This window comes from Haliaeetus leucocephalus, unplaced genomic scaffold (assembly GCF_000737465.1).
Source record: "Haliaeetus leucocephalus isolate CR32 unplaced genomic scaffold, Haliaeetus_leucocephalus-4.0 Scaffold1, whole genome shotgun sequence".
NCBI lineage: Eukaryota > Metazoa > Chordata > Aves > Accipitriformes > Accipitridae > Haliaeetus > Haliaeetus leucocephalus.
Genome location: NW_010972437.1, coordinates 22,632,138 through 22,704,226, shown reverse-complemented (window position 1 = coordinate 22,704,226; position 72,089 = coordinate 22,632,138).

The following is a 72,089-nucleotide window of genomic DNA, read 5'->3' as shown; positions in this document are numbered from 1 at the left end:
GATTGTAGTTGTATGTTTTTATTTGCCCTGTATTAACACTCCAGTTTTTGAAGTCTTTTCTTCCTCAGTTGCTACTTGCCTCCAATCCTTCTCTCCTCAAATCTTGTAGTCTTGACTTAAATTTTGGCCAGATTGTTTTATTAATTTTTAAGTAAGATGCCCTTTGAATCTATCAGGTAAGACAAGACATAGAAAAACTACAGTATAGTAAGAGTCCATCATTTTGTGATAAGCCCATGTGTAGTGCCAAGCACAGTGGGACCCTGGTTCTTCACCAGGGCTGTGAAGTCTCAAGTACCCCACAGAGATGCAAGACTGGGATGACATTCCAGACTATTGACTCTGCTCCCTGCTCTTGAAAGATGGTGTGTTGTGCAGTCCTTAATATATCTAGCAAGACCCATTTTTAAAGCATGTAGGTGTCTTGTCCTCACTATCTGCACTGGAAAACTGTTAAAGAAAATCAGTCCTTTGATAGTCAGAAATATTTTCTAAGGTGTATGCTAAGTCTATTCAGAGATAGCTTATACCATTTATTTTCTTGTATGAACACTTTCTGTTAACCTCAGTAGCTCTTTTATACCTGATACATTTATAGTCAATAATCATCTCCCCTCTCAGCTTTTGTTCTACTAGGCTAAACAGTCTAAGCTCATGAGGTTCGTGAAGTGTCTGATAGCATCAGTAGGTTTTCTCTGGACCTGCTCAAGTTCGAATTCCTCTTCTTTGGGTACAGGATAGAACTGTACTGTACAGCTCCCTTAGTGCTTTCCCACCTCTGCTAGAAAAATGTGTTTTAATACAATGATGTGGTTTTGTTTGTCCTTTTAACAACTAAGCCCTGTTAATGGCTCAGGTGCTCATGAATGCAGTTATAAACCCAGGTCTTTGTCTTCCTCTTTCTAGCCAGTGATATCCACAGTATTCTTGCTGGTTTTAAAATACATGATCTTGTCCTTTGCATTATTAAACTTCTTGTTCCACACCTCTTATGTCATGTATGATATCACTGTTCTCTTCTGTATCACCAGTTTTTTTGAACTGTGAATCAGAATCGCCTTTCATTAGAACATGCCAATGAATTGAAAGCGTGTGAAATGTAGATCTCGGGCTGCAAGTTCCTTGTGTAGCTCCTGCTGAGTGTCTGCCTCATCTGCAGGGACTTAGGCTGTAATGAAACTATAGAAGTTGCAGTCTGAAAGTTTTCATCTTTCAGCTCATGGTAGCAGACCACACATTTATCTCTGAATGTCTTTAGTTAAATCCCTAACATACCTGTCATGTTGGTTTCCACAGTGTTGCAAGATCTTGTGCTGTGCTGAACTATTTCAGTGTGTGCACACTTCAAGGTACTCAGTGTTTGCTAAGAGAAAGCTGCTTTGCTCAGGACAGCTTTTCAACAAATGTTTCAAATGATACATTTCTAGATGTGCCCATGCAGGATTCCTTGCAGGACTGTAGCCTAAATCACTTTCAATTTGATTATGATACAGATGGAGTCTATGTCAGGCTGTGTATGGGTATTTATGCTTCCCTGTATGTGTAGGATTCGGAGGTTGCCTGCTGTGACCCACTGTCATTCCATTAATGAAGTTGGAGCAAGCATGATTTACTTCAAAGCGGTAGGACTCCATATGGACAAAATTTATGCCTATGTGGAGCTCTTCACTGGAGCAGGATTTTATGCGGTATTACTGAATCTACTTATCTAGACATAGATTGGACATTCCACTTATTGGCAAAACCTGAAGCTGGTCAAATTCCACATTAAAATTGTCTGTTGCAGGATCCCACCGACCTATTCAGTGATTCAAGTGAGGTTACACCAGGGGATGAGTCTGGCCAGTTAATTTACCCTTGATGACAGCAGTTGTGCCACTGATCTACACAATCAGATTGTGTTTTGGCATCGGAGGGACTCCAGGGAATCTCACGTGATCTGTGTTGTGAAGTTAATTTAATAATGCACCATTGTTTTCCCTGAGCTTGATCATTCATTCCTTGCTGAAGCTAAGGCCCTCAGGATCATCACATTTAGAAACCAGCTACAGCTTTCCATTTACAGGATGTCAAAATCCCTGTGTGGTCTTTCTCTCAAAAAAAACCAACCAAAAAACCAAAGCACAGCGCTGTGTGCAAAAGGAGGCCTGATGGAGGTTTCTGCCAATGAGGGGCACATTGTCATCCCTCAAGCTTTACAATTTACTAGGAGCACTGTAATCCATAATCACTGCCCCATGAAAAGCTGGCATTGAGTTTCTTTAGAGCTGATCATGGGTGAATCTGCAGGTGCTCATTCATGAGGGAACTGATGCAATCCATTCTGATGAACACGAATCCCAACAGGTTCAGGGGGAAACATCCAGTCCCTCCAGGCTGCGGTCTTTCCGTATCATGCCTGCAGATTTTAGCTGTGCCAGCTAGAGGCATTGGGCCAACTTCAGCCTTGGTGTAAGTCCATTAACATCAGTGGAGTTGCCTGCACCTACACAAGGCTAACTTTGGCCCACTGTGGTTAAACTTCTGTCAATATTTTCGCTAAGCCCTTTTCTTTATTCATGGGTTTAGAAGCTGGCTGTAAAAATGTGCTCCATGCTGACATTTGGCATATAGCATCTCCTCATCCTGGGAGCACGGATTTTCTTCCTCTGTAAACCAAAACAAAACAAATAGAAAACCCAAACCCCATTGAGGAATTTTAGTCTGATTTCCTGGATTAGAAATAAGTAGGAGTTTGTTTCAGATTCTTTCTTATTCACCTGTGTCTCTGGGGTGGATTTGTGTTAAAGATTATCATATGCATCTGTACGTACATACAGAGAATCTGTTCTTATGTGTGATGTCAGCTCATATTGCCTGCTTTGGTAGTCGGGGTGAGATGGCCCTTTTAGGAAATACAATGTATTGCTTAGGCCACTGTGTCCATACATCATTGGCTTGTGCTGAACAGGTAGCTTCTTTGTGGTTCTGTATCCCTTATCTAAATCACAGCAACTACTTTCAGCAAATACAGCTCTGCTTTTGTCTTTACACAAGGATGTGAGTCTTGATAAATTTGTTTGTTACTTAAAGTAAGTGCTCACATAGGCTTTTATGCAGACAAATTTCAGTTTTAGAGTTGCTTGAGAGTAATTCATTGCGGTTTTGCATGGCTATTGTCTGTTGGTGGCCAATGGTGTACTGCAGACAAGTCACATGTGAGTCTGTCGACAGTCTGAGTGAATGGCAGAAGTGTTCAGTAAACAAGGGGGGGGGGGGGCTTGAATGAGTCAATTGTGCAGACACTCATGCCAAAGCATATTTACATGAGCATTCATGAAACTGCTAGGAATTCCTGTGTGATATTTCTTTGCCTAAGTTTTTTTTGCAAATTCAGTTGCTTTATGGACAACAATAAAATCAGCCTCACAGCTGTTTGTAGACAAAAATGCATTTGCAGTGTTTGTCAAGAGGAACTTGCTGGAGGGAGTTCAGGTAAAAAGGGAATCTGCCTGGTGCTACTGCTAACACCCGGGGGTGAGATCAGCTGAGAAATGGGTGCAGTAAGGGCAGGCTCTGGTTTCTGCCCTCAGGTCTGTCCTGGATCCCATATGGCTACAGCAGACCACACAAGGATAATTAGGAAATCTAGGTGTGGGAGGGGTGTATCTATTAGCATATTTATCTATTTCACAAGGATATGGCAAATTTTGAAAGATAGTCATGCTCATGCCTTTTAAACAGCTGTACTGATTTAGGTTGTTACTGTCTCTCAGCTGTTCATTATCTGCTGCTCAGCTGACTGATCATGTAAGTATTCTTAATTTGTTTCAGTACAAAGTGAAACAGTTCATTTAATGAAGCTTTTAATTAAGCTGATAGCAAAAAGGAATGGCCAGATCTTAAAGCACCATTGTTTTCAGAAATGAGGATAGGATGTTGGCTGCAATATTTGCAAACACCTATGGAGGTGCAGAGGTAGAAGTGATGGTTCAGTTAATCTCTTTAAGATATGTCTCACCCTAAATCCATAGGATATACTGTTTCTAAAGCACTTTATGGACTGCTTTCTCTCCTCTGTATCGAAATACGAAGGCCTGGAAAATAGAGCCAAAGAAAACTGGAAAAAAATTATGTTCTTGTAAAGTGCAGGCTTACTAGAAATTAAATCCAGGCATCACAGGAAAGCTGTAGATTCAGACTTAATACTCGTGTTCCTTATTGCAGCAGTGTTTACATGGCCAGTGATGGGAGAATCCCAGTGTTCACAGATCCTCTTTTTTAGACTAGAACACCTTCACAGGTTTATGTAGTGCATTGCCTTTTTTAGCTCATAAAGCATCAGTCCTGGGGAAGCATGTGTTCATGGACCTGTGAGCAGTAAGACCTTGTCTGGTTCTTCGTAATGAAAATATCACAGCCACCTGCTTTTCCAGTTGCAGAGCTGTCCTGGTTGGTGTCTCACTGGCAGACCAGCTGCAGGCAGCACTAGATAGATACACATTTAGTATTAATTTAATGTACACCATACAATCTAGTACATTTTCACACAGTCCTTTGATAACCCTTATGCTTTAGTTTTCAGTGCTTCTGGGGTTGGGGAAAAATCAGGCCCTGAGGGCATGCCGGCTCTGCTTTTGAAGACTCTGAGCTTCAGAGGGAGCTAATGGAAGCTGTGGGTGCTCAGGACCTCTTAAAGCTTAGCCACAGGTTGTGCTATATTTGCTCATACAAAATTAGTATCTCATCTGCAAATAGTTCCACTTGCTTCAAAGCGGTCATGAATTGAAGAAGGCACAGTAGGAGTGAGCCTTAGGGCCAGAAGACTGGAGTCATTAGAATAGAGGAGCATGAATCTCCCAGGGATGCCTCAGCTCTTTTTGAAGGGGTCAGTCCGAGGGTGTCTCAGATCCTGATAGGACATTTCTGCATGCTGCTGACCTGCACCAGCTGAAGATCTACTGGCCAAGCTGATGAACTTACTCTGCTACGTGAAGACCTATTGTTACATTACATTATTGTTTACAAAATAGAATGTAAAATGCAATGTTGCCATTATGTTTTTGATACGTCTTTTGGTTTGGACCAAACCCTCAAAGCTAGTTTTGCTTTTATCTTTTGTCAATTTCCCTTTCCAACCCTTTGTTTTCTTCTTTATTGTCTGCCTTCTACACTCCTGGAAGGATCTTGAAGTATTTGCACAGAGATAAAAACAAATGGAACTGTTTCTTGGAGTCTTCCTTGTAAAGAAAAGCTTGACATTATTATAAATGTTGGAAGAATAACAGGTTTATACTTCAACTTTGAAAGCACTTATTGATGCTCACCGTGTCATAGAACATGTATTTGTTAAAACAATGCAGCATTTTTCATGGCCTCTGGTTTTTACTGCTCTACCCTCTGTACGTCCTTTACTCAGCTTCTGATCATTTTGGTACCTGAGCACAATTGGAGCTTGATGCATTAAAGTATTATGGATTTGTTTCTCTGTTGGCTATTAAATATGCGCCCTAGTTCAACCTGAAATTATGGCCCAAATGCAGGAATTACAAGTGATATTCTGTACCCAGGGTAATTCAGGAGGTCATCATTGCCTAATCTGGCTGTAAAATACAGTAATTTGTCTAAACCTTTGCAAGTACTTTAAAGTACTGCAAGGTGCAAAATACTCTAAACAAAGTGAAGAGCCATCATTAGAGAGGACACGAAAATAGCCTGGCTTGCTTAGTCCAGCAAAGCTGAGGTAGAAAGGAGATATGAGTGTCCATAAATATATCACGGGTGTTAATACCAGGGAAGGAAAAGGACTATTTAAGCTAAAGGACTAGGCTGGCACAGGATTAGATATGTATACATTGGTTGTGAGTAAGTTCAGACTGGAAACTCTAATCTTCTGGCCACTAGAGAAGTGAGGGGTAGGCTTCTGTCACAGCATTTGAAAGGGAGAATGTGTTTAATGTGGATCATGGTTGTTTATGAAAGGGATCAATGATGTGGTTGTGTGTGAGAGCAAGAGACTGGATGACCTGGTAGAGTTCAGTAAGAGAGCATAAACAGCCAAACTTTTGTTACATGCATTTAAGTGTCCAATTCAAATCGATGTCAGCAAACCCCAGCAATGTTACAGCTCAAATCGTCCTTAGTTTACCCCATTGCACATATTTCCATGACTTTGTAGGGGGTGAGATCTGGATATTATGTGTAAGATCTTATCTTGCATAAAGTAAAACTTGACATTCGCATGATGGCCAGCAGACTGCACAGTAGGAAAAGGAAGTATGTTCGCCTGCTTGTCACTACTCTATTTAGACATGACTGGGTAGAATAAATCTCTTGAGTTATCTTTCATATGCAGTATTCTGTATCTTATGAATCCCTTGAGTGAAGTTTAATGAGAAAGCAAGGTCACAGAACAATAAGGGAAAATTGCTGTGTTCCAGCTATGAAGACAAAAAGATTGATCCAGTCAATAGCCATTCAAGTCAGAGGAAACCTTTACATTGATTTCAAGGAAACTGGATCAGAGCCTTAGTGAGTAAATTACTGTCTGATCTCAGCACCGTGTCTGTCTAGTGTCGTGATATAACACAACTATATCTGTGAAGACATTTTACTCTGTGTCTGTGCTGTAAGGCCTAAGAAATAAAAGAAAAGGTGATCCCAGTTGGAGCATTCTCCACACTGCAATGGTCATTAATTTTTATCTGGAGCTGTGAAATATAATTCAGAATTCTATAGAAAATGCATGTTGGCGTTTGTGATCTCTTCTTTAGGAACAGTCATTTTCCTTCTCAAAAAAGAGCAGATAGTCACTTTTCTTCAATCAGTAAGGAGAGCTCTGTACATCAGGGGTTTCAATCAAATGCTGAATTTTCTTCCTTGGTGATTTAAACTAAAGACTAGTCCAAGCTGAAATGTTGGATCCTAAACCCAAGACTCTGGGACAGGTTTCTAAGTTTACAGCTCGGTTACCCTATCAGAGGAGTGGCTGTCTCAGCTGGCATGTTATTCTTGTTAGTCTAGCAAAAAAAGGTGAATCCAGAGCAAGATCCACAGAGTGGTATTGTTATACTTGCCCCAAATTATCAGTACCCTCTTGAAGTAGCTGTAGCACAGGCACAAATCGTGTTGCTGAAGCCCTATTATGAACTCCCTTTTTTGAACTCCATTTTCTAGACGATGATATGGGTTTCAGAGGCTGAGGGACTCAGCAGGCATCACTGGCAGAGCCAGTACTGAACCTAGGTTGTCTGTGTCGCAGTATTTAATTGTAGATACCATCACTTAGGTCACTGAGCTGCATTTTAAATTTTCAGTTTGCTCTAACCTCAGGGGCCTCCCATGTCTTCTGAGTTACATGTGTGGAGAAAATGGTATTTTTCAGAAAAGCCTTCTTTCTCCTCATTAACCCTGAACATTTTTAGAATATGTTGTATGTTGGGGGCTGCCAGTAGAAATTTCTTTTTCACCTCTTGCATTGTCAGACAACAGACCAAAGCCAAGCAACGGAAAAAGACATGGAAAACTGCATGGCAAATGAAACCATATTGCAATTCTGAACATTTTAGGTATGCTGGCTTACTTTCCAATTATGCAGACAAGACTGTCCCTGTTTCTTCTGCTATATAAATTGAACTACCAGGTCTTCAGGGATAGGACCCTCTCATTAAAACACTGTTTAGTGTGTTAGCATTTTGTTTCAGAGCTGTCCACAGAGAATAATTGAATCTGACTATTGTGTTTGTCTGTGCAAATAGACACCTCGTGCATTCTCTTCAGTAGCACTGCAAAGCCTCCACTTAGTATGCACACGGTGCAATGGTAGCTTAGCCTGCCCTCCCCTGCATGGGATATGTATGTATCCTGGATGCATTTGCATGCACTTACATCAAGACGTGCTGGCAGTTTTTTATTTTGCACCATCACTGTGGGCTTTCCAGGCCACAGAGAGATGGCTCTGTGGATGAGGAAAAGCTGATACTTTTTCTGCCTCATAGCAGGTGCTTGAATGTAAGTGTTTAAGCATTGCTAAGTTGGAGATGTAAAAATTTTAGGTGCTGTGTGAGAAAATACTTGGCGCAGTAAGGAGCATGGGCTGTACTGGTCACATCTATACTGGCTGGGCATCTACGGAGAACCCCCTTAATCCCTGAGAGCCATCTGCCATCCACTTGCTGTGGAGTGCTGTGACCTCTGTCCCATTCGGTGCGCCCCTGTTGAAGGCGCAGCTCGTCAGTGGATCACGCAGCTCACCAAGGGGCAGTGCCTGGAGCACAGGGTCAGTGCAGTGTTGCACTCCAGCATGGTGTGTGGTTCCCAAAGGGCTCCAGAGCTTTTTTCTGTTGTGTGATCTGGTGTGTCAGGAATATCCCGTGTTAATTGCTGGAGCAGAGGAAACGAGAAGTCTGCAGGTACCAAAGTTACAAGCACGTTCTCTCGTATTGCTCAGAAATGTAGAGGACGTTCCCACGGTACTGCTGCTTCCCATCTTCCACCCTCCTGAGACATTTCAGAAAATACAAAGCTGTCTTCACCATTTTCACGATGTTCTCTCCAGCTTGTAAATGTCAAATCTGTGTTCCCATGTTCTCTCTGGGCTCTAGCTGTGTTGGGGTTACTGCCCTCTTAGGTCAGCTGCTCATTAGGTGGTGTGAATGCTCCCTGCTGTTTTAGTGCAGATGAGCTGGGTTAGGGTATATACTATTTCAACCCAAGTTAAATGACCTTTCTGCTTCAGCTCTCCATTTGTTGTTGATGTATGGCTTCTCTGGTCCCATTGCACTGGGAGCTCATGTTGAGTTCCTTGTTTGGTCTGACCCCCTAATTCCTTTCCTGGAAAGTAGTGGTTTTGCAAACAGTTCTTTAGCCTTCAGGGATGGATTGCATTCTTGTCTCTAGATGAATGATCCTCCCCATTTGACTAAATTAACTGTATATTTTTTTGAGTGGAACCAACATATAAAGAAGTCTGGAGCACATTTTACACTCGCCTAGACTGTGGAGACCAACTGAATATATCCCTTCTTAAAGGCAGCTCCTAGTTTCTTTGTGTTCCTTAGCTAGGTTCCTTTTTTGGTTTTGGTCCCAATCTGTTCTTCAAGAACTGAGAATATGCTCAAATTCAAACAGTTCATGTCTGTGGACCTAAGTGTTACTATTCCAGGTAGGGGCCCAGCTCCGTGTTCCAGGGTCCTCTTTGGCATCTTAGCTCTGCAGATGTTCCCTCTTGTCGCTCTTTGTCAGATGTCACTTGTCACCCCGATCAGCTCTGTGCCATTGGGGTCAGGCAGCTCACACGCTGTGAGGAGAACAGAGCTCAAATGCTGCAGTGGTCAAAAGTGCATCTTTGAGATGGACTGAATCAAAACCGTCAGGGAAAAAGAGACCTGATGAGTGTGCAGATTTGAGAAGTGTCTGTCTCCTCTCTCCATATTGACTCGTTTAGCTCTAAACTTTGTAGCTCCGATGTGTCTCTGGCATTTTCAGCAGTGTCACAACAATGTTGGTAAGGTAGGAGCTTCTTTAGGAGTTGGAGGTGAATAGTTTTCCTTTCCCTAAACTGGCATTGGGCATACACAGCAGAGATAATTCACAGGAGCCTCGCTGTTAATGTGACCAGAATTAGAACAGATAGGACATACCTGCAAATCAGTTCCTGACTTCTCCATGCATGTCTTTATCCTCCGCGATTTCAGCAGTGTGGTGGAAGCAGATAGTATCCTGAAGCTTTTTTTCTTCTTTCTCTCTGGCGTAAAACATGCAGGATATTATAGACATCAAATCTTAAATGCATACTAGCATATTTTACGCACAACCTAGCTCTCTCTCTCTCCCCAGGTAGGAGATATTTAAAATAAACCCAGCGCATTCAGAAGCACTAATGCAGCAGTTAGTTGAAGGGAGGTGACCACAGCAGCTTCCTCAAAGACAAGTGTAGCCTAGTGTATTTGGCACTGGCCTGAGACTGGGGAGCTGAAGTACTATTTCTGGCTCTGCTATCAGTTTTTCCTATGCAGTTTCCCTGTTAGTAAATACAGACACGTATGTATCTATCTCCTTCATAAGAGCTTTAAAACCAGTTGAGGGAAGTCATGGGAGAGCTGTGGGAATGAAGAACATGCTTGGAGCTGGAAAAAATCTGTAATTTTTAATTTTTGTGCTAATATCTAAGCAGGCTCCTGTTCTGCCTTGCCTGAGAGGCCTCTGTTAGGAGTGGGGCTTCAGCATGTGGGATGCTTTTCAAACATGCAATGTAAGTCAAACCCAGCCCTGAACAGATGGCAAAGTGCTCCATACAGCTAGACCTCATGCCCTATTGCAGTGAATGGGACACTGCTGCTATAAACAGCTTGCGGGAAGGATGCCTAATTAAAGAGAAGAGGCAGTAAGTGAGCATTGCAGTAGCAGGGAAATGGGGAGGTAACTGGAATAAGTGGGAGTGGTTGAGAAGTCTAGATTGCACACAACTGGATTTCAGATTCTGGTTTCACTTAGAAAAATTCAGCTCTTTATGCCTGTGTTTCTGCTTCCATTTAAAACTAAAACTATTTTTTAACCTCTGTTTATCTTCAGAAACCTGTTTCTGCCTGTTTTCATTCCGTTTTTTAAAATTACTAGTTTAACCCAGTAACACTTACCATGGATTTTCTTGAGGGGAAGAAATGGATTCTGCAATTTCAAGCCAATAATGATCTGTCCGTGTATAACATGAAAGAAAGAAATCGAAGGAATTTTTTTACAAGGAACAGACGTCTCCGTAAACTAATCTTTTCTAAGCCAACTGTGGAGTGGTGTAGTTTTCTGGTGTTTCCCATGAAAGCATACATAACTCAGTGCTGTTCAGCAGTTTCAGGCCATTTGATGGGATGTAATTAGCATTCTGTAATGAGCTGGCGAGCCCACTGATGATCTTGCCAGGGAAATGTTTAGGAATCTGCAAAATGCACTTTGTACATCACACGCAATTGTTCGATCCATTAAGACATTTCTCCTCAGCTCACAAGGTGCGTTTGATGCATATATACAGATGTGGTGTGTATATGGGGTATGGTGTGGCTGCTTAGAAGAATGTGATGATATCAAAATTGGTGGTTCACTAACAATTCGTTTTTTGTGAGCTGCAAGTACTATTCTCATTGATGGCTTAGAAAAGAGAAGCTGACAGTGTAGGATGAGTAGAAGAGAACCTGGTGTGTAGAAGAGCTGCGCATGTGTGTGTATAGGGCATAAAGCCTGAGATAATTGATATAAAAACCCACTGTGAGTACACAGGGAATGCCTGATTCCTGCCCATTGTTAGAGGGAGATGCTCCGTGGGGGAGCAGGTGTCTTCTTCAGAGCTAGTCACTGGAGTTTGGAAAGGATCTCAGGGAAATCCAGTTTATACTCAGAGAGCAGTATATAGCACATTTTTTCTGAAATACTTTCTGACTGTGCACGTTCAGCACTAGCAATAATTTAGGCCCCAATCCAATACCCACAGAAGCTAATGGGTGTCTTTCTGTTAACTTCTTTTTAATAGACCAGGCCCATAAAGAGAAGACAAGCGTATTTTTAAGAGCCTGCTAATTTGTGGAGCATGTGTTACTTTGAGTGAAATCCCCTAGCACACTGTGAATGGAACATTTCCAAAAAAAAAAAGAAAAAAGAGTAAATATCCATTTGTGGAAGCTAAGAAACTGTAACGGCTGAGAAAGGAAAGGTCAGCTGCATTGCAGGCTAAAGACTGAAGATCTTCATGGTTATGAGTGTGCTTTTTCCATGTGTGGGAGTTTTGAAGATGCCTCAATATTAATTATATAGGGGAGAAATTAATAATAACAAGAAATCCACCCAAACAAAGCCCAAACCTCCTCACTTTGCCTCAAAATGAACTGCATAAGTGTAAGGCGTGAGGGAGGCAACTTCCTTACAGACAAAAAGAAAAAAGTTTTACCTGCTGTTTCATAATCAACACAGCTCTTGCTGCAAAAATATATTTTAAATGTCAAAAAATAATTTGATAAGTGGCATTATTACATTGCATGTTAGTATAACTCTATTTCATATTGTTTGTAGAACTCTATTTTATTTTTATTTTTAAAGCCAGAATGGCCTATGAGCATCAAACCTCATTTTCTGTTAAACTACAGAACACGGAATTCCACCTGCTAATTCCAGCATTAAATCCAATAGTATGTGACTGTGCTAGAACATACCTATAGTAGGAAGAAATTCAAACTTAGAGCATGCAAGAAATGGACTATCTGTGACATCCCAGGTTGAAGGGCTACGTAAAGAGTGAAAAGACTGCTTTTCCAGTTTGTTTGTATAATTTCACCTTCTAGTGCTTTGATCTGCCAGATTAAAGAACTGCCTAAGATCAGACACCAGATATTGTGTAGGTACTTACAGACTGTGATCAAATCTCCTCTTAACCTGCTCTTTGATAAGCTAACAAGATTGAATTTTCTAAATCTCCCACAGAAAAGCGTGTTTTCCAGACTGTGAATCATTCTTGGCCATTTGTTTGATACTGTTGCACCGGTGTGAAACTGGAGGTGTCCAGTGGAGAATCAAGCTCTGTTGCTTTATTTATTTTGTAGAGGCTCTTGTTCTTTGAAAAATATTAGGCTTTAAATACCTTCCAAAATGTGACAAGCTCTGTATTTCTGCCAAAGAAAAACAGAGAGTAGTATAGAAGCATCTCCCCTTCTTGTGTAAACTTACAATTGTACGTATTTGCATACTGGTAAAAGTTTCTTTAGCACTGCAGAGAGGCAGTGATGGTGAAGTAATGCTCACTAAGTCCCACCCAAATGGTGCTTGAAAAGCTTCTGAAAGTACCAGGACATGTTATGGTTGGGACCAATGTGATAGCAATGCCAATATCATGTTTTTATCAGCTAGGTAACTGAATCATCTATCCACATGATCCTGTTGCTACTGAAATCAGTAGGGAGTTCTCCACAGATTCCTGTGCAAGCAAGAGAGTACCTAAACACTGTCATCTCCTTGGAGGCTGTACCTGCTCGATCCTGTCATCTCCTTTCTGTGGTCAGTGCATTTCTTTGGAAATCTGAGCATTACAGTAATACTGTATTATAAGTAAGGAGTGACTTTCAGCTGAGATCTGGCTGCAGATTTTGCTGGCCCAGACAGGAGGGCGCTCGCATGTTTATTCAGTGTGCCAGTAAAGAAGGAAAGTTGGCTATTGGCTGCAGTGACACAGGGTCAAAACTGACAGCCATCAAAGCCATCAGAGTTTAGGAGAAGTTCTCTGTGTCATTCATTAGACCTATCACACTAAAGCCCAATTTCTCCTGGTGTCTGCCTTAGACAGCAAGCACCCATAGATGCTTAGGGCAGAACCTATGCAGCATGCAGTGCATCAGGATACAGAGAATTCACCCCTAGAAGGCTCTCCCTGCATCCAGGGCTGATATCTTTTCTAATGTTCCTAACTTAACCCTTTTAAAGTTATATCATTTGAGCTCATCTTCACCAGAAGATAAATCCAAATATCCTAGCTCATGCCAGCATTAGATTGAGGAATACAGGTCTGTCCAACCTACTGTGGTGGGTTGACCCTGGCTGGACGCCAGGTGCTCACCAAAGCTGCTCTATCACTCCCCTCCTCAGCTGGACAGGGGAGAGAAAATACAACGAAAGGCTCGTGGGTTGAGATAAGGACAGGGAGATCACTCAGCAATTACCGGTCACGGGAAACAACAGACTTGACTTGGGGAAATTAATTTAATTTATTACCAAACAAATCAGAGTAGGATAATGAGAAATGAAACCAAACCTTAAAAACGCCTTTCGCCCACCCCTCCCTTCTTCCCAGGCTTAACTTTACTCCCAATTTTCTCTACCTCCTCCCCTCAGTGGCACAGGGGGGTGGGGAATGGGGGCTGCGGTCAGTTCATTAAACATTGTTTCTGCCACTCCTTCCTCCTCAGGGGCAGGACTCCTCACTCTTCCCCTGCTCCAGTGTGGGGTCCCTCCCATGGGAAACAGTCCTTCATGAACTGCTCCAGCATAGGTTCCCTCCATAGGCTGCAGTTCTTCACGAACTGCACCAGCATGGGTCCACCGCGGGGTCACAAGTCCTGCCAGCAAACCTGCTCCAGCATGGGCTCCTCTCTCCATGAGGCCACAGGTCCTGCCAGGAGCCTGCTCCAGCGTGGGCTTCCCATGGGGTCACAGCCTCTCTCAGGCATCCACCTGCTCTGACGTGGGGTCCTCCACAGGCTGCAGGTGGAGATCTGCTCCACCGTGGACCTCCATGGGCTGCAGGGGGACAGCCTGCCTCACCATGGTCTTCCCCACAGGCTGCAGGGGAATCTCTGCTCTGGTGCCTGGAGCACCTCCTCCCCCTCCATCACTGACCTTGGTGTCCGCAGAGTTGCTTCTCTCACATATTCTCACTCTTGTCTCCAGCTGCAATTGCTGTCATGCAGTAACTTTCTCCCCATCTTAAATACATTATCCCAGAGGCACTACCACCATCGCTGATGGGCTCAGCCTTGGCCAGTGGTGGGTCTGTCTTGGAGCCAGCTGGCATTGGCTCCATCAGGCATAGGGGAAGCTTCTAGGAGCTTCTCATAGAAGCCACCCCTGTAGCCCCCCTGCTACCAAAACCTTGCTGTGCAAACCCAATACACCCACCTGTTTGAGAAGTAGATTAAAATTTTAACTGCTTTTTGTCTAACTTAGTGCCATTTGGTGCATGGTTTGGAAGCTTATGCATTCTGAATGGGGAGAAGGATTTATGGTTTAGCCAAAGAAACATAGTATGTGTGCTCTCAAATATGTTAGGTAGAAAGTAGCTTCTGAAAGGAAACTGAGATCCCTCATCTGACTCAAATAAAATCAAAGTACAGTGTACAAAATTGTTCTTATGATTTCCTGGTTGTAAAAAGGAATTATTCAGCTGATGTCAGGAAAGTTATACCTGGTTGATAACTAAGTAAATGACAGCAAAAGCTAGCAGTGAGTCTCCTTCTCCTATGGACCTGTTCCCCAGAGGCTGTTCTTGAAGAGCTTCCTGGAACTACAAGAAGTCAGTGAGAGCTGAAGGCATTCAGGATGTTAAAACTTATGTTACACGAGCATGAGGAGTTTGGTCAAGGCCTTAAGATAAGGTATTATTATCTGTGCTAAAAGAAGTTTAAATTCTCCCCCTGTAGGCAGGAATCTGTGTTGCATAACACGTGCATGAACATTGTCAAAATCCAGCTATTACAATTAGTGCAAGTGTGGTTGAAGTTGTATTGATGCTGAATGAAGAAGAATATCTGCAAGAGGCAGCTTGCTTGCAGGATTCACTGGAGTTGGCACATAAAGCACTGTTCAGCCTAAACGCATGAACTTCAGCCTCCTTTGTTCCGCTTAGGTCTGCTTATATTTCAGATAAACCACCAGCAGTTTGATGTTTATAGTGGAATGCAATCTGAAAATCAATGTTCCCTTGTCTGCTTTTGCCATTGTGCTCCATTGCTCTTTGTGGTCTTATGTTATTAAAATTACATCAGGTGTGTAGCTGTATTGTATGATTTGGTAGTTGGAACGCAGATAACACTTGGATTATTGGGTCAGACGTATTTATTATCCATTCAGAGAGGGTGGATATCTGATGTGAATTTCTGGAAGTGTCTGAGTCGATTTTGTAAGCTGAGAACAGCTTCCCCATCATTGGCTGCTGTGTGCAGACAGTCCTCTGGCTGCCGCTTACCTTTACTTTATTGTATGCTCCACTGGAGCATAATGAGCACGTATATTGGAAATAGCTCGTTGTGTGTGTGGTGAGAAGAAAAAACCTGTAGATGGAATCCAGCATCCGCTGATTCCCTGGCAAAGGAAGAAGGGAATGGGTGTTTCTCAATCCTTTGTACATGCTGTGTGGGGCTAGCACTTGGCTTCAGGGTCAGACTCTTCTCTACTGCTGGTGCTGATTGAGGGTCAAGGGCCAGGTAGAGGCAGGTGTGGACAGAGGGGAATAGCTCCAGTGAGCAAGACGGTCATGAGCACTGACCAATTGGGTGTGTTATAATGACCGCCTACTACATCTACCTGTCTTACTGTTACCTTTTTGTCATCTCTGAGTTGTACTCAGTGTCTCTGGATGCTGCCTCTCTTCTTGCTGGGCATGTGTATTGTTGCGAGTGGGATAGCACGTATATCTCTGCCTGTGTTTCAGGTAGGAGTTTTCAGCTGTGGGCAGCAACAGGTGATATGCTACGGTACACAGCTTACGTGATGCAGAGCAGCATTTCTCAGAAATGCCCAGGTGAGCCCTGGAGGTGCTTGTTTAGCAATCCAGAGCCAGGTGATGACACTAGTGTGATGCCTTTTTGGGTTAATTAGTCTTCCTTGGAAGCAGGTTGCATTAGCTTGGCAGAGTGGTTACGTTGCTCCCAAGTGCCAAACGAAAAGTGGTTACGTTGCTCTCAAGGCTCAGCCTAGCTTGTTGAGAGCTGTCTTGGGTGTCTGCCCAGCAGTGCACTCCAGACACCTACTCTTGGGGATGGAGACAGGTTCAAACAGACTTGTCCTTGCATGGAGAAGAGAAGGGAATCATCCAAACCAGCTCCACAGCACATGGCTGGACTTGTGCAAAAAAGGAGTCAAAGCCTGGATGAGAATCTGGCCTCACTTGGAAGCTGAGTAATGGAGAAGTACATCTGCGTGCGGTGGCCCAGAACATAGCAGGCAGCACATAAAAATTCCCCAGCCCTCTCCCTCCCTGCAGTCCTCAGTTCACGGGCGGAACCCTGCAGGTTTGGTTCAGAGAGACCGTGAGTGAATCCTCTGCAAACTCACATTCAATTACGTTCCCCTCCCCAAGAGCCAGCTCCCTGCCCAGTCTTTTCTTGTAGAAAGATGCACAGTTGTCCTATACCTCAGCTTTTTCACTCAGGTGCTTGTACGCTGAAGAGGGGAGGTACAGTGCCTTCCAAGTGAGGAGAGGTGCTCAGCCAGCAGCTGCTGAACTTCCCTATCAGGAGCTGAAACTCATAGACATAAAACGTTGAACCCAGGTTCATCTGAAGTCTTGAGAATGTTTTACAAAGCTATATGCATATTACTCAATAAAATGGATTGCACCTGGCCAGCCCTTGCAGCTGTACATCAAAGGGATGCACACACGGAGGAGGGGAGGGAGGGAGGGAGCTGGGGAGAGGTTTCTCATTAGATTGTTATCTAGGAGATGATGCTTGGCCCAGCAAGCCTGTTGCTTCCAAGGTTATAGTTGAGAGGGGGTTTTTTTGCTGCCATCAGCTGCCGTCAGATCTTCTCCCTAGGATCAGGTATGGTCTTTGTCATACACTTATCTGGCTCTTCTCTGGCAAGGTCCAATTTGCAGAGCAGCTCTTTTCATCCCAGTCAGTTCATCAGGAGGGACCTAGCTGCCTAAGGGTCTTGTTTGTAGAGAGCTGTCAAAATCAGCTGGGCTCAAGCTATGCTTCAGTATCTAGTCTGTCTGGGTCTTTGTGGTCCTTCACATGCTTTCTTCAAGATTTTGTTTCCTTTCTAGTCAGTCCCACCCTTGGGCCTGCGTACAAATTGTTACTGATTCTTTCCTTCTCTGGTAAGTTCAGCTGAGTTGTCCTCAAAACCAGTTTGGTAAAAACACCACGCTCTTTGTGCCCTGTGATGTTAGCGCTCATCTCTGGGCAGCTGCAGAGCTGGCTGCCTGTGGGAGCTGTCTCAGTGTCAGGGAAGAAGCTCGGGCTGCCATATCCCTGTCTGCAAGCACCAGTATACTAAACAAAAGGAGGTTTACACATGCCCGCGGAGAGTCCGGAGGTTGCAGAGGGGATAACTGGCAATATCAACCCAAGGTCTATTAGTGTGCCATACACCTCAGCAGATATTTCTGTAAGCAGCAGTGCCTAAATTAATTTTGATCTACCTTGGTTCTGGATTAAGCTTTTGCAGAGTCCCAGTTTTCTTTTCTCTGAGTCCAAATTTCCAAAGCAAAGGGAACACCTGGAGTGGAAGATATGGCAGATGTCAGAGATTTAGGCTATAAAATTATAGGATATCTTATTTCTCTCAGTATGGGGTTCATCAGCAGCTACGCATCTAGGCATTTAATTTTAAACTATTAACACATAACATGGATTTGCAGCTCTATTTTCAGTGCAAGTATTTTATAAAATATTGAAATTTAACACAGCTCTATATTCCTTGTTACAGTATAGTTAAACCTGTAACAGCAGTTTCTTTCTTATCAAATCCTGTAGAATCCTATTAGCTGTTGAGCTATAAAATCCAATTGGCCTTTTTCCCGTAAGATCAGCTGAGAAGATGTGATATAAATTCAAAATATTAGCACAGACTTTAGCCTAGGGCAAACACTGTTCTCTGCAAGGATATAGGGCCTTCACTGTACTTACACTAATATTTGTGACATACCCTTTACCCTCAGCTTGAGATTTCGCTTTCCCAATCAACAAACCTGTCTGCTTGAGACTTAGTTGATGAAGCAGTTGATGCATCCTGCTGTGAAAGTAAGCACAGCATTCAAGGGTCATTTGAAGTCCAGCGTTCCCAAGTCCTTTCTTTAAGACCACTTGAAGAGGGGGGGAAAACTGGAAGAAAACTCTGAAGAGGAACTTTGCACCAAATGAGCAATTTGGATGAGAATGCTATGCAGCCGCGTGAAGCCGTGGGAAGAGATGACCACACGAGGTTAATTGCATCTGCCAAGTGTTTCCAGATTTAAAGAAAGAAGAAAAATGTTAAATCCTACACATTTTCTTTTTCTTGTCTGCCAAGTCCATTAGTAAGCTTCTTAAACTAGCAAGTAGCTCTGTGGATTCTTTCAGGCCATAAGCATGTTACAGGCGTGAGTAGTGTGGCCCACAAGGCACTTGCGTTTTCGGCAGGAGACAGGAGGACCCATGCTGTAACCACCACACTGATCATAGGGTCAGTGATGGCTCTGGCACAGCTGGAACTCGTAAACATGGCTGGGGCTGGGTCCAAACCAAGCAGACCGCTCGGAGAGCTCTGTGGCTGCAGCCCCCACGGTCCCAGGGTCCAGAAGGATTTACTCACACGCAGTGAACGCACAGGACTGGTGTAGAGACTGAGCATGTAAACTCAGCCTAAGGAGAGATGGGGAGTTGGCTCAAATCAGGCAGGGCTTTTCAGCTTTGTCTCAGAGCTGGCCATGCTGGATCTGTGCTGACTCACAGCAGCGAGGTGTCTCTTTACTATTTTCATTGTCTTTTTTTTGTTTTCTGTTATCTGGGATATTCCGACTTCTTGTTACTTTGGATAGCAGAGTGTGGATGGTGTATGTGATCTGCTTCTTTCACTTAACTAGAACATAGGAGTTTAACACACACCTTATCATTGGCATCCGTTATACCAATAAAACCAGCAATTAACCTGTTACCCCTGTCTGAGGTTGACAAAACAAGTTGCATACAAATTAAAGTTGTTGCCCAGCAAAATGGGATCTTTTTCTCTCTGTCTCAGAAATAGGAAAGTTTCAAAGGCAGTTCACTGAGATCAAAAGAGAAACTAACCATCCAGGGGCTTGCGCCAAGTAACTTGAAAACACATCGATTGCTTTATTGCTAAAAATCTTCTCTTTTCATTACGTTATGGTGTGGACTAAATATGTAAAACCAGGCTTGAATTGCTAAGCTGCTTGCTCATTTAGTTCAGTAGCATAAACATGCATCTCAGTACCTCACGCTGTAGATGAGGTTTGGGTGTCTTCTGGTCGTACGTGCTTGGTAGGAAGCAACTTGAGGATCAGAGCTGGTTCTTGCAGGAGATTGTTACTTCTTTGGCAGGATGTGAGTCAGTAACAGGTAAGGTCTACAAAGACATGACTGGAGGGGTGAGTTGGGCCAATCTGGGTTACCAGTAGGACAGAAAGCCTCACCTATCAGCAGCATGCAGTCATAGCCTCGAGCACATTGTGGTCTTGCCAGATCTTGTGCAAGAAATGAAGTTTGAGCAGGCCTGGTCCTAAAGAAAGACTCTTAGGGTTGGCAGATGATGACTCGGACGAGAGAGTTGTTCCTGCTGATTTGGTCAGGCACAGTGTCACTAGTCCTCCAGGAAAGGTATTAAATGAAGTTTCTGACATTTGAAATCATTAATTATCACTTGGCACTTTTCAGAAGTGAAGAGGTGTCAGTTCCATTTTGCATGGTTATTTCTTGGCAGATTTAATGGAATAAGAAGTCCTGTAGGATTTTCTTCTCCGTACCATTAAACAGCAACTGTGTGCATTAAGCAGTGGCCACGGTGACCTCTAGCCCCAATCCTCCTAAAATTCATCCCCTTTTTCATACATGAAGCCTGAATAAATTCAGTGTAGAACTGTGGCCATAGTGTGTAAGACACCATTATACCCTCCCAAGAAGAAAAGTACTGTAGAAATTCAAGATCAGTATTTTAAAACACCCTCCAGGTCTGGACTCCTGCCTTAAACTCTATCTGAAAATAAGCAGAAGTGCCAGACACTGCCTGTTTTGCCCTGCCGCTGGCCCCCTTCCTTCAGAGCAGATTAGGAACAAATGTGAAACACTGGCTTGCTTAAGCACTCCAATGAATTTAAAAGCAAACATGATGATAAAAAATAAACAGCCTTTTGATCAAGTTTTAACTCTGTGACTCATTAGTAACAATGGAGATGTATTACATAAAATAGAAATGTAATATGTAATAATTTCTTCATCCCATTATTAAAATTCTTTGTGATGTCTTTTTATAGTTAGTAAAAGAGTAATGGGGTAATTGAGGGGAACTATTCACATATTGTTGGAGGAGATGAACAAACTTTTCTCCTCATTGCTGTTTCCTCCTGTGAGAGAAAACGCATTCCTTCTCTGATGATGTTGTGACTTTTGTCACGCTCTGCTTCTGAGTGTGTTTGTTAATTGGCACCTCTTGGATGAGCCTGTCTGTCAAAATCACATGTAGCACCTGGATGTGTAATGTAACAAAATACTCTGAATGTTTGAAAGGAATTCAGATTTAATATCATATTCTATAAATAAAGTCTCCTTGTTGATAGGAGATTGATGTGATATGCCTTTAATCATAAAATTTAAAAGTCTTCTGTGCATTTGCTTTTTAATGTTGAAGCTTTCAGATCCCCAAATTAAGACATAACTTAGGCCCATGAATAAGTGCCATTGAAGTTGATGACCCCTAGGTATATGCTTAATTTTAAGCACACGCTTCTTAAGTGCTGCACAAAGTCAGGCCCCACTTTTCTTAAAATTAATCAGATTTTCTTTTCAGACTTTATTGGTGCTCTTATTTCTGTGGATTTTTGAATGTCGCTAAGAATGGGGATAGACTATTTGGTTTCCATAATACTCCTTTGGCCACAGTCCTGCAGCCAGATCCAGAAGAGTGCAAACTATTATCATAGGAACAGAGGTTTCCTGTCTGCTGTGCAAATTTATAATCCCCTTTCTTCACTCATAGAAAGCTAAACTTATATCCAAGAACAAATGACCATGCAGCCAAGCTCATGGAAAAGATCACTGACATTGAAGGAAGGGATCTCTATTAGCATGTTAAGTTTCCCAAATGAATTACATTGTCTCTTCTCATGTGCTGTGTTCCACACTAGTGGCTTCACGGGTTGCAAGGTATGCTCAAGCCTCTTCTTTAGTAGTAATGATTGTAAGAACTTCAACTAAAGTCCACTGGAGTCAGTGAAAAGGTCCTTACTGACTGGTTTTGATCATGCCCTTGTTTTCTGTTCAGATCAAATTCCTCCTGAAGTAGGAGCTGGGTTTAGGAGAAAGTGTCCAGCACTTCATGTGGAACGTAGGTGCGGATTTGGAGTCCTTTTCTTGCAAGGTGGAGATGTATGCATTTTGGAAGGAGAAGTGTTCCACATTCTTACAGTCGCGTACACAATGTGGAAGGCTGAAGAAGCATGTGGCTGAGCATAAAAATGAAGGATAAAGTGCTTTCCTTGCCTTGGCAAGAGTGAACACACAGACAGAGAAATGCACACAGACAGAATGAGCCCTTTCATGCGGGGAGTCATGATTTACTGATGCGCTGACTGCATACCAAGTGCAGCCGTGTGACAGGAGCAAGGCTCTGTCCCTCGGGAGGCCGGGGGAGCTGACACCCAAACACCTTGAATCCCATTTTCTTCTTTACACTGATACTGTTCCACTGACTGCATGGATTTACTGCTGACCTATACCAGTCTGTATATTAAGATTTAAGCCCCGTCTCATCTTCTCTTCCCTCTATTTCCAAACTGGTGTAAAAGACAGTAAGGTGATATCAGCAGTTTGCATAGGGAGTGCTGGGCTGTCAGCATAATGTGCTTTGCTCAGGTGTGAATGACTTTGGTGGCCGAGATATGGGCCTATTTCCTTTAGTACTGATGATCACTTATGTTGCTATAGCCCCCGCTGGGTCCCATTCTGCTGGTTATTGCAGTAGCTCTGAGGAAGAGGCAGTCCCTTTGCCAGATCAAGGGCCTGACTGATTTCACGTCCTCCGTGACAGGGTAAATGGGTTGAAGTCAATGGAGCCGTGCTGGGGTGAGAGGAGAATGGAGCATCGAGCGTGAGGATCTGCCTGCTTAAGGAGTTTTTATGGCTCCCAGTGCTGTGATGTTTGAATGCCTCACAAACTTTAAGACCACTCCTGTGAGAGCGGAAAGCAGTGTCATCCCTGCTTAACAGCTGGGGAGCTGAGATACAGTAAGATGAAATACCTTGGCCAAGGTCGCTCTGGAAGTCTGTGATAGAGCAGGGTCTGCCAAATAAAACCTAGCCAGATCTCAAGCTGGTATGTGGACGGCTGGGCCAGCTTTCCTCCTAGCATGGGGTAAATGGGCTGTCCTTGCCTTCCGTCCCCTTTTCCCTCATCTTCCTCCCTTTCTTGTGTTGCGATGGCAAGAGCTGCTTACCTGCAGGCCACTGAAAAGGATCAGGCAAAGGCCAGCCTCTGGGATGCTCTCCCTGGCACAGGCCGGCTGTGATCCCCCAGGGCACAGGCGGAGGATGGATGCCCATTTCCCAGGAGTGTGGGAATCCAGGGTCAGCACACCACCAGACTGTTCACTACCAGGGTCTGAACTGTAGCACCTTCCCCTCTCGCATTTGTATTATTTAGGGTGACTAATCATAATAACAAATTGATTAAGGTTAACTGGATAAAGTCATCTAAGTCATATTTACTGCTAAACTAACTGCCCAGGGAGGTGAATTAATGATCTTTACAGAAACCTTTTATGGTTATTTGGCCACAAGGTGCGATCTGGTTTGATCTTTTATGCAACATAAATCAGTTTAATGGTTAAATCTGTGCAGCTAGCTGTTGAATTTAAATGAGGGCTTTTTAAATGAAGTATGATGCTTTTCCACACACAGAGGGACATTGAGCAGGTGTATATTGCAATTAAATGGGAAAACTTACAATTAGATAATGTTAAGTTTGTGACACTGGCTGACAGAAGCCTGGAGATTCATGGTGAAGGTCCATGATCAATCATTAATTCATGCTACTGCGGAAGGAGTAAAATTGCAAATGGTTTCAGTTGAGGTCAAAGCAGTGTGGGAGAGCGATGCAGGTCGTGCAGTGGATGGCTGATACCAGCCATTCATTTCAATAGCCTTGGGTTCAAATACTCTGTTCAGTCACAGATGGAAATTGTTTGGTCTTAGGAGACAGCTCTTGGCCTTTCTAGCATTTATGCTTCTTTTGGCAATACCCAGGAAGGTCTGGCAGAAACCAGGGACCTGTTACAATAGGCAGGCTACAAACACATCCTGGGAGATGGCTTCAGGCAGTTGCAGATTTTCCAGGATGGGAGAAAGCTAAAAAGGCATTAGCAGCTCTGCTGGCCTTCCTGCACTTTAACACTGTGCTCCTAAATCGCTTGATGTAGTCACAGCCTCTCATCCCTCATTTAGACAGCAGTAGTATCTCTCCCAAGAGCTTATTGTTTAAATGGTGAATACACTTTGGGAGGTGGAGGCTGACAGACCTCTGCTAATTTATCCCAGGTCAACAAACCAGATCTGAAAATGAAACCAGCACTTCTGATCTACATAGCCTTTTGTCCAATCCACAAGACCGCATGCCTGCCGGGTCTCCCATGAATCCTGTCTTCACCCGAGGATGGAAAAAGGGACCAACTATTAGACAGTACAGCTTAGCCATGAGCTGCTTCCCAGGGGATTTGCTGAACTTGAGAGCAGTCTGTTAGACACACCTATTTACTCAGGTGTTTCCCGAAGAAAGGGAGAAGTATTTGGGAAGTTGATTGAGCACTGGGGAAAAGTTGTTTGTAGTTGTGAAGGCATGGAGAGGAGTGAATGGTTCCTATTTGATTGACTTCTGTTCTGAGTGCGCCTACGTTAATGTTTTACTGGAAATATTAAAGAATAGGCAAAGAGCTTTGGGGCAGGTGGTGAGTGGAGGTGGGTGACAGGATTCATGAACACTCAGGAAGGGATTGGTTCGGGCAGCATGAGACACTTTTTTCCATCCAAGTCAAAGTGGCGGAATACAGTTGCATATTTTTCCTGTAGGGCTCGGTCCTGTTGAGTAATGGAGCTCAAATACTCAGGGATTCTGCTAAGCCTTCCGGCATGTTTGAACTCCCTGGTGTGACCCAGGGGAGGCAGCACAGCTACATGCTCACAGTGTTGAGCTGGGTCTTGGGGGACTTGGGTCATCCAGTTACAGCCTTAACTCTTTTGCCTGGATGACTGTGCTTTCTGTGTGTTTCTCGTCCATCTCCCATCATGGAAGAGAGATCTAGTAATGCAGACCTCTGGGTAAATATTGGTTCTAAGTATGAGCATGAAAATGGCTGTATAAGAGTTAAGCCTGCTTACCATGGATGTGTTAAATTTACTGCTTGAAGTAATACAGCATCTGTAGAAGATCCACCTGTGTGCAGGATCAGAGCACATCATGGGTGCTTCTTGGATTATGGCTTTTCAGAACTGCCAGCCAGTTTTGTTCCTCCCTGGTGGATCACCTGTGCTGAACTTCTCTCCCAGCAAAGTCAGTAAATAATGTTTTAACACTTAAAATAATTTACATCTTCAAAGCTCTTTGCAAACACAAACTAATTGAGGAATCATTGTCAACCAAGAAGTCACAGTTTTGTCTTTTTGATTTTGAACTTACTATGTTACAAAATGCACCTGAATGTTGTAATAAATGCTGCTCATAGAGCAAGAAAAGGAAAATTTCATGGATTTCTTTCTCTCTTTTTTTTCTGGTCAAAGCTGTGATTGATGAAGTTTTAATTCCTTTTTTCTTTATTAACTGGCTCAAATCACAAAAGAACAAGAAAAAGAAATTAGCTACATTCCCTCCAGCCTGCTTCTGCTGTGAATTTGCAGTATTGGAAATTGGGGCTGTTCAGATTCTAATGCTTTTAGCTTTTGTTTATTACCCTTTTGCGCAGAACAAAATAGAGAGAACATCACAAAAATGTGATTTTTAGTGCCTTAAAAACTGAACAAGAGGGTTCAACATAGCGCCTGAAACTACTTCAGACAATATCTTTTTGTATTGCACTAAAATGCAAGTTGGTGCATTAAGTCTCCCACCACTTTGGTGAGGTAAGTAAATATTATGATCCTATTTAACATATGCCTCAAGCCACATAAAAAGCCAAATAGAGACTTGGCATACTTGGATGTAAATCATTAAAACTGCAGCTCCTTACATGAAGACTGAATTCAGTCCAAAGAGAGATGTTAGGACTGGAATTAGACTCTGTTCGCATCCCGTCTCCTGTACACCAAACTGTGATTTAATAACATACTGACATATGAAAAACTGTACTGATGACTGATGGCATTTCAGATTTTCACTGCCATGTTTGCTTTCCTGTTTTGAAATCAGATCTCGTTGTTTCTGCTGTGCTTGGGCTCATACAAAGGGTGATAACCAGTCTTGGATCTGGCTGGCTTACCCTTAGAGGGGCTGTTGTCTGGAGCGCCGGTATTGAATGAAGCTGGTATCTCAAAACAAAGTTTGAAAACTTGCTTGGTTTCAAGTTCACCCTATACGATGAGCAGTATAGGATTTCCACTGAAGTACATAAGGAGGCTTGGACTCATGCAGAAATTTTTTTAAAGCACGAAGCAGGGCTGTTGTGGCAGGCTTGGAAACTGGTTTTGTTTGGAAACAGTCTGTTTTCTGTAGAAAGACAGTCTGAGGCTGGGCGGAGAATGCAGGGTGCCAATTTCTGTGTTTCTTTAGTCAAGTATTGCTCTTTACCACTTAACAGAGAAATTAGCTTATTTATTTTTATTATCAGGACTTTCAGGATTCTGAAAATGGACATTATCATCACCCTATGCCAAGCCTGCACTGGTCTTTCAGTAACCTTTATCTATGTTTCAGGATGGACATCAAAATAGAAATCAGAGAAGTTTTGTTTCATTTCCAGACTATTAGAGTAGGCTTGTTCATGTGGTTCTAATGTGGGGTTTACATTTGATAAACATCAAGATGTGGTGGCTTAATTCTGTCAGGAGAGAGAGTGGTTAGCATCTGAAATACCTGGCCCTGACAAAAGTTACTCAGGGATGCATAGGTTAGTCTCTGCTCTGATTTTATGACTTGATTTTCTTGATTTGATATTTCAAGTCTGATTTTAAGAATAAGGTTAGTCCATTCTGCTGAAGGAGAGATGTAGTCACAAATCATCATAGCCTCCCAGTTTAGGAAGGTCAAATGCATCTTCTCCTTTCTGTCCCACTGCTCAAGGAGGAGACTGAGAGGTAAGGACTGCATGGGGACTCTCTCCCAAAACACATGCAGAGTCTCAGTAGTTACTTTGGTTGTGCTTTCAGATTTGCCCTGGCAAAGTTGTCCAATTAGGAATAAAAAATAGTGTTGCAGCCTGACTGTGGTACCCAAAGAAAGAGCCAGTTACTGAGCATTCAGCATTGCTCCCAATTAAAGCTGCTATATAAAACATGAAGCAGATGTTCTGCGGTGATGCAGGCATTGGTGAGAAGCAAAGCAAGTGAAGGTAAATCAGCTCTGCTAGCCCAAGCATCCACCTCTCCATAACTCTGCCAGATACACTGCAGGGAGGGAGTGGGGAGGTGGTCCAAACTGTTCAGGAGGTGGAAGCAACTCACAACTGGGGGTAAGGAGGTCTCTGGCTGTAGCACATCTTCATTAATTGCCAAAAAAGATTACCCACTTGACACTGCTGCTCCAAGTGCTCTGTCTTCAGTCCCACCTGGCTGTGCTGTAATTTTCTGCTTCTGCTGCAGGGAGGAAGCAAAGCACCATTGCCATTTTCCCTGCTTTGCCCTTGAAAGGTGAAGATGCTCCTTCACTGGCAGAGAGGAAAGGCCTGTAGTAAAGGCACTAGCATGGGACTTGGAGGATTTTGGTTTAATTCTTGCCTCTGCCACAGACTGCATGTGTAACCCTGAGCAAGTCGGTTAATCTCCATGTCCTTTCAGTACTGCAGTTTCAGGATAATCCTCCCCCAGCCTTTTCCTTTTTTGTGTAGTGCATATGCTATTCAGGGCAATTGTGGTGTTTCTTTTGTGTAATGCAGTAACTGGACAGTGGGACTCCATGGGCTGCAGGGAAAATAGAACAATAACGCAGGCCACCCTGAGCTGATTCAGGCCTGGGGCAAATGAAATTGGAGGGTGAAAGGCTGGTGCTTGCCAGGTTTAGGAGCAGGGCTGTGCCTCGTGGGTGCCTGCAGGAGTGGGGCACTGGCGCCTCTTGAGAGAGCTCTCACAGCTGTGCTAAATGTTTCTGTGCTGATGTGTGCTGGAGACGAGGACTCTGCACGGTGACGCTGCAGTGCCGCGTCAGCCACGAGGGATAACGACGTGCTCTGCTGATAGGAGAAACTATGTGTGTGCTGTGCAAATTCCTGTGGGTCCAGATACCAGAGTCATTTCAAAGCAATAAAATTCCACTTGCAGTTCTTGTTTCATTTCCCAGACCTGGGACTTGCTTTACTTACCTGAGGTTCACAGCACCTCTAGTAAGGCTTGGAGGAACCTAGAGGCTAAAGTCAGATTTGTAACTCTGTAGGACAGTCACCATTTGAGTTCAACATCATGCTGGACACCTCACCAAGAGGCTGTGGGTTCTTAAGTTGACAAGTCACCCCCAAGGTGGAACCTGAAGTAGTTTGTCACAAATCCCTATGTCCTGCTGTGGCTGAATTTTAAATGGTCCAGTGATGCTAGGTCACCCTTACATATTGTTGTATCTCTTAGAGCATTGTGGGGCTGTCAGTAATTTGCTGCTGAACACTTCTGAAACAGAAGAAAGCTCTGCAGGGTGGCTGCTCCCCAGCAAGATAAAGCAGAGCACAGAGTAGAAAACAAACGACAACACAGAGAGATGGCCAGTGGCCAGGTTTGATGATACAATTTTTAGGAAATTGTGACTCTGTAGAGAAGATTTCTGTTTTCCCTGACACCCTAATGATTCTTGTGGCTCCGAGGCATTTGAGTGGCGAGGCACCATGAGAACCGCTATTCAGTTCTGCAGGAATAAATGGAAACCTTGTACTGCTGTCTGACAGCCCCAGCCCTTCTTCTGCAGGGGAATCGCTACATCTGAGTAACAACTCAGAAGTGGCCCAAGCACGTGCTGCAAGCTACCAGACCCAGCCGTGCTGAAAAGCCCTTGAGCGCGTTTTGAGGAACCTCAGAAGGGTTTGTGTGTTTGATTCAGATCTGGCATTACTTCTGTCACGGCCTCGATCCGCAACGTCCCTGCAGTGACTGGGGCCCAAGCAGCGTGATTTACAAGGGAAGTTACTATGTTAAATAAAAGTTACATAAGGAATAATTTACCCCCAGCCGCGCACAATAGTGCTGCTGTAATGCCACCAAGGCGCTCTGCTACATCAGAAACCGCCTGTGTGAAGTTTCAGTGTCTTGTTAATCTCCCCAGGCCTCACGGAGGGGCTTGCAGCCGCAGCTTGTGCTCCTTCATCGCCCGCCCTCCCCTCGAAGGCAGCCAGCAGCTGCAGCGCGGGGGGCACGGGCACGCAGCCCTTCCAGCACAAGCCCTGCACCTCCCAGCGCAAGTCATCCCCCACGCGAGCCGGTGTGGTTTGGTAGGGGGAATTACCCCCATCCCTCCGCTCCTCTGGCTGGCTGGGTGCAAGTCAGCTCCAGCCTGGAGGCCGTAAGCGGAGCCTTGGCATGGCGCTGGGCTAAGCGCCTCCTCGGGTCTTATTAACTAACTCCTCTTTGATGCTTGCTGCAAAAACAGTTCTGCGGCTGCTGGTTTGCATCCAGCGAGCCCAGGGCGCGTGTGGATGTGGTAGGAGCGCGCCCACCTAACCTGCAGGCATGGTCGGCAGCGTGCCAGAGCAATGGCCTCGTGGGCCCGGAGAGCAGCTCTGCTGCCGGGCTTGCCGGATCCCGACATCTGGCTGCGAGTCCTGCGAAGGGCTTGGAGCGCGGGCTGGGAGCGCGGGCTGGGAGCGCGGCCGCCCCATGTAGAGAGCGGGGCGAGAGTTGCTGAGCCTAGTGTGATTTACACCGGACCCTCGTGCCGCCCCCTTCCTCGGGCCCCTTGGACTGTTTGAGTGCTCCTGACCCCCCAGACCCTCTCCAGTGGGACTGTAAGCTATAATGTTTCAAGTGAGAGAAGGATGACAGGGGGGATAGAGAGGAGCAAGGGAAAGGCACCTAATACGATTTCAGAGAGCCCTCTGGCAGTCTGTCCGTGGGAGGCTGCCATGTATAATAAGGAAACGATTTGTCTGGGAATGATTCAGCGTGTAAAACTCTCCCTCCCTGACCTCTTCCTAAGCCCCCAGCACGGGATTGCAGAAGGTTTCCAGCAGAGGAGAGCCGATAAGGCGCAATAGTTTTCATATGCTCGGTGGAGACGTAGCAGTGTCCGTGCTGAGGCAGCGTTCTCACCACCACGCAGGGCTGTGTGGAGCCACATTTCACCTTTACCCCGTGTAGGGAGGTGGATTTTGCCCTGCTTGGAGACACATTAACCATCAGGGAACTTTCCTTTTCTCCCCATCCAGCCATCGGGCTTGTGCTTCCCACAGCCTCTCCCCCTGCCCTGGGGACCGTGGCTAGCAAAATCCCACTGGCAGCTGCAGAGCTCCTTCCCTGCTTATTTTCACACGGCTGCCTCCACACTCTGAGCTGGCCCACTGGTATTTCCCCGAGGTTTCCACCCCTTTTGTGGGTGACCATGGGGAGAGCTGGAGGCTGGAGCAGCTGCCCTGTGGGAGCCTGGCAATGGGGACTGGTTTTCAGCAGGGGAAATCTGTGTGCATTTTCTGGAGCTCGCTCTAGACACAAGGGTTGAACTGGTTTTGCTTCTCAGGTGCTCTGGGAGTTCCTCCTGTCCAGCACTTTAAGCCTCTACCTGACTTGCACAAATGATTACAAAACTGCTGTTTCTTGGGAATTGAACTGTTTTTATGGGTTGTCAGGTTCTCCCAGCAAGTGTGGTGCATATTTCCCATTCAGCATTCACCGTGTGTGGTGGAGGGGAAGAGGAGAGATAGCAACAAAATAAGCTCAGCAGTGTTGAGTTTGCAAATGCTGACTTTTAACATAGTAGCCACCCGTGTGTGCTTCCTTGTCCCCTAATAAGCTCCTTGACATTTTTGCAGCTTTTTTTCTTTGAAAAGCTTGATTATCTCTTGGGGGGGGGATCGTCTTTTGCTGCTTGCTTTCTGCAGTTAGTTATACCAATGCAAAAAGGATATGAGGTGTGAACAGATCAAAATGGGCAGGGATTTGTGGGCAGTCTGAGAAGGCTGCAGGTCCCTGCCTGCTGCCACTATCACGTGAGGAAGGAGCAGCTGTGCTTCTGTGCAGTTCCCTTCCAGAGCAGCGCAGCTGTCTCCAGATCTAGCGTTGCTCTTTTCCTTTTCATTAGCTGAATGTAGAGATGGCCAAGATTCCTGACCCTACAAGTTCTGGGCAGTCTAAACTCTCCATGTGGCTGAAGGCCATGAAATGCATACAGCATCCCTTGGGGAGCCGGAGGGGGAATCGAGCCTAATTCAGAGATGGGAGAAGAGACAAGCTCTGCAAAGGAGCAACCATTCTGCGGCAGGATGAGGCTGGACTGGGCACAGAATGGGGTTCCAGGGTGAGAAGTTAGTGACCTTCATCAGCTCACTTCCCCTACAGCAGTGACTTATGCCTATACCTGCTGCACTGCTGGTATGTAAACAGCTCAGCATGGGGGCTGCGTTTGAACTAGTTACGAGTGTGCAGCTAAAAAGCTGCTGGTGGGCACCACAGGCGTAGTGAATTCACAGGGTGCAAGGCCAAGGTGAATGGGGCACCCAGTGTTAGCCAGCAGTGAGGCTAATGCTCAGCAGTAAAGGAGATGTCAGAAGTTCAAACCAGTACTTAGGGTTTGTGAATTCACCTTCTGAATGCATTGCTCTCCAGGTCCTTCAGAGATACCAGCACTGACTGTAAGTGAAATAACTCCTTTCCCTGTTATTAGGTGATATCTATTAGCAGACAGCTCATTTTCTGTTCTGTTCCTGGCGGAGACATTTTGGCCAGAAGCAGTTTCCAATCTGGCAAGCACAACGAAAGTATTACAGGAAGGGAGAGAAGTCGAGATCCATGGAGGAAATATTTTTATTCTCTTTTTCTTGCTGGTTTGAAAATAGCCCCTAAGCAGGATATGTCAGCCAGGAGCTGAATTGTCTCAAGTTGCCTCTTCATATGTATCAGCTAGTAACAAGTCCACTCTGCACTTCTGTCTCTTTTCTGATTTTGGTGGGAATTTCGGGAAAAGCAGCCTCAACTGGGGTTCCTATCTGGGCTGTGTATTTGCTGGGTATGACACTGGCTGAAACCTGTTGCTGTGGGGGGTCTGTGTGTGCAATAAGCTGTCCTTTGTGAATGTCCTGTCCTAGCTCCTAATATCCAGAGATTGGCTCTGAAATGTGTAGTATTTTGTCAAAAGCTTTTGCCTCTCAGCAGCTACAGTTTGCTATCACAATGCTGGATAGACTTGTTACCAATATGAATACCCAGTCCCAACTTTGTGTGTTGTACTTTATTCCCATAGATGCCAGTATGAGTGCATTGCAGCCTGGCAAAAAACGATAGCAGAGGAAAAACAGGGAGTGTGGAGGAAAATCAGCGGCTAGCTCTCTGTCAGTCATCATCTTCCTTGCTCTGCTGTTCACTTTTGCTGTGTAGAACAAATCATGTAACCTTTCTGTGTATCAGTTCCTTCCTGTATAATGAGGACAAATATTAATTTGTCTCCTAGTGACAGAGAGAGGTTGCGTTCATACTTACAAAGTGCTTTGGTAATCACAGTTATTCCGTCAGTGCCATATATTGTTATCCTGCCATCTGAACGATCACTGTTTCCCGACGTCTGGCTGCCTGGAGCTCAGTCTGTGGGGTACTGCATGGCCAGCTTCCTGCTATGCCCATGTACTGAACACGAGACAACCAAGAAACTGCGGGTCTGTGCTACTGGTGCTGGATGTGACGCCTGGATCTACACTGTTACTTTTTAGACTGGTGCATTGGTAGCACATGGAGCCGTTGTGGAAAGGACAGTGTGTAGCTCCACTGTGTAGCGCCTCATTGCCCTCCCTGAGCAGCTTACACATCTCTCTTTCCCTCCCCATCACCCAGCCCAAGAGCCTTTTTCACCACCTGCCCAGTGAGCTCCCTGAATTTTCTGCTCTCCACCCATGGCTTGTGATGGGATGGTCAACAAACCCATCTGCTCAGGCTCTGTGATCCTGCAGCTTGGCATGGTGGGGGGCTAGTTCAGCAGTAATTAACAATGTCCACTTCATTAACACTTCTGCCATGACTTTTCTGAGCAGTCTATAAATGCCACACCAGCCCTTTCTTCATTACCTTTTCCCCACTTTACTGTTGAATTAATTCTTTCAGACCTCATCCCAAAGGAGCTGCTGCTCGCTCACTGATATATAAGGATTTCTTATCCTCTGGCTTTCTCTGGTTTTCATACCTGGAATATTATTTCCCCTCTTGCCCTGTCCTCCCTAGACAGTTAATGCTTTACGTTTCATTTATAGTCCCTGTCTGATATTTTCTCTCTGCATTTTGTCATCTCAGTCTTGGTTTTTTTGCTTTCCCAGTCTCACTCTCTTGTACAGGAAAATGGAGTTTGGAGTTTTTCTAAATCATCCTGTAAAGCTACACAGAGCACAAGCTCCCAGCAGCAGCATTCTAGGTGCTGGCTAAAAAGTATTCCCAGAAACCTTGCATTCTTCTTTTTCTTTTTAAATACATTTTTCGGTCCCTCTGCAGAACATGGTTGCAGTGCTGCAGAAGCTGTTGGTTGCATTTCTGTTGAGAAGCCCAGGACTCTTCCACACGGACAGCTGTGCAACCACAAGGGAAATACTTTATTTTTCTTCTCCTAAGAGCCTTACAGAAGCTAATCTTCACAAGAGCCCCAGGGCCTGGGGTCTTGCACAGATAGGAAAGCTGGCACCTGGAGACTTAACTAGGGTCACAGGAGGAAATCAAAAGCAGAACCGGGATTGGGATTCTTGCACTGGTGGATCCAGGCATGTCCTTGGAACATCTTTGACAGGTCTTCTGCTGCCCTGGTGCATGCACACCACCCACCCTCTACAACATGCAATGGAAATTGCCACCAGGCATGGAAAGCTAACAAACTTTGATGCAGGAAGAGCAGTAGGACTGAGGCATAGCTTTGGGAGAAGCATGGATTTATTATGGTACATGGTACATATTTTGATACATGACACATAGGATACATTTTATGAAATGTCCCTTTTAGTTGACTAAAAAAATCAATTACTTGTGTACAAGATTACTGCTTGAAAGGCTTTCTGTTTGCAAACACCCAAACAGCATAAAAGTTAATTGCTCTAATGTAGTCAGCAAGCCATTTGCCCTCACACTCGAGTGTTGATATGAAGCATAGAGGCTTCGCACAGGGTGGGAAATCCGTATGGGTCATTTTTAGGACTCATTTGTCAGGGTGTGTGCAAACCTATCTTGATGGGTTTTCCTGGGCTTTGCCTCTCTGGAAACAGCACCACAGTACAGCAGCAAACCACGACTAGCTCTGCCTTTGGCTGCAGACAGTGTGTTATGCTCCCTCCCTGACACCGGCTTGCCTCTCTGCTGCGTAGGGTATGTTGGGGGTATCTCGAGTGCTGCAGTGCTGTGGCTGAACAAGCGTTCCTTCTTGTTCCAGGAAAGACCTGGAGCCTGGGGATAGCCTGTTTAAGGTCACCTTGGATATTTCTGGTTGTTGCTGCAGTGTGTTGCTCTGACCTATCTGTGTGCCAGTGGTCCCAAGCTGCTGGTTTGTAGGCAAGAAGTTGGGATGCTGCTGCTTGCTGTATATTGTCTTTTGAATCTTGCTGCAGAGGGGTGTCTGGACCCTGGGAGGGAAGCTGCTTTGGTTTGGGAGCCATCCAGAGCATAGATTCTCTGATCCCATGGCATGTGAATTATTACTTTTTAATCATAAATGAAACAAAGCACGAAAACTGAGATGTGATGTAGCAAGTCTGGATGTTCAGCTTTCGCAGCTCGGGCCAGTATCTGCAGAACATAAAGGGTTAGTTATTCTAGCAGTAGCATGATTAGGTGCTATGAACACTAATGATCCAAAAAGCTCAGTTTTAGCTTACGTGAGAATTATATCCAATGTTTTCATGCCTGTTAACTTTGCAGACAGCAGGTATCCTAGAGGAGCCAGAGATCCAGGCAACTACGTGAAAAGTTACTGCAAATGCACGTAGTGTCTGACTAGAGCTGTGGTCTGTAGTGGGAAGTTAGACAAGGTGAGACTGTAAAAGGCCAGTAATTGTACACAGGAGATGGCTGTGATTGCTTTGAACGTGGAGCCATTGTCAGGAACACAGAGGGAAAAGCATAGCCTATTTGAGCGCTCTTATCTCAAGCTTGTGGCAAAGTGAAGTCAGGAAACGATTGGGGGGTGCTGTTGTTGTCTGTGCATTTTCACCTCTGGGATTTATAGAAACTTGGGATTTTGTGTTGCCTTTGGCATGGCTTTGCTACCCTTTGCCAAGTTTCATTAATCAACAGCCAGGGGTTACATGAAGGGTATGGTGTCTACCCGATGGGAATTCAAGGACCAAAAGGAGAGGTTTCAATAACGTTTGTTTAAAGGCACTTCAAGGTTTTTTTTTTCTTTATTTTTGGCTCCTGAAACATAACTGCCATCCTTTAACTATTATCAATGGCATTAGAGCTTCACGTAGTAATAGCATGCTGGGATCCATGAGAGAGTGTCAGACTGGCTTGCTGCTACATGAAAAATGTCAAATCTTCCAGCATCTCAGCTCTTGATTTTTGTCTGGTTTTTAGCACTTTGGAATTTGATGCCATCATCTTATCAAAGGGAAAAATGTCTCAAATTAGAACTTCCTTTAAACAGATGCTTTGCGGTCTCAAATAAGTACAATTTGTAGACATAAATCGGAGAGAAATTTAAATGTTGAAGGCAGCTACATTCACCAAATTGCTGGGATCCAGCTAAACAGATGAATTTTTACTCCAGCTTCCCATCACCCCTTGAGCAGACCTTTTCCTTCCCAGGTATTCCTCTTGATTTGCTCTTATCCCTGAGACTCTGGTCTGTCTTCCGTGCTGAACAGCACCACTATCCCCTTGTCTTCATGTCTCTTGGGCATCGCTGTTCCCGGTTGTGTGATGGTGTTGCACTTCATACATTGCTGCGTGTGTACAGAAAGCCTTACTTATGGCACATTAAATGAAACAGTATGTAGAACGTGGGCTAAACTCTGGGATATTTTTAGTCTTGGCCTTGTCATGGCCCTCACTGTATTTCTATGGGAAACAGTTGCTGAGTAGCATCGTTTAGCTTGTCCCACATAACTCTGGGCTCTTGGAAAGCCCGAGTTTCCTGCCAGTCTTGAGACTTCTGGGATGGCTCTTTTCCCACTGGGAATGTGCCCATTTTAGCATATAAGACCTCATGCCTTATTAATTTTGATGAGTATTTGGGGTGCAAAGGCAATCTCATGACTAGATGTTAGTTGTTGTATTTATTGGGGGGGGGTAAAACCCAAAGGTCATGAGTTTAAACTGGCTAGGTGATGTGTAGCAAACATCTGTATCCCCTTGCTCCTTTTGCAGAGCAATTGGAGACGTGCTGCATCACTACTGTCAAGGGTTCCTGATGCATAGATAGTCCCATGAAAAAGGACAAAAAGCATTACTGCCACTGGCAAATGAAGATGCTATGGATGAGTGGAGGACAGAGAGCCAAAACAATGCCTCCATGGAGAAGCAGTCACTTTAGTCCCACAGTGGCTGACTGCTGGCTGGACTGTCAGCACAGCAGATGGACAGCATTCAGCTCAGCAAATGTCCAGCTGCTAGTGAGGGTATATGGGGAGAAAGTGAGGGTCATGGCTGGGAGTGTGGGAGAGAGTTTGTGATGTGAGGATGTCAGGAGATTTGGAAGAGGGGTGTTGAAAGGCCAGGATGGGATTACAGGGGACATAAGAGAACTGGGATTACAGGGGTGGCTGGGTGTGGAGGGACACCTGACCAGGATCCCATGGCAGCATTAGCATTACTGCTTCCAAAACAGCTTGCGTGAAATGCTGGGGTCCAAAATGAGGGCTGATTAACCTGGGGCTGGAGATGTGGCCCCTGTCTGCCCTGCCCTGTCTGTCAAGACCCCTGTTTCACAGCTGAGTAGGCAGAGGGGTAGATAAGCCTGTGCTGCCTCCAGCTCCTGTGCAAAACCCATCTTTTAGCTCAAACCAGTGAGGATGATGGGCATGAACCAAGCTCTCTGGCTGTAAGCTGTTGTGTTTAAATGCAGGCACATGTTGTACTCTGCCCATTGCTTCAAGCAGTTGTAACCTCTGGCAAATGGTAGAGGCAGACATCTGGGGATGGTGATGCCTTAACTGCTGTAACATGATTAGCTAGGGCTCATCTGGTTTTTGAACCTGTAGTATTCACCTTTGCAATCTCCTCTTTCTTACCCTGAGCACTAAAAGCTTTTTTTTTTTGGTGTAATGAGAATTTCATGTAATAACATGGCTGCAGGAACTGCAGCTTTAAAAAGAAGAGAAAGTTGTGAGATTTTAAATCACCATGTTCTATTATATTACATAAAAATTAAATAATATTTTTCCCATTTTTCAGAGACAAGAGAGAAGCACTTTTATTAGCTGAGAAAACACACATGAAATTCAAGTTTTATATGCAACAGCACAAAAGGTGGGTAGCACGGTTGGGAGCAGAGCTGACTTCTTCCATGTCTTAACACAGAGAGGGGAAAAAGAGAGCGGCTGAAGATCCTGAGCATGGAATTTTTCCTCTGCTGGACAAAGTATTACATTAAGAACTAGAGTAATTTATTTTCTGCAGTCATTATACTTGCTTAGAAAAAGAAGACCTTTATATATTTTAGTTCAAAACTAATTGTTCACTTTTAAAACTGCTAAGAATCTGAGGAGTGAATTTAAGAATGAGTTTTTTGAAGAAAACACTGCTGGTCCCAAACTGAACCAAGAATTAGATTAATCACAGTCTTCTGTGCAATAGAAGGCATTTGAGAATCCATCAAGTTCATGGGAAAGTGATCTTGGAAGAGCAACAAATAAATACTGTGACCTTTTGACTCTACTAGCCCTGGAGCTGTGGTAAGTTTGCAGTCAGGCACTTGGTTCCAGACAGGAATTTTCATTGCTGCAGTGAAGTAAATCACCATGAGGAGGAGGCCTCGCTGGCCCTGTCTGCATGGAGATATTTTCAGAGCTCTAATTCCCTGCGGGTGCCCCCTCCATCAGTGACAGCGTAAATGGGAGCCGAATGATAGATCTGCTCAGGAAGCCTGAAATACCAGCATCTTAAACGATGTTAGTTAACACAGTACCAGAAATGCCAGTGTTATCACTGTTGTGGTCTGCAGTGGTGATTCTGGCTGAGTCCCAACAGCGTTGGATGATTTTGTCCCTGAGGCAGATTTAGTGACGGGACGAAGGGTGCTGTAGTGCTCTGCAATAGCACCGTCTTGATGTGGCACATGAAGGACACGGGAGGTTCACCATTCCTATCCACATCTCTTCAGCAGTTCAAATAAGCTGAATTAAGGATGGGAAGTGAAATAGCTTTTGGAAAAATAATTGTTTTTCATGATTATTAATTTAATGATCCTTAGAAACAAATGCTTTTTAAACCTTATGTTAGGGGAGGAGAGTTCCTCTGCAATTAAGTTGCCTGATTTGGGGTTTTTGGCTTTGCTTTCTGGAGCCTAGGCAGAGCTGTGTCTACCCTGGTTTGGACTCTTGTGTCTCATGTTTTAATTACAGTTAAGCTGCAGACATTGAACTAAGTGTCATATTGCCAAACTGGTTTTCAGACCTTGTGAGATCAGGCCTGGAGAGGTTTGATTTGTCTTATAGAGCCTGAAAACTGAAAAAGTGACTAGAGGTTCTTTTTGTTTTGACTTACATATTTTATGGGGATGGAGGCTAATCTTTTATTGTTCAGATTTTCAGTCTTCTCTCTCCAGCTTTAGTTCCAAATAAATTCTGGAAGAAGCCTGGTTTCCTGCAGATTTGTGTCTTGTGGTTGGTTGTGAACCCTGATGAATGTAGCTAGATCTCACATATAAGGCTATTTCCTGTGTGGTTTAGTTTAATAAGGCACGACTTCACATTTCAGCCTTTCTTGAAGCTGCTAGATCTATGTCCTCTCTGGAGCTCATGTTCATGTAGTTTGTAAGAATTTACTTATCCCGGAAATCTCCACTTTTCTCTGGTCTGGATTAAAACTAGTCCATGAGTTCCCAAATTATAAGGAAGAAGAGACAGTCAGACTGCACGTTGGGTCTCATTTCCTTAGGAATCAGGAACAGCACTGATTTTTGTGTAACTATAGGAACTAACACTTTAAAGAAATGACTAGCTAGTGCAAGACTTGGGATAAAATTGAGAGCTGAAAATGATGGTTTCTCCTGATCGGTCATCATGCGCAAGGGAATAAAAGGCGTGATTACCATTGAGACTGCTTGCAGAGACAATACAACCAGCCTGGATGTTGTTTTGTTCTGCTTGATTGCTGCCTTCTCCATGTAAGCTCAGCGTGGCCATGTCCAGGATGTCACGTGAGGAGAGTAAGAGGAGTTTGTGCTCTGTGCAGTCATTATCAGGTTGTCCCTGGAGGATACGGTTAATATAGCTCTTCTCAGCATTGTAGCTCCTGCTGGGGGTTCTTCTGCACCAACAGGCTTCTTGAAGTTGCTCACTGATACAACTGTATGAGCAGGAGTCTATAGGGGATGCCCTGCCTTTGTCTTTGCGGTCTGTGTGGGCTCTGTCCCTACCCTCAGTAAAAGACTAGGCATGTCAAATGTGCTGAGATCCATTAAAATGAGTCCTTTGCCTCTAATCCCAGCAAAATCAGTGCTGCTAAAAGGAAAGTCTTGCAGTCATCATGCCTAAAAGGCTGTTACGGAGCAGGGCACAGGACTCGGCTACGGAGCAGTAGAAACCTCTGGAAGGAAATCATAGGCTTTTCTGTCAGTTGTAGAAACCTCCTCTCCTTCCTCAACATACATGCGCAGTGTGAACCTGTGAAATGCACAAGAAACAAGAGCTATAAACTCACTTCTCTGAAATACTTTCCCTCTTTTCATCCTCTCCCATCTGCTCTTTTCTTGTGTTTCTGTTCCTTTGGTGATGATAAAGACCCCCCACATTCATTCTGTGGGTTCCCTGCCCCTCAGGCAGCCAGTGAAAAGTACAAATGGCATTTGGTGTAAATCAGAGTAAGATTCTGCTGGGGTTTTTTCCCCCCTTTTTATGCTCTAGGCCTTAGTATAATAAAGGAGAGAGCAATGATTCTTATTTAATTTACATTCTTTAAGGCAGATGCCTTTGGCATGTGTGGGACGCGAAAAGACTGGTCACTGTGGCAATGTGTGAATGACTAAGTCTGGACTGAGGGCTGATCTTTCATTTATTTAGGCAAAGACAGGAATGTGCCCCCTGCCTGCCTTCCGCAGATTGCCCTCACCTGCCATACCCTCCCTTGTTGCCTCTTTGTGAGCAGTGATTCATGGGCTTACCAAGAACGTAGCAGCTGCAGAGCATCCTGGTTCCAGAAATGGTGACAACAACTGCAATGCTGCTCCACCACCAGCTGAGAGACGCCCCCATAACTGGCCAGAGCAATCATTCAATGAAAGGAGAGATCTTTTGGCTGAGAGCTGTGCCAGGAACTTTGTTGTACTATACACAGAAAAGCCAAACTAGACGAGCTAGGTTGGCCTGACCTGTCCCTGTGCAAGGGGGAGTAGAGTCTAGTCCCCCACTGCGCCTTACACAATATTTCCTCTTACTCTGACTCATTTCACCATGACAGAGCAAGGGGAAGCAACAAGTTTGGTTCTGCCCCTTGTTTTCCCTGTAGGGCGGCTGCACCCAGCCTGATATTTAATGTTTCTTACAGTGAAGTGGATACAGCTTTTCTGTGGCAGGACTGAAGGAACTGGAACTGCCTGTGCCACTATTTGTTCCCTGGGTCCTGCTCACTAGGAGAGCTGGTGCCAGCCTTTAGTCAAAGCAGATGATGTCTTACAATCAAGATGTAAGTGATACACTATTAGGATTTTTTTCCAAGTAAAAAATGGCTCTCCAGTAATGTAAAATTCTTCATCCCTGATCATACTGTAATGGGCACGTGGTAGTTCTTCTGCTCCCCCAGCATATCATCCTTTTTGATAGACAAAGGTTTGCTGATTCGTTTATTTGCCATTTTTTCTCTCTTTAAAAAACTCCTTAAATTTCCTTCACTGGTAAAACATTTAACTGCCTTAAGACTGCACCATGGGTTTGAGTCTGATTTGTTGAGGCTTTGAGGCCAGACAACTTTATTAACAGCAGTGGGTTCCTTTTCAGATAAATCCTCCTTTTCAGAGAACATCTTTCCTAAAGAGTTTCACAGCTGATTATGGACACAAATAACTCATCAGAAAAAGTTAGTGATACTCAGTGCTTGGCAAGCCCTGAGTTATTATCCAGTTAATGCTGCGGCACTGTGCATTTCCAGCTGTGTTGCAGTGGCACACAGACCTCAGCAGCTGTTGCGGAGCTCATCAAATAGCTGTTGAGCATCATCCCTGATTTGTCATAAACCTAAAGGTTCCTCTGGGGAAAGAATGTTATCGCCTGCCACAGCCTGGCTACACTACAGTGATGCTCCGGCACTGTCGTTATCTTAGGGACACTGCTTGTTTGAATTCCTCCCCTCTCCCCTTTGCCTTTATTATTTTTCCTTTTTTTGGGAGTGTTGTGCTCAGATTATTCATAGCCCTATGCTTCTAACTGACTTGTCTGGAAATGCAGTTTGGTGTGCACTTCAGGGCTACCTGGCTTCATTTCTTGCTAACCAGCTGAGTTTACATTTTAAAAAATATTTAGATGCTGAACAATACCAAGAGGCACGGAACAGAGGTGTTTTGTGAAGTGCTTGGGTATGGTGTCCCTATAGAGAAGAACAGTGTTTCAGGTGTAAGCTGTGGGATGGACAAAAGCTATGTTTTATGTAGGATTTTAGTGTTTGCACTTATTCTGAGTAGGAGCAAACCCAGAAAACTTCAAAACTGGAAGGGAAATTCTGAGGGGGAAAAAAGGTTTGTTTGGGGTTCACAGAAAAGCTTTGTTTTAAGAAATGCTTATCTTCAGATGCATAATACAGAACATGCTGATGCAAAACCTATTTTCAGTATATTTTATGCTTCTCAAAGTTTTCCATGTCTGATTTTCCCATTTTCAGAACTTTTCCAGTTTTCTTCCTTTTTGTCCTTTCAGACACAATTTCAGCAGAACTGATATGATTTCCCAAATTGTTTTGGCTCAAGGAAAAAAGCTTCCAGAGTTTTCTGACCACTTCAGTCTTGGTGCTGCTGAAAACCCTATTTTGGTATTCATGTGCTTCCTAGATACATGAAAAATCCAGCCCAAGGTCTGGTGCAGAAGTGTTTTGCAAATGCAAGAGATCACAGTTAAGTTTCTGATCCTGGCGTCCAGATCACTTAAACTCTTGATGTTTCACACATTTCTTGATACCATGTGAACAACAATAAAGTTGTTTTGCTTTTTGGGTTCTATGGTTGTCTAGGCAGGGTCCAAGTTATTGCAGTCCCTAATTTCAGAGTCCAGCTTTTTAATTCAGCCAACACCCCTTCAGGCTTTTAGTTTGGAAACACCCTGTTCAAGTCACTGTTAAGTGGCCCTTATGTTTGTATGGAAACTTTATCAAAAGAGACATGGAAGTCACTCCTGGCCAAATCCTCATTTGGCTGTCTCTGAGAAACACCTTGGCAACAGTATTTTTCCTTCCCTAATGGCCACTGCAATCCCAAGAGATTTGCAGTGATCAGGTCCAGGGACACCCAAGTACTAGTGACAGGTGAAAGTATTTGTGTGTTTTCACAGAGAATTGCTTCTTTCGTGACTGTGCTTCTTGCGAAACTTGCCAAGTCACCATGATTGGGCTGTGAACATCCCAGTGACAGTGCTCTATAAATATCCTGGATGGATAGAGACAGTGCAAAAAGCAGAGCACTTAAGTGGTAAGGACTTTTCTGTTGGGCCTGCTGGGTTTGTGAAAGTTGTCATTGTGACTGTCACAAACAGGCTGCAAAACATATTTTCAGCTGCTTGAGATAAAATGGACAGAGGTAGAGGCTTTGTGTTGGCTCAAAACGGTGAGATGCTTTGGGGCCAGAAATGTTCTTTCTGCTGCCAGCCCCCAGAAGACTTTTTTGGCCTGAAGGCTCATGTGTAACAGCTTATATATTAGTCCAATAAAAGATACACATGATCTATGTTGTCTCACTATCAGTCCATCACCTAAAATGTTGCTGCAGCTAATGGTGGCTCATATTTGATTTGTATCCAGTGTATTTTAAGGCTGCAAAACCATCCAGCCAGGATAGATGTCTGTCTCAGTGCTGTCCTCTGCCTGTTATTATATATGTTTGTATTAATGATGAGCTATCCTGTAGCGTTAGTTGATTTAAATATTGAAAACAAATGTTCTCCTATTTCTCTGCCTTGGGGCTAGGAGTGATTATTTCAGCCTCTTCAGTGTATACGAATTTGCATCTGTCAGAGGTCTCTATTCTGCAGTGAGCCCAACATATGAACTCAGTTTGCAAATTCATCTGAGAAATGCTAAAATTGGCACCTAGTTCTGCAAGTACCTATACTGGTAATGTATCCAATAGTCTAAATACCACATTGCTTTGGAATTGCAGTTTTTTAGACTTAGCTACTTGGGTCAACGTCTTTCTGTCTCTTTGTTGTTTATATCTTGATGTTTCAGTGTCACCAGGATACATTATTATGACCCTGTGATGCAAACAGCCCATTGCTGAGGGGTTTTTTTTAGTAACTTGGCAATGTTATCTAAAGCAAAGCAGACTCTTGAAATTGGGACATACTGCAATACACAGGGACAATGAAAACTATTTGTGGTACAGAGTATTTCTTTCACATTTGAAATCTCCGTTATATCAATCTTAATCAGAAAAGGAGTAGCTGAAGCAAAAAGTAAATTTTTTTTCTGTTTAATGTTTCTGATAAAATTAGCATTCGCAAAAAATACCCTTAGAAATGGTGTAAGAGTTTCACACAATAACCTTAACAATGTTTATAGTGCTGTTTATAAGTATGTGTTTAGAGAGATATAAAATTGTAGATCATTGACCTGATAAGCCATAATATCATTTTCAGAGCTCTTTAGGTGTGTCGACTGAATGAACGTTTAGAATTGGTGCAGCACATGTAGTAAAAGTTTGCATGAAAACCATATTGATTTCAGGTGCAGAGGAAGCATTTCAATGCAGAATAGATAGGCTGCTAGATTTATCTGTGTTCTAAGATGAGAGCAGGCAGAATTTGCCCAAGGGACCCCTTGTAGTCCTAATGTGAGACAGCACAAGGCAGTGGGAGGCATTGTGTACGAGATGTAATGAAAGACTGTGAGCTGCAGCTCCTGGGTTCAGCTCCTGGGTCTGTCTCATATACCCCGATGAGGCAGTCTGTGATGGACTCTGTCGAATGCCCTCATTTCTAGCCTTTGACATGAGGGAGAGCTGCTCCCATGACTACAAGCAGAGAGGCAGAAGTAGATGCTACTCTTCATGCCGCTCTTGACATGAGTCTAATGATGAGTCCCCAGCACTTTTTGGCTGCTGCATGCTGGTTTCCGCATTTGGGGGCTGCAGAGCTGGGATGCCATCAGCAGCAGAAGGCTTAGCCCCTCCAGAGCAGTGCATCAGGGGAGAACCTACATCCCTAGTGAGGGGGCTTAGCCCCTCCAGAGCAGTGCATCAGGGGAGAACCTACATCCCTAGTGAATGGGCAGTGGAGAAGGCAGAAGGAAAACAAGAAAGCTTGGGACACATTGCTATGAGTTGCAGAAGAATAACAGGAATTTTGCAAAACTGATACTCAATGATGTGGTGATGTGCCATTTATGATGAAGTGACTCAATGTATCCAGATAATTTTGAACATTTTGTTTCTTCAAGCCAATGTCAAGATCTTTTTGTATCTTGCAGTCTGGAGCTCATTAAGTGCATGACGCACAGAAAACTGTGTTTGCCTCTTAATAGTGTAATACTGGGGAAAACAAGCTCTTAACCCCATTTTCTGTTGGACACCTTCTGCATTCCAAATTCAAGCAATTTTATATATGTGCACTTGAACGTTTGTACGTATGTCTCGCTGTGTCTGAGTGTGGATTTGAAAGTCACGCTCTGTGCAAAAATCTCCCCTAGTCACCAATCCTTGGTTGAAGGCAGAGGAACAAAATACATAAAGCGCAGTGCTCCATCCACCCGTCATGGCCTGAGAGATGGAAATGCCCCCTTACTGCCAATGTTACAAACGGGTATTTCTCCAGAGGGAGATATTGAAGGATGCAGTGCATTTAGGAGTTTGTTGTTGTCTGCTTCAAAGTGAGGAGAGAATCAATAATTTGTTAGGCTGTGAGCTGACGGCTTGTCTGAGTGCCAGCTCCGGTGCCCTCCAGGATAAGCTGCCAAAGTGACTGAGGGAGCAAAGCGGGATGTAAATTCCACAAGTCATTTTCCTGAAGCTCTTATGTGGGAAACCTTTAGAAGCCTCTCGGTAAGGACAAAATCCTTCCAGGCTTAATTCTTGTTTGAGCAAAATTCCTTCTGAGGTCAGTAGACCTAATCCTGAAGTCTTATCGCTTGTTTACCTTGATGGGATTTGAGTGTGTGTGTGGGGGGAACAGAGGGAGGCAGGGTCTTGGCATAGGGTGTGCTGGAAATGCTTTCCTGGGAGGCTGGAAGAAGCCTGCCAGGCTTAGGCTCTGCAGAAATGGGCGTAAATGTGAAAGGAAGGCTTGCTTCAATAAAAACTAACTTTGCTTCCCACTTTCTCAGCAGTGGTAGAAAGAGCAGGTGAGGATTCCTCTTTTCTGTGGAGGCTCTTTGGTGCCTGGGGGTGGCACAGCCCCATCTCTCAGGGATGGTACAGCTCACACTTCCACGTGTGTGCTTCATTCAGAGGTGGTTTGCATCTCAGACCTTCCTTCTTTCACATCCTGCAGGAAAAAAAGACCCCCAGGCTGGCAACCCCCTCTTGTCTTTTTAATTGCAACACAGTCCATCAAAGTGATAAGTAGCATCAAATGTAGAAGCAGGTGAGAGCTGGAACATTGGTTTCTGTTATCCTCAAGCTGAGAAACAAGCTCTGGGTTTGCCATGTGGCTCTGGGGAAAGAACCTTGCAGGGGGCTTTGGAGCAAGTCCTGGCTCTGCTTGCCCCACACGTTGTCGTGGTGAAACCCCATAAAGGCGCCTCATCCCTGCTTTGCAAATTATGGCATGCCAACAGTGCCCTCAGCAGATTTCTCCTGCCTGTCTTTCCCCCCCTGCCCCTCTTTCTCCCTGCAAGTTGAAATGTATCTCCTTTATAACAGACTCAGCGTTTATTAGCCAAAGATCATGCCTCTTTATTAACCTTCCAATAAGGCTACATCAGCTGAGTGAAACACCATTCAGCAGGCCATATGGTATCATAAAAGTCACTGCTGGTGTCACACAGCTGTGTACAATGCAGGAAATGGAGTTCCTGCTTTTTGCTTTGGTTTGAGGCTTTTTGCTTTTTAGTAAAGAGATGGAAATCATTCTTTTCTTCTCTTCTGCTTTCTGGTGAGTGACTTATAAACGGCCTATGTAAAATTGGCTCTAGAAAATATATTCAGAAAAATATATAGGCTGTTGCATTGTTTTTATGAATCCCAGGTCATGATACAGGGGAGATTCCATGGTAAAGTTTCATTAAAAGTAAAGGAGGAACACTAAAAGCTCTGCTGCTGATCCAGGGAAAGTAAAACTTCGTCGAGCCAAGTAACACTGGGCCATCTTGTACTTCATTCCCTGCTGTTTATCTAAAGCACATTTCTTACATTCAATAGATTTCTACTTCTGGCAGTTTATATCTCCATGAGTTTAAGAGCCTTTGACTAATTAAGAGCAGGGAGATTTTAAGTGTGCCGCCACAGCCCCACTGAAGGAATAATTTCCAAGTGTTTTGCTCTCTGGGGGCATATGAGGCCAAAATTATAAATAAATAAGTGTCTGTGTACATACATATATTTAGGTGTTCAGATTGTATTTATATCCTTATAGATATTTGTTTAAAAAAAAGCCTTAGAAATGACCACTTTCAGAGGGCAGAATGTACGTACTGTAATGCAGTCTTCTAGGTGGGTCTCCTGTTGTGTTATAAGCTATTTGCAAATTAATCATGGAAGAAATTTAAGAGGTTTGATCCTATGGGTGAGGAAGCATGTGTTTGTGTGAGTGCATGTACACGCATGCAGAAAGCGACTGTGAGGTATGCCTGTGCTTAAACTGATCAGACAAGTTTTATTACTTCTGTCCATCGATGCTGCTTTGAAATATGGCAGGCTGATCCTATTAAGGTAGCTCAGAAATGTCTTTCCAAAATGGCTTTTGGGCCCTGGTTCCCACACTCGTTTAGTTCCTTGATTCACTTCAAAATCTCCTCCCCTCAGCATTTGCTGCATTTGTTCACACAGATGCATTGAAAAATGGATTGTTACCCAGCGGTTTTCTGTAACAAAAGGTGTGTTTTGGTCCAGATCCAGAGAAAGACGTACAGGAAAAGATCACAACCGAGGAAACTACTGTGTCAAATTGCACATGAACAGTGAGAAGGTAGTATGCATATGAAAGAATACAACTGAGTTAAAAAAATATACACATGAAGGGAGAGGTAATTCAATTGAAACTCACAACTGCATTAACCTTACTGGTGTTGGACAGTGCCTGACTCCACAATAAATCCTGTACACCAAAGTTCAAGATTCAGATTCAGGAAAACGTATGACTTCTTAACTTCTTCCCTGTTTGGCAGCATGATCCAGTGCCTCTCGCATCACTGTGAACCTGGTTGTCAGCTCTCATGAGGCTTGGGGCAGCACCGAGACCCCCACAGATTTTTAATTCCATGTACAGATGTTTGCGGAGCCACAAGGGATGAGGCTGGTCTGAACCAGAGCCTGCAGCAAATGTATCCTGAGTATGAGTGAGGATGCAAAATGAAAGCAGTCAGGGAAAGAAAGATTTGGTGATGGAAGTTAACAAAACACCTCTCATTTTAGTGCGATGTGTTTGAGAAGAACAAAATCACTCATAAGGCCTGAAGGTTGAAAAACAGCTTTGTCAGGATAAGAGAATTTACAAATGCGTTATTATGCTGTTGCTAAGATCACACCTGTAGTATCATGCACCAAGATCATGCACCAAGTTCATGCTCTTAACTTCAAAAATCGGTCTCCAAAGGAAGACCACAACATTCAAGGAGATACAAAAGTGGGAAAGAATTTAGCCAATTTCATCTAAAGAAATGTTTAATGGCAGGGTGATCATCTTAAGGGTCATTTAATACTGGGAAAAGGAAATGACACATAACACAAGTAGTAACACAAAGAACAATGAATTCAATTTAATAAAGGGCAAATTCAAATTGGAAATGAGGCTAAACTTTTAGATGGTTAAGGGCAGGCAGAAAGGGAAATCGTTTGCTTAATGAGGTAGTTATGACAAACTAGATAGAAATATTCTGGTTTCTGATTTCAGCAAGTGTGGAGTTGAATCTTTCCTGCCTGATACAGTGAGCTCAACCAGGGAGCCCAGCAGTGTTTTGTCAGCCTTGTGCATCATGACCATTAGCTGCATTAATAATCCATATTTGAATAAAGGCACTACAGTAGCATTGGTACATGTTGAGAGTCCTTCTTTTGTCTCTAACAGTGAAGAAAGAAATCAGATTTTTCGTGGCTTCACAATATGAATGAAAAAGTTAAGTATGCTGTGGTTGTACAAGCTGAGGTTTATAGACCACATGGAGATTTACAGCCCTACAGCATTTGTGTCTGGTCAGAATCATGTTATAGAAAGGCTGCTGGGCATTTTTCTTAGGGTTGCATGGGACTTGGGTGATTCACTCTGCACTGTGTTGCAGAGACAACTGGACACCCCAGAGGTACCTGTTCAAAATCCTACTCTTGTATTCCACTTCCACTGTTTCTGTGAAGCAGAGCTGACCTGATGGCTGTTAGTAATGCAACAGTTGATCTTAATTAACCACCTACAGGTCTCGCTGCTCCAAATGGGCTCTTAGTCTCCTGCCTGCTATAGCACTTTTTAGGAGTATGTCTGAAAATAGCCTTCTATCTGTGTTGCCAAGAAGGCTTTATGAAAAAAAGGCTACGAATGCATACTGGTAGAACCTCACATCTGAGTAAAAGTGGACCAAATGTATTTCTAGTGTAAACTTACTGGAATTAGTGAACAGTGCAAGAACTGATACTGATATTTAAGTCAGTGATTCTAATATGATGAAGACAAGTGATTAACAAAACTGTTTATCTCTTTGTGGCACAGATATACAGTTGATATTTCTTGCTTTATTTTAAATATATTGATGGGCACAAAGTATCTAATTAATGAGGTTTCATAGGGATCCCAGTTAACAGGTAATGATCACCAACTGGTTTTTGCAATGTCTGAAAATGAAATGATAGCATCTGGTGCATGGAAATGGCTCATATTGTCCAACACAGCTGATGATTACTGTATTTAAGTAGCAAGAGTTCTCATAAGGATTTGACCTGCACAAAAATTAATGCAATTTTTCCAGGACCTTGATAATGATCAGGAAGTGAATGTAAAACTGTGATCTCATGTAATTTTGAAAGTTAATGGAATAATCTGATGGGCAAAACTTGCTAGGGATCTAACTGTACACTGAAAAATAAAGAAAATCTTAAGGCATTGGTCTCTGCCAGCAGCAATGGAAATGGAGAAAGCAGTAGATTTTATTCGACAATTTATCTGAGATGAAAATGGGTGGTGTCCCGAAGAGACATAAAGCAGTGTTGCTTTTTGTGAGTAAAATAGGTCAGCCTAAATACTAACATTGGTTGTTAACATCCTACTATATATGTGTATGTTGGAGAGCTGGTTGGAAAATTAATTTATTGCTGTAAAACCATTGCTTTTATAGAAATCTTTCTTTAAGCTTTGAGATTTTCATTGGAAAAATTGAAAATTAACAGTTTCTGGCTACCAGAAAGTTTCAGATGGAAACCTGGTTTCTGGTCAAGTTTTTTTCCCCAGTGCAAACACATAAAAGCTTGCAGAAATAGCCGTCTTCACTGGTGTAGATGTTATTTACTCTACAGCAGAAATGAATCCATTTTTGTCTATTTATTCTGTTTTGTCTCTTGATTCTATACATCCCTTACTGGACATACCGTCCACCTTAGCTGCTAGCTCCTTATTCCAGTTGTGAGTTTCTAAGTCTTGGTTTCTAAGTTTCTGTTCCAGTCATAAGTTTGTAGGGTGCTCAGAGGGCTTGTCATCCCAGTTGCTCTCAGATCTCTACTTTTTGCAGATGAACTGAAAATTAGTAATAAAGTGTTTGTGATGTTCAGTGAAAGCAATGGCAGCAGTTGCCCTGGCAGTAAATGTCAAAGAAAGAAGCTGTAAAGGCTGAAGAAAGTAGATGCAAATTATCAAGAGTAAATGCAAGACTTTTTTTTTGAAATAACTCAATCTTTTTGGCTGGGGTCAGAGGACAACAATCACAGATTTAATCCATCCCTCATATGAGTCGTTGAAGTTGTTGAATAATAACCCATAAAATTTATACTAGTAGAGTTGTTCCAGGACCCTAGGAAAGGTAATGCTCCCTGGGTGTTTCGTGGAAATAGTTTTTGGACCTATGTAGCACATTAACAGGGTTCATCAGCTAATATGTAGCACTTACTGGACTCAGCTGTGTAACCGGGGAAGTTGAATTGTTGGCAGGAGGCCAGAGAAAATGATCTGTTGGTTCCTTCTTGCCTTCACTTGTCTGAATAATGGTCCGAGATGCCCCTATAAATGCCCACAGTGTTTGCACTGAGCAAAGAAAGTATGGAGCTGCAGAAAGCTGTGTGATTAGCATGAAAACATGCCTTCATGCAGGCAGTCCTCTGTGTTGTTAAAAGGTAAAAGCATGGATGTTTCAGAATTTGTTGGGATATTTTATATAGCTTAGGCAGACTGGTGTCATCTATTATTAGCAAGCAGAGCTGGCTGGGAATGTGCTAGTGGTTGCAGGTCCCTATTTAACATACAGATATATACACCTCTTTGAATAGCCAGTAACTTTGTGGCTTAGTCTTTCGGCTGAGAAGTGAAAGACGGGTGTTAGAGGGTCTGGTTAAATTAGGCAGCACAGAGATTTAAACTTCAGTCTTTTGGCATCAGGTTGTTCCTTGGGGTGCAGATGCCAGTTGTACTTTCCCTAGAATGTCTCATTTTTATCCCCATGTAAAATGGGAGAAGCTTTGTGGGATGAGAAAACTCTTCCTGTGTTGTTAAAGTAAGGACTTATTTCCAGTATCTTCCTTCCTTTAAGTAGGTGTTGGTAGCCTTTTTTTGGTGAGATACCACAGACTAATTCCTATCATCTGCTCTGGGTCTGTAGTTGAACAGAGTAGTTTATCACCAAGGGTAAATAACTTTATAACTGCTTCTCTTCATTTTATCTCGGCTTGTCAGTGTCTGGCAGATTGTCCATCTTTTACGCCATTCCTCTTCAGCTCACTAACAGAGTCATCATTAGCTCTGCATATAGGGCAGACTTGGGGATTTCATCACTTCTCTGAAGTTTGATTTACTCTTTCTTGGGTTTTCTTTGAACTTTATTTTCTTTATAGGTGAAAAAGTCTGGGTTCTGCTCTGAATCTGGTCTTCACTTCGTATGGTCTTAACGCTTGTAATTACTGCTGGACTGGACTGACCTGAAGTGGTGCTGTAACTGTTTGGAAAAGCATTTATGATGTTGGCATGTATCTCTCATTTTGTTAAGTTTACTTGTACTGTTTAGAACAATCTGAGGAGATTTATAATTGCTTGTTTTGTAATACAGCCACAAAGAATTAAGTAAAGGCTTTATAAGTAATCTCTCTTTTCCTCTAGCCAAAGAAACACTGTCATGTTTTCATATATCAGTTTATTTAGGGTCAAAGTTTGGCTTCTCTCTGCATTTGATAGGCATATATAAGTGCTGCATCTGAGTAGTTCACAGAGGAATTTGGCACTTTGATTTTTAAATGCAGTGCCAAACATGTGGAGACAACAGCGTAGCTTGATTAGAATGCAACAATGGGAGGTATATTTTCATCAAAAATTACTACGAGAAGAGACGACAACTTAGGAAACCAATTGCAATTAAAATTGTAACTAACTGAGTTGTTGATACTGGAGATGGATAACTGCTGGCTTTAGATATTTGCTAGCTAGGCAGAAACTCAGAAAATAAGTGTTTTCTGAGAACACAGATATGGAGGAAAGATGGCTTATGTTTAAGACTCTACACTGGGACTCAGAAAATTGACTTCAGTTCCATTCCTGGCTGCCTCACAGGATGCCTCTGTAGTCTTGGGGATGATTACAAACTTTTTACCATATGTTTATGCTGCATCTAGTGATCTGGAGCCCTTATTTTAGTTGGGTTTCATGAAATTCTAACCTACTGAATATTTACTCATTAGTCTCTACCAGCAAGTAAACAAATGGTCTTTGGAAAAATTGAACTGAGTCATGTTTACACTGACAAGGGATTCTGTGACTTGGTCAGTGATGGATGAAAAGTAGGGACTTCAGAGGTGATGACTATATCAGACCCCAGGCTCAGACCAGGCATGGGATCATTTACATTGTTTCAAAAAATGTTGTGAGGAGGGAGAAGAGAGAAGGGGAGGTGTTGCTTACCATGAACGCTATGAGCTATTTTCCCAAGATCTTAGTCACGTAACTCAAGAAAGAGGAAGGACCTGACAGAAGTAGAGAGCGCCTTCCTCAAAGAGGACTTTATAACATCATCATTGTATCAGCCAAATGCAGGCACTCTTCTTCCTTAATCAAGGAAAAAAAATGCTTTTTTTTTTTTTTTTTTTTTAGATAAATCATCCACAAACAAGCTTATGAGAAAAATAGAAGGAAGAAGGCCAAAGAGGCATGCCAGAGAAGGAAGTTTGCAGAGTGCAAGGGGTTCAGAGAAGACTGCAGTGGGACTGCCTCTGAGAGGGAGCGTTTACATCACTAATTCTTGACGGGTTTACCTTCTGGGACTCTGACCTTAGACTGCTGCTGGGGCATTTGTCTTGGACTTGGCCTCTGGGCTGGTGAGTTAGTGATGGAATGACACATGACACATCTCTCTGTTGTGCTGAAACATGATGTTTTCAGATTGCTCAGCGTGAGGGGTTTTGGTCTCTGATCATTCCGTTTCTCCTGCTCCAGTGGTGAGAGGATGTGTCAAGTAGTTAAAGCTCAAATCTGGGAGCTGGAAGACTTGGCCTCTGTTTCTGAGGCTGCCACAGCCTATTTGTGATTTTGGACAAGGCAAAGAAAGACAGATGTTAGATGTAGGGTTTTCCAAATGGCTCAGGGCTCTCTTAACTCTGCTGTCATGGGACAAAATGGGACTTTCTCCCTTGACTTTGTTGGGAACAAGGACCTTATATTTCAGACTGTGCGTAAAGTAGGTGGGTTTCTGTAATCATTTGGATACAAAAAATGTGTGCCTGCTGCAGTGCAGGGAACTGAGGCAACTTTTGCAGATGCTGTTTAGTGGGCGGGGGAAGCACAGTTTGAATAAAAAGGTTGGTCACATTCAGGCCCTAGTTATACCAGTTCAAATCCAAAATAATGTTGTTGGTGTGTTTAGCCAGAGGTCATTGTTACACAAATACCTACTACTTCACAATCACTCAGTATAGGTAGATGTGATGCGGTGTGGGCAGGGGAACAGTGAATGGAAATTGGCTAGTTTAGTCCTAGAATATATCCCAGACAAAGTAAACAGCATCGCAAGGGATTAGCTTTGTAATACTGCTTTTCCACGGTAGCATTACAAGAAGATACTATTTACAGCTTGTGCCCAGTTTGTGCTGTCTGAAACTAGGAAAACTTTCCACTTTGGAAAGGTTGGAGCTTCTGTTTGGAAAATAGAAAGGCATTTTTAAGTTCCATGTAGAAAATTAATTTTTTATTTTGACAGAAATATACAATGTTTCTCTCTGATGTTGTAGAACGATGGACCCAACACAGAGTTTTCCAGAATAACCAATCTGGTCCCATCCTGTTGATTCATTTCACTTTGGACTGTCTGGCAAAGAGATATGGGTCCACATGAAGTTGTTCTAGGGGAGGCGGCAGTACTGGTCCTGCAGGCAGCTCCCAGCCTGGGAGTCCTCTGAAAAAGAGGCGGCGTAAAGGAGGGTGCAGGAATTGATCAGGTGGTGCAATTTGCAGAGACCAGTCTACAGAAAGCTCTTCAGTAAGCCCCAGAAATCCCAGATACACTGTTCATTTTCAGGTTGGTATGCTGAGCACAGATTTGGTCATCTGACAAGGCAGGACAAGGCCATATGGCCTAATCCTGCTGCTGGAAAAAAATACACAGCCAGAGGGACCGACTGCCACTGTCCCCAGAGAAAAAGGAATAGTTATGTGCTTCTTATGCTATGGAGGCTTGCTCAAGCAAGCCCCTCCTGTACCGTGGGCAGTCTAGAGGCAGAGGAATGTTACCTTATGAGAGCTATTTAACTGCTTATTGGGGATCCTAGAAGCCCTGTGAGTTTGATCTTAAAATTTGCTTGGACTTCCAGTACTTTGGTTTGTGGCATGGTGCTGCAAGCTTGGGGTTGCTGGCCTGGAGCCATCACTGCTGTAAAAGCACAGACCCTGTTAGCTGTTTCTCTGGTGTCCTGCAGTGTGAGCTGGTGGGGAGCCGCACAGGGTGCCAATAGAGACCAACAAGACAAGCTTGGTCCCCTTACACCTCTTTCTTGATAGACCTGCCAAACCCAAAAGACTGGATGTGTCAATGTTGGCGAATCAAGCTTTACTGTCAGGAGAGAGTTGTGTTGGAAATTTCCTGGGCAGATCTACTTACTGCATCCTGGGTCTGGTTTAGAAACAATGCAAAGAGTTTTGCTCAATGGGTTTTACTTCTCTGATCTTCATTGCCCAGAATGGTGCACAGCAGCTGTACTCTTTGGAGGGGGAATAGCATTTTCTTTGACTAAAGATGTTTGCAGTTATTTCCCATCTCCCCTTGAACTCCTTTCATATTTATATTCATATTTTCAATGCTAATGAGAATCGTGACTAAATGCGAAAAAGATCCTCTGTCCCTTAAAGCTTCTCTTGGAATAGCCAAAGAGAAAAAAAAGTAATGAACTAAAGCTCCCTCTGAGTCTTTGACTCATCCAGTCACCTAAATTGGTAAGTGTTAAAGAAAAGTGTGTGGCTTGGTGTGACCACGCAGGGCGCTCTGACTGGCTCCATGACTTACATTGCTTTGGCCAGGTATCACAGCGTGCATATGGTGCAGGATTATGCTCTGTCCTCCGGTGCCTGCCACACTTACACTCTGTAATCAGACTGAATTTGGGATGAATGTCGACTACAGCAGAAAACTATTTCCAAGCAGCTGTAGGTTTAATTTAGGCCTTTTAGGATCAAATTTTCATCTCCATATAAATCCACTGGAGGAAAAAGTTTATTTAGATGCACACCTGTTGAAAGTAGAATCTAGACTTAAATGTTGTCTTCAAGCAGTATCCCGGGCCCTGCCTCTGTGACCTTCCATGTATATATCCATGCTTTTGGTGACAGCCTTAAATTAACAGTCATGGCTGTGTGTGGACTAGGCAGGAATGAAAATAGTGCCTAACTCCATGTTGTTCTCAGTAGAAACATTGCAAGCAATGGGGACTAGTGTTTGGGAGGCACCGGCCCATAAGTAGAGGTTCCTCCCTTTCCCCAGCTGTGCCACTGGCTTGCCATAAAATCCTTTGCAAATCACTCACCTTCTCTGGAGGTTCAGTTTTGCTTTTGTAAAGCAGGAACAATGATTCCTTTCAGCTGTGCTTCCACAGCAGTGATTGAGCAGGGCTAACAAGCAGTAATGCAGTCTTCAGGGAGTAGCAGCACTGAAGCTACTCTAGCGAGTGTTTTGTACTAGGAGAAGAATGGATCCTTAAAATATTTAATCAACAATCTCTGGCTATATATACCCCCACTTCTGCATTAAATACTCTTAGTGATTTAGGGCTTTATTATGTCTTTTCCTCTTTTGTTTATCTCATGTTCTTATCAACAGGAGCTTCACTTTAGACCATGATAAAGCTTGTTAACTGTACTTTTACTGGCTATAGTTGATAGGAAATCATCTGCTTACTTTTTTTGTTATAGTAGTGACCCCATTCTCACTTTCTGAACTATCTTGTCTTTTTTTAAAGGGAAGCAATAATGAATTTCCATATGGGCTATACCTTGTAAAAAGATTATCTCCATTTATTCTTTTTATAAAGTTTTCAGAAGGGAAGGCACTGTCCCAATGCACAGAAGCAATTTTTCTTTTCAATGGATCCTGTGACTCAAATCTAAACCTTTGCTCTCAGAGGAACACTTTTCAAATGTTTACTCACTGCTTGATTCCTGATAGGCAGTCTGGAAAAAAAACAGATGAGGTGTTACTCCTGAAAGTTATACTGCTTTATATTGTTTGAAAGGCAGAGATTGAACTGATTTGTCTAGCAGCTTGCCTTTTCTCAAATGGGGGAAAGAGTTCCTTTGTAGCTCAGGCTTTTATCAACAGTCCAGTTAAAGAGTTTTATATATATACATAAAAAATCATACAACATTTATATAAAGCCTTTCATCTTGATGGCTCCAAAGTAGTTGACAAATTTGTCAAGTAATTTGTCAACTATCTTCCTCAGAAGTTATCTCTTACTCCAGCACAAAAATGGAGGTATTTCTACGCTGGGTGAAATTATTCGTGCTACTAATAGCTTTTTAAAGTAACCATCAGACTTCGAATGCATGTGTTACAAAATTTTAATCTAAGAATTTTAGAAACATTTTCCTGGTTATCTAAGGGGATTTAATTAAACATGAAGCCACCTTCTTGTTCTAGTGAGGCCAGGGAGAAACTGGTGCATGAGGTGTGCTGAGCAGGAGATGATTAGCACTGTGTGTGCGCTGTGGGTAACTGGGAAAAAAAAAAAAAAAATACAACGCTGAAGACAAAACCAGGGTCTTAGAAAGATCCCCTTCTGACAGTCACTTGGTGACAAATTCCTGTTTTGCAGTACAGCTGGAACAGATTGTTGTATGTGGGCAAAAACTGCATGAACTGATCGGGATGCCTGCTCCTCTCTGGTATCCCTGTACCCATCCCAGGCTTGGAGAGGAGCCTCTGTGCCAAGAGCGGGTTGTCTTCCTGGGGCTGGTGATGTTCCTCACAGCAATTTGCCCTTTATCTCACTGGTGACACCATGAGCTTCCGTGGGCAGTATTTCCATGTAAGCCTTATGTATGAGCAGTGTTTGCCTCTTCTGGAAGGGCTCTGCATACACATCCCACATACATGCACACTCTGCATCTGTAAGCCTTTGTCAGAGGATCCTCTTGGCTGTTGAACCTTTCCCTTGTGCAAGTCATTGGCTACCTCGTGAACAAACATGTTGCAAGGTGACTAAGGGTTTCATGATGGGATCCGTAGCATGAGTGTATTAATGGCGTCAAGTGCTATTTATTGGCTCCAGTGTATTTCACTGCGCCCTTGGCGCATTCGTGCTTCCTGTATCAAACTTGGCTGAAGGAGTCAGAACTGCAAGACATCATCCCAAATTCCAGCTGGGATGCATAACTTGGCTACATGACACTCTCCCCTCTTTGCCCCCCTTAGTCACTTCCCATGTTAAATAGTTTCTCAGGACTCAAAGGGGAAGGGGGAGATAATCTCCAGGCCAATGATTCTGATAAGGAGAAAATTGCATAAATAAATTAGCCATGATGAATAGTAAGAAATTGTCACTTTTCTCACTTGACTGGAAGTTGTAGCTTGCTGAAATGACAGTCCCTTTCTTGCTGTTGGGGGGTTGGGATGTAGAGAGTGAATGCTGGGGGTAGGGATTTATTTTAAACATATTTTCAAATTGAAAAAAAAAGTGTGATTTATTTTCTTTTGCTGCAGCCTGCTCCCAATTTTCAGTTTACATTAATAGCTGTGGGAACAGCAGTTCTTATTGTCATGTACTTTAGCTATTAACACTGTGTCTGGTTTGACAGTACATCTCTCTTAATTTTTTTTTTTTACTCCCTTGCGATCATAAAATATTTATCAGCCTTCCTTTCTAATATCCTTTGGCATGTCCAGCTAGTTAATTTGCGTCTTTCTTTCCTCCTTTAGAATTTGATTTTTCTAACATCATATACTTAATCAGAAACAAACCAACTCTATTAAAATTTCCTTTTATTTTTTTTTTAATTAGAAATTTGTTTGAATTCATATTTAATGGAATGATTTCTCCAGGAGCCCCTAACGGCTTTCTACCCCAAATGTTTGCTTCATTGATATTTTAATTGCTGTAATAATCAGCATTCTGAATAAGAGGTCTTTCCCCTAGCTCAGTAAACCCGTACTGGCTGAGTAAAGCATGTCTGTGATTTATGTGCGGATAAACAGCTTTGGATCCTACCCAATCACTTCATCAGTTTTAATTCGGCTGCCTAATCAGTAGCAAACAGGAGGGTTGGTTTTTGTTGTTTTTTTTGCTTTGTTTTGTTTTGAACGGGGTTGGGGGTGTTAATATGGTGTTTGGCCTGTTCCCCAGAATGGCACAGATAGCTCCCCATTTCTCATCATGTTTGTGTCAAAGTCAGCTCTGACTTTCTGAAAGAGTTTATAAGAAGGAGATGAGATGCCAAGACCTGCCTTTGGGCTTTCGTTGGTATCCAAGGAACCATACAGATATGCAGTCTGGAACAACGAGTCTGCTCTTATCTCATGTTTTATAAAGGACATCCCTCAGATGCCCGAGAAAAGTGGAAAGGCTCATATAGAAGCAGATTTTATTTTCTGTGTGTGTTTAGGGGTTGATGTCTTCAAAATTATTTTCACAGCAATCATGTTACTGCTGTTGCTGTTTCTTAATAGATATAATGACTTTGATGGGGTCCAGGAGGCGGAGGTAACTGGAGCCTGTGGGGTGCCCCTGTGCAGGGGTAAAGAACCCACTCTCACCTTTGCAACTCCAGCCTATAGGTTGCTGTTACGTGTCAGCTATGTGCACAGTGCTATAAAGGCCAGGGTGGTCCAGATGACCCCAGACTGAGGGTCTTCTAACTTCAGGCTTGTGACCAGAGTTCCTGACCTCATTTTTGTCTACCATAACCCAAGCAAATGCCTGTTAAGGTTAAAACATTGGACCATTTACATTATTATCTGTTAGTGCCATGTGTCCAGAGGTGAAGTGTTCTCTGATTTATAAGCAGCCTCTGAAGGATTATGGAGGGCAACCCCATTTTTGTCATCAGATCTAGGGCAAGCAATACCATCTGTAATAATAAAGCTTACCTAAAGAGCTTAACATGGTTTGAGTAGTAAACCATGGCTTTGTGTCTCTGAACCTTATCAGCTATACTGGCTGCCCTTAATTTCAGTGTGTAACTGTGCCTGGCCGCCTCCCTTACACTGGGGGACTGCAAGAGATATTAGTAGCTGTTCTTCTGTATCTTTTTTTTTCCTCTTTCACAGCAGCCCTTGCTATGTAAGCAAGCAGCAGGCTTGGGAAAGTGGTGCTAGGCTGGGTGGCCACCACTGGACTGTTTAGGAAACAGGTTAATTTGGAAGGAGAAGACATTGGCATTGTTACTGTATCTTCTTGGGTGTTTACATCATAACCCAAATAACGTATACCACCTTTTTTTCCACTTCATGTTAGAACCCCACAACTCTATGTTTCACTATTACCAAGAAGAATCCCAAGAAGAGCTGCTAAACTCAAACTTTTTGGCTCAGCCTTAATTCCTTGCACACACCCATAGCTGTAGGGGCTTTAAATAGAGCTTTGAATCATCATGAAATTCAGAGAATTAGGCTGGGCTAGAGGGAAGGGCAGCAGGGTTAGTGGCAGTTTGGGATCAGTCTGCAGTGCAGATGTGCATGTCCTGAGGGACCTTGGGTGAGGTGTTTAATCCATCTGCTGTGCTGGGTTTTTTATAGCTTGCAGAAGGGCCGTAATGTCTCCCGCCTTAGACTGAGGATGAAGAAAGGATAAAACCATGAGTAAAGAGAAGACATTCAGATCCTGTGGTGGCTCTGGTACAGCTCCACCTCTGCTACAGCAGTCATTGGGCTTTTTATCTGCAGTGCTCAAAGATTTTTTCAAAAATGGTTGTGAGCATTTTTATAGTCTTCTTGTGCATGGTCAGAGGAAGGCAATGTGGCTTGCCCAGGGTTGGGGAGCAGTCAGTGACAAGGTGGCAGTCATGCCCCTGCCAGCAGATCCCACTTAGCAGAGCTCAGCTGGCAGCTCTGGAGATGCAAGCATAGCCTTGGGGAGAGTGAAAGTGACTGCTTTCTCCTGCTCTGCAAAGGTGAGCCAGCTATTGTACTAGTCCCACAGGTTCCTTGCCTCAGGTTGGGCAGTTTATTCTTTTAATTTTGGAATTCCCTGCCTTTGGCTAAGACAGCATGGATTTGGAGGTGTGTGTGGAGCAGGAAGTTTGACTGTTATACTATGCTACTTATATTATTCTGCTTCCTTTTAATTGATGACAGCACTATGGAGGTACTACCAGGCTGGGGATTTTCCTGGCTCTGACTGGGGAACAGTGTACAGGTCTGGTTCTTTCAACCTCAACAGGAGCTCTGAGCATCCTGTTCATATTAAAATTAATGTGAAACGAACTTCCAGAGTCCTGAAAGATGAAGACAATCCCATCTGTCTACCTGCTGCTTTAATGGAGAGATAGGAAAGGTTTCATGCTGTAACCTGAGAGGGAATTCAAACATCTGAGAAATAACTTCAGGAGAAGGCCCAGTTTCTTGCAGATCAAAGGATGAGTTTAGGGAATCCTCTATTCTCTGATGAGAAGGGAGCTATTATGTTTAGAGAGTTAGGCAGTTTGCAGACCAAAAGTCCTTCTGGTGATCAAACCTGAGAGTTTGTGCTGACCAAAGTGGCTTACTTTTTAGAAAAGACTACCTGTCCTGGAGGTTTGAGCTAACAGATGCATCTTATTTTCTTACAACCTGGTATGCTGGGCTCTGAACTGCCTCCTGGGATGTCACCAAAAAAGCATTTCCACTGTTATCATTTTAAAGAGCAAGAGTCAACTGGCAGTGAAGGCTGAGTCCTTTTGTGGGGTGCTCTGTCACCCTTGGGTTCCCTTGGGTTTCCCACCTTTGGGATTCAGCCCTGGCAGAACAGCTGCAGAAATTTTCGCATCTTTGTCCCTTTCCTATGATTTCTTCCACAAGGGAAGACTGATAGGAGAAGGAAGGAAATGTGAGAGTGTGTATGCATGTTAGTCTTAAAATCTTGAAAGAAGGGACTGTGAGAGCATTTTCAGGGTTATGGAAATGTGATGAATGAGGCTTCTTGTAGAAAACAATTGCTTCAGTCCTCTCGGTGAACTGGGTGACTGGTTTCTCTGTTGCTGCAGTTTGCTTTTTTCAGATGTTGCTACATTTATTATGACTTTTTCTTCATTCTTTTTTATTTTCCCTTTTCTCTCTCCCTTTCCCCTTTCCCCTTTCCCTTTTCTCCTTTCCTGTTTCCCCTTTCCCCTTCCCTTTTTCTTTGCCATTTTATTTTCCTTTTCCTTCTTTTTATTTTCCTTCTTTTCCTTCTTTTCCTTCTTTTTCTTCTTTCCCTTCTTTCCCTTTCCTTTTTCCTTTTCCTTTTCCTTTTCCTTTTCCTTTTCCTTTTCCTTTTCCTGATTCACACTATTTAGAAGCCATTGTTCAAGGAAGAATTACCAGGATGGTGAGAGGTCTGCCTATGGCTAAAGTCTGATGGCCTGTCTTCGAGTGCGGCACCTTAACCCATGAGAGCCCTCTGGCATGATATAGGGTTTCGGCAGACCAGATTTTAGTTTCTCTGGAAAAAAACATTTTGTCTTTTTAGTATCTCCATTCCTTGTCTGTGATGTAGAGTTAGCAGCATGTGCTCTTTCTCAGGAGTGCGGTGAGGAAAAACCCATCTGTTTTGTGAATGCTCAGATATTGCTCTAATGGAAGCCATATAAATAACTAGATAAATAATTTCAGTGAGATCATCTGTCGAGCATAGGTAGCAGGGTCAGAATGTCTTCACACTGAATCAGTTCTTACTGGCTGAGTGGGATTTGTGCTCACAAGCCATTGTGCATAAGCGTCCTCTGATTTTTGCTGTCTCTGTCTTTTCCCTTCCTAAACTTTTAGCTCCTTGATCTCTTGCTGGTAAGCTCCATGGAGCGGAGACTACCATGGCCAAAGTCTGCACTGTGCTTAGCACAAAGAATTCAGGCATAGGGTAGGCTTTGGGGTGCTGCCGTAATATGAAGCTAAATGATAAATTATTAGAAAATAATCTAGAATTTGTTATAGTTTGTTGCAAGTTTTGCCTCTTCCATCAGGTTGTGGTGGAATTGGGGGGTTTGGATAAGACAGAAGGGTGAAAATATTGAAAATAACCTTTGAGGTGTGGGTTTCTTGAGCAGCTTTGTTCATTCTGTGCTTTGCTTTGGGATCAGTACCCTTGGTGTTTCAAAGACTGGGGATATGGGCTCATAGCTAGTGTGCTAGCTGTCTGCCCTGCCAGGCTTGCTGTGAGACCTGGGGCAAATTATGTAGGCTGTGTTCACATGTCTTCATCTGGCTGCAGCTCCTGGATTGACTTGAACAGTTTAAATAGGTCTTTACCAACCTGTATCTGACTGCATTTGTGAATTCTGCTGAACAGAATGGAGGGTGCAATGAACTCTGGCAGGGGTGAATGATGAGGCAGGGTGATGGGTGGTGGGGACAGGAATGTCCCCAAGCAGGGCACTGCAGTGAGGAATAAGATGTGTGTTCACAGCCTACATTTCTCACTGGTGCAAATCTCCCACTTGGAAACTGGGACAAGAGCGATTCCTTGTCTCTTCCGTGAGGATGAAGCATTCAGGATTGTGAAAAGTTCAGGCAGCGCTGCATAATTTCTAAGTTAGATTGAATGTATTAAAATATTTATTGTTTCTACAAACACGTGCTGCTAGCAAATCTGTAGGCTAGGATTTTTGCAGAAGGCAAATATGAAGAAAATTACTGCAACTGAAGCAAATTTTGAAGCAACCTTCAGATGAGCATTAAGGAAAATTTTTACAATGCTTTGTGGTTAAACTTAAATAATCTGTTTTTTACATTTTGCTTCCAAAACAATGTAAAAATTTGATGTTAAATTCTCTCCCGCATCAGATAGAAGATGTAGTTAGAAATATCCACTGAAGACTCTTTTTCTGATGTTTCCACAGGATTTTCCCTGGAACGTGACTTTGAATATGACACTTCAGTAATGCAGAGGCTGTAAGTAAATAATATAGTGTTTGCAACCCTTCTTTAACAGCCATGTTTACACTCTTTCCAGAGCTTTGCTAGAACTCATCTTTGCTAGGCTCTACCTTGTAAAGAGCTTGCAAGGAAGTGACTGAAAGATGACATGGTTCTAAAGTGGATCGTGCCATTTTAGACACTTTGCTTTATCAGCTTCTTGTTTCATTTAAGAACTCCAATAATGGTTGCTTAATCTGCAGGAGAAAAACCCAAGACATCTGTCAGTATTGCAGGAAATGCCACAAGCAGAGTAAAATAAAAATACCTCATTAGCGTAGATGAGCAGTGAATAAAATGCAGTGATACATTACCAAAAGCTGGCATGCAGTTGGTTCCCAGGAACAGAACAAAGGCCAAGAACCTTACTTTGCTTGTGATACCACTAATTAAAAAGGCCTACTAGAAGCTGAATAAATGAACCCGAGGGGCTGCTGACCTTGTCATGTATTTGTTGGCCTTTGGTAACTTGGTGTCAGAGTTGGGTATCCGAGGAGTCTTATCACAGAGGCAAGCTTTTGTGCAATTCCTGGTTGTGAATGTTTGAAAAAGATAAAATTTCCTTCTCTTCCTCAACTTTTCCCATTTTTTTCTAAGGTGAATTAGTGAGCTGATAGTTTTGGTAGCTCTTTTCTGAATTCTGCATTGTTTTTCCTAATCAATTCTCTCAGATCTGCTCAATCTCCATTTAATTCCGTCAGCTACTCAACATCCAAACCTTCTGTAATAAAGAGAGTGCTAATTTTTCCTTTTATTTCAATTGTAGTTGATGGCTTTTGTCAGGTGTTATCATATAACTCAATCATCCACCATTGGAATTTGTAATTTAATCAATAAAGGAGGCCATTTTTCTCAATGAGATCAAAAGAGAAAGAGCTCAAGGAAAATGCACGGTAAAAAGAAGGTGAAAAACAAAAAAGGGTGATAGGAACTGTGGTTTGCGCTTAATAGCTACACACCCTGGTGGCTGTATCTGCCTGGCAAGTTGCAAGCAAAAGAGATACAACTATTTTAGAATTAATGAATCTAATGATTGCACCTATGCACTCATCTTGCAAAATCTCAAGGGAAAGTCATGGATGTTACTTCAATTGCTATGACAAGTACTTTGTATCAATTCCACCACACTGAATGGTGTTAGCAACCCTGTACATGAGCAGTAGTGTTCACACTGGCAGTTTGGTATCAAGAGAGACACCAGGAAATTGAAACTCTGTGCGATGTGAGATCCTCCAACCCTTCTGTTCACATGCCTTTGTTGCATTGCTGTTGCTTTAGACAAGGGTAGAGGAGGGAGTAGCCACAGCATCAGGCCACTCTTGATGTGCTTGCTGAATGGCTCAAGGCTTTGAAGCACAGGGATCTCCCTGGCCTCAGTAAAAGGTGGCTGCGGCCTGTGTACCTGCCCTGTCCCCTGCCCCTGTGTTTGCTTCCACTGCTTCTGTTGCCCCAGAGGAGGGGGTGGTACTGCACTGGCTTGGCAGGATGAGAGAGTGGCTACTCACTACTAGCAGTGAGAGCTCTCTTGGTTTCATGCCCTGGCCAATTTGAGAAGTGCAATGTCTGGAAGAACATCTCTGCCAGTTCTGCTGCAGAAGTGAATTTTGTCCCAAGGTTGAAGGTTTATTTTGCTCTCAGCCTCTGGAACGCAACATGCCTTTTTCACACTGCCAGGCAGCTTTGAGCAAGGCCTGGGAGGGGGATTGAATACCCCACTGGAGAAGTACTTGTGCTGGGTCACAGCTGGGAATCTTTCCTTGGCTCCTTAATTTCAGAGGGAGATTGCCTGGACAGGTCTCAATATCAGACCTCTGAAGAGTCAGCCATGGTTTTGCTGATAAATTGCTGATAAGTATTATGGTCTCAACTTGGCAAGGTTCACAGAGCTCAAGATGAAAGGTATCAAAATTATTCATTCAGAAAATGTTAAGATTTAAAATTACAGTAAATCATTCGGTCTTTAAGGGACATCAAAACACTGATTTGCTTATGTCCCTCCCAAAGCCCTGTTGCTAGTGCTGTAGCCACATTTTCTGCAAATGAAATGTTGAGCCAGCCATTGAAACATGCACCTTGGGGGATTTTTAGAACATGTTTTTTAATTGAAGCAGACACATTTGTAAAGAAAGGCTTAAGAGTACAACATTTTGGGGAAATTTTAACATGCACTGTGTGGCATTTGTCTTGAAGATTTTAGTATCCCCCTTGAGTGCTATTCCAGACTGAGTAAACAGGTATTTAGAGAGTCTTTAGGTGCTTATTTTCAACCTGGGTTGACAAACTTTTCCTGTGGTAAGCACATAATTTCATAAGACAATAAGACAATCAGCTGATGAACTCTATGGTGAATAATATTTTTAAAAAAACACCCCAAACACTCTACAGCAGAAGCTACCACTTAATTGTGACAGAGACTTACCTCAAGGTTTGTTAAGTGTTGAACATCGTGAATTGAAGAATGGCTGGACAAGTGCTGCATTGGGCTTGGTCCTAATTTCTCAGCAATTGTGCCTTTTTGCAGCCCTCTTGAATTCAAGTCCTGCTCCTGTTTCGCACAGCTGTACCAGAAAGTTTTGGACAAGGAATGTGTGAAGTGTGCCAATCAGACGGCTACAAAATCTACAAAACTGCAACTGGCCAACTTCTGACAAATCAATCCCTCTGCCCTTGGAAAATACCATAGAAGCCTTTTCTTGTATGAGCAATATCGTAAATATTGGTTCGTCTTTTTTTCATAAACCTATATTTAAGTCTATTCTCCAACTTTTTTTTAGTGCCAAAGAATTACCAAACATGCACCATATGATTGCTTATGATCTCTGGTTCCTTCTGGTGCACACCAAATAATGTCATCAAAGTCAGTGCCATTCTGTCTGTCGTGTTTGGCCAAATATGAGAGCAGAATTTCTCCCACTGAGTACCTTAATGTGCTGTATTTGAAGATTGACTTTTTGGAGCAACCAGAGTTTGACTGGCCAAAGCAATCAGTGTGTTGCCTAGCCAGGCAGCCTAGGGAACCCAACTGTAAGAATTGAAAAGCTTCTAATGAGAACTGAGGTTGAAAGCATTTCTCGGGGTTGATTTAGCACTCAAGAACTCAGTGCTTTGTGGAATTGGAGCATCCTCAGAAATAACCAATGGCACATGCAGACTGCCCCTCTGTCCTTCCCACAATAATGACTTCCTCTTTTCACCTAAAAAAAGAGAAAATAAGTAATTATGCTTTAGTCCCACTTTTCAGTGGTATTTTGCACAAAATGCCTCCCACAGAGCAGAATAACTGGGGGGGTGAGAGCTGTGCATGTGTATAGTATGCCCAAAAATATTTACATATATGTTCATTATTTTTTTCCCCGTAATATCCCTTGCTTTTAAGCCGATAAAACATTTTGAAACACTTGGATTGGCTTTTCTGTCCTGCTCCCAGCACCAAATCGCCCATTTTAGTGATTCCATGCAGATTAGGAATTTGGAAAAAAAAGAACATTGCAGCCACTTTCAGCTCATCTCTTAAAGGACATTGAGTTTTGCTTCCACTGTTTTTGAATTCAACAGGCTGCAGAAGGACTGGGTGTCATTTAGCTATTAAAGATTTTTGTTTTCCTGATCATTGTGAAGTAGCATCATTAACACAGGCAAATTACCATGCTTCACTGTGCTGTATCCATGGTACATTAGAGGCCCTTTCCCATTGGTAAAGCTGGGTCTATTCTTCTGTAAAATGAGGGGCCCATTGGCAGTTCTTTGGCAAGTGAGACAGAGGGACTATTTAATGAGAAGAAGAGTGGTCTAATAAGGGGGAAAAAGTTGAACATGACAAGTGCAGGGAAAGATAGCAGAAGGCTGATTTATAAATCACTGCATAATTGGGCCAAAATATTCATCTGTTTTCACAGGGCCAGGGAAGAAGGGGGCTGCAGTTTGGGGGTAAATGAGTAACATGATTTTTCCAAAGTACATTTTAGAAAAGTCAAGCACTCTATTCCATTTCTCTTCCCCATACCAAGTGCTGTGCTTTCAGACTAATGGAAACTGGTTTGTATTGCTTAATTTTCTTCTTTGAAATGGCGTATTGGCTTTTGGTGAAGAAATTGGACTTATGCTTGAATACGTCTGGATTTTACAAATAGGTTTTTAGTTTAATAAGATGAAACCAATTAACCAGAAAAGTCATTGCCAATGGATTTTACAAGTACATAAAAATATATTGCTTTTTCTTGAAGCATTTCATCACCCTTTTAAATGTTCCCTTTTCTTTCCTTTGCCACCAGTGACAAAGCACTGTGATGAATTTATCCCCTCATGCCTTTTCCTGAAGACATTGATCTCTGGCCCTGATCATGTGTGTGTATGTGGGGGGGCTGTAGGTATGTGCATATGCATCTATTTATTTCTGTCTCACTTTGCCCTTGGTGGTGTTCAGTGCATTTAACTTGTGGCCTGAGAAAAAACAGAGCACACAAGCTATAAAAAGGTGTTCTTAAAAGATGACTTGAAGTGGCACAGGACCCAAGGGCTAATGAGCAATCTCTCAAAACCAGGTGTTAATGCAACCGCTGAAACATTTGGTGTAGCAGCAACGTTGAGGAAGGCAGTAGCACCTGATTGTTACGCCACTGCATCCCTGGGCGAGGAAGCATCTCCTGGAAGCTCTTCTGTGGTCCCTCATTATGCCAGCTTTGCCTTGCAAGTGAGGGTAGGGACAGGGACAGGGACACATCGTCCTGCAGCAGCATGGAGGTCTGTGGAAATGAGGTCTGGTCTCTGCCTGCCTGTCTCTGAACAGTATTGCTCATTTAATCACCTTTAGCGATATTTTACTTCCACTCTGAATAATTAAATTGGAGGGAATTTCAATATGAGGCCCTGCCAGCCTCCTCTACCCCTAAATTTCCATCAACTGTCTGCCTGTGAGAGGGCTGGGTGACACACAGGACATGGGTGCACGCTGAGGAACTACAGGATTTCTCCTTCCATTACCTCAGCCTTCCCCATTCCCTCATAGCCTTGCCTTCTGCTTAAATTGCAAAGGATATTAACTTCTATGAGCGTGTGGGGCGGTAACCCAGGCAGGCATCGCCTTGGGATGACATGGTTTTCCCTGCTCTGATCAGCTCTGTGTAAACTGAAGCAAAAAGAGTCTGCTTTGATCTCTAATAACTTTGCTAGTTTGCTTTAGTTACCAGCTGATACAGAGATGACTAAAGTGTGGTACTTCGGGGTAAAACAGGGTGTCTGTCCAAGTACATGGCATATGACACACAAAATTAGCTGTTGCAAACAGACACCTCTGTTCATACCAGCTTTGCCCGATCCTTCAAGAAAACAACTGTATCATCTGAAAGAATAACAAACACTAAATTTTGGTAACAGGGAAAGCTTTAATTCTCTTCTTCCGTAAGCAATGGGAGTGTCCTGCAGGGCAGTGCCCTTTTTGCATCCTTGCTTCCATTTAGCAGTGGTTCTCATATTTTAAAAATAAGTCTAGATATTTTACCATCAGCCTGACATCATTACTAACGCTCCACGTATATACCATTTAGTGGTGATCTAGTTAAAGGAAATGATTACATGGAGGGCTTTAAAGGAGATAGATACCCCTTTCAATGGGGTGTGAACTTCAACACAAACCAAACACTTGCTTCAAGTCCTCCTGGATTTGTGAAACTCTCTCAATTAGCCACACCAAGTTGTGAATGATGCTGCCCTTTCAAAAAGCCAGGACAGCCCAACACCTCCTTCCAGTAGCTGTGGTGTGAGCAGCATGTGCTGGTTTACATCCAAGCTCTTCCATTGCTTATTTAATTCTCACTTTTTTTTGCCTTTGTTGAATTCCTAGGCTGTCCCTCATATTAAAATGACCTTGTTCCTCCAGGGAAACCTCCCCCCATTCAAACAAATGCTACCAACACCAAATAACCGCTTTGTGGTATCCAGTTTTGTCCTGCATTTGTTTTAAAGCTTCCCAGGAACCCTTGGCTACTTCGCGCAAACTGTTAACTTGAGGGTAATAATTTTGTCTGGGTTTTGTCACAGAAATTCAATTAAGGAGGATTATGAACACAGTTGTAGGCCTGTTTCATTTACAGTTGCAAATGAAACCCAGGCCACACACTGATCATTTATATAGGAAAGGAGATGCTGTGTAGTTTTGAGTGGCTGAATTACCTGCATGTTCCTTTGTGTGGCTTCAGTTATTGCAGAAGGGAGGGGAGGGAGACTTGCAAAATGAATAAAGGACTGACAGAAAGGCGGGAAGGAAATCACCAAGGGAAAAACTACCCCCACTGCTTTTCCCTAGGAGGCACACTTCCCGTCTACACATAATAAACTCCACGGGGAATTTCTTCCTCCTTAGAAAACATATCCCGAAGGGCAAGAGTGAGTACTCCTTTATTTATTTATTTATGGTTAACAAAGAGCAATATTCTGTTTTCGTGGCCTTGGTTTGGCTCCAAGTCCCAGAGCCACCAGGGGCAAGGCATACGGTTTCACTTTTTTTCAGGTTTTATTTCTGGGCCATGCAAGCCAACTTTTTTATTCCTTTTTTCTCTTTCCAGGTTTCTCTGTAAGCAGCTGAATTCCCCAGGTAGGAAAGGGGAGAGGAGGGGGAAGGGAGGAGAGGACCTTTACCAGATTAGAGCAAAATGATAGCTGCTGCAGAGGCTGGCTCCTGGTGGAAGTAGTGTGTTTGGAGATAATTAAAGAAGAAGGGATTTTGTTTATTTTGTGGGATGCCTTTTTTAGTTATGAAGGGCAAAACAAAGGCAAAACTTGCCTTGATGTCCTCTGATGAAATGTCTGTGTTTGTAAAGGAGCAATATATCTCAGCTTTGCTTTGCAACAATAAACTTTGGAATTACTTTACACCACTCTGGAGATATGTGAAGGGCATGGCACTTGGTCATCTCTTCTTCCTTATACAGGCTTTGTCCCACAGCTTTGGGCTCTGTCCTCTAACCCTTTGGCTGGGAAATCCCACACTGATTTCCCTAGGGTGTTGCCAGCCTGAAGACATGGAGGATGTGGCCTCCTATTACTAGTAAGGCTTAGCTCTCATCTACTAAATTTTATTCATAAGGAGTTATCATCATTTTGCAGGTGGGGAAGAGAGAGGTAGCCAAAGGTGGAAACACAGCCCCAGTTGAGTCAAGAACAGGAACAGTCCCAGTCTGTTCCCTGTCCTAAGTATCTCCTGCTAGTGAGCGCTGGAGTGTCTGCTAAGGGATCTACACCATGCATCACCTTTGATTAAAGCTCTCCTCAAGTATACTCTATTTAACAACTTGTTTTCCTCTTGATTTTTACTTTCTTCCTGATTCTTCAGTTCCAGGAAGGGTTTTACTGTCCTTACTGTGGTTTCAGCTACGTGCCCAAAAGGCTTACTGGATTCTTCACCAGATAAGGGGAAATAAGCTCTTTTGTTTCTAGCTTTAGATCAGATACTGTTTCCATACATCTCTTTGTATAGAGCCTTGACACTGTTGAAGACTGACAAAGAAGCAGGCAGCTTATTAACTCTCAAAAACTTCAGCGAAATTCACTGGAAGTGATGCAGTGAAGTGTGAACAATATCTACTTTTGCTCCACATCCAGGGCAACTCATCCTGCGGTGAGGGGCTGTTACAGCGATTTATATTTCTCCGTTGTTTTGTGGTGGAGTTGTCTTGTGTCAGATTAAACTTGTTGTGAGAGCTTGTTGTTGAGGCAAAACCTGGATGAAAAAAACCGAAAGGCCTTATGTAAAGGACGATCTGTGAGTCTCTTGCTTTTGGGGCATCTTTTCTGAAAAAGTTGGGACAATTGAATTCAGTGCCCTCAGCATCTTTCAGTCCGGATGAACATGACTTTGGAGTGGGTATTACGGCTAGATGGATTTGAGTTTGAATTACCTTGCAAAAGTCAGTGGGTTCATGTTGACACAAAAACACTGGGGGAGAAAAGGAGGAGAATCGAGATTTTGCATAACTATCAGGTTATTTTGTTACAACTGATTGAGGTGACATATCATGATCCAGTTTTGTTGTGTAGTGGAGGAAGGAGACGAGCATCTCCAGGGTGTGACTCATCAGAAGGGTGTTCCGACAGGTGACAAGAGCTGACCTTTGAGCGTGCTGATCTCCTCCTGCTGACATACCAACTGCCTTGCTGCCTAGGCTAGCCCAGCTTTCAGGTGAATAAAGTAGGGTGAGATGAATCTCTGCCTACGTTTCAATCACATGTTTTATATTTGGTAAAACATATAAAATTAGCCCCTTTTTAGCATCTCTCTGTAGATAGTAAATTTAGATCCTTAGCTAGCATAAATGAGCTAAACTTAAGTGCTGAAGAGCTGATTTTGATGGAGTAACTTCTGCTTTGCTCCAGTTCAAGCAGAGTCAAATCTCTGTGGAGTTTTTGGGGGGTTGTTCCAGTAGTACCCCTGAGCTTAGTGCCTAAACGTCAGCAAAGGGCTGCATGGTATGTAAGGTACACATGATTTCATATGATGCCTTATGTTTTGCATAAAGTGCTTTTAGATTCATGACATCTGGCAGCATTGGCCTCTCAAAGTGTAGCAGAGAAATAATCCTTTCAAATCAGCTCTGATGGCGAGTGAAATGTTTTTCACTAGCCTAGTTTAAAAATCATATCAGAGTCTTTCCCTCCTGTGGCTGCTAACTTGTTTAGCACAAACTATGCACACCGGCAGTAGCCATTTTAGCAGTTTCCCTGGAACTTGCTGTACATTTTTCATTCTTTTCTTTCTTTTTTTTTTCTTTGAACAAGCTTTTTTTACACAGAAGGCAAAGTGTGTAGTTGAATCATAAAGCTAGATAAAGTATTGTGAGCCTGTGTTGGATTGAGGTCCTTTTCAGCCAAATAATGACTTTTTCTACTTATAATGGAAGAATTGAAAGAGATGTGGGAAAGTAAGACTGAAGCACACTTGGGAGCCTATATTTCAGTAACGAGGAGGAGGCTGACCATTAATATGGGAATTAATAACCCTCCAAAGCCACCTCTTTTGAGCAGCTGCAGTAGGAACTGGCAGTGCAGAATGCACAAACTAATTCTTTTTCAGAGCAGCTAAAATTAAATGTTTGTTACAGCTTTATG